General features: G+C 40.4%; 3 protein-coding genes across 3 annotated transcripts; 2 read left to right on the top strand and 1 right to left on the bottom strand.

The window, feature by feature from the left end:
- The first annotated feature begins 31,561 nt into the window (after window positions 1–31,561).
- Window positions 31,562–32,047, top strand: LOC137838070 (uncharacterized). Its single transcript, XM_068647295.1, has one exon. It carries the CDS (start codon window positions 31,562–31,564, stop codon window positions 32,045–32,047), a length of 486 nt encoding a protein of 161 aa, XP_068503396.1.
- Window positions 32,048–52,795: 20,748 nt separating this feature from the next.
- On the bottom strand, window positions 52,796–53,668 carry LOC137838096 (uncharacterized). Its single transcript, XM_068647329.1, has 3 exons — window positions 53,332–53,668; window positions 53,208–53,287; window positions 52,796–53,107 (listed from the first exon to the last, which is right to left on the bottom strand). The coding sequence occupies exons 1-3, from the start codon at window positions 53,666–53,668 to the stop codon at window positions 52,796–52,798; spliced, it is 729 nt and encodes a 242-aa protein (XP_068503430.1).
- An 11,099-nt stretch (window positions 53,669–64,767) lies between these two features.
- Window positions 64,768–68,512, top strand: LOC137827438 (uncharacterized). Its single transcript, XM_068633608.2, has 2 exons — window positions 64,768–67,430; window positions 67,987–68,512. The coding sequence occupies exons 1-2, from the start codon at window positions 64,847–64,849 to the stop codon at window positions 68,370–68,372; spliced, it is 2,970 nt and encodes a 989-aa protein (XP_068489709.1). The 5' UTR covers window positions 64,768–64,846; the 3' UTR covers window positions 68,373–68,512.
- The last annotated feature ends 3,577 nt before the right edge of the window (window positions 68,513–72,089 follow it).

Here is a 72,089-nt window from a genome sequence, read left to right as displayed (position 1 = left end):
CTTCTATTCTCCCAATTGGGTTACAATTCACTCTATGGTGTTTTCCTCTCAATCTGGCACACTAAGGTTGAGCCTCTAGCCCTCTATTTATCCTAGTTTTCTAGGGTTAGGTTGTTTCCTATGTCGCGCTAATGGGCTAAATGATAAAACATAAAAAAGGCCCAATCTTTCTTTGCATCTTTTTCCATTCTGGGACCTTCTATCTTTATCTTTTTAGCTCAAATCATTCATCTTTAATCCAAATCTCCAATCTTCCTTAGAAATCTGCAATTAACACCAAATTTGAGAATAAAATACTCTTATTCAAATAAAGATCATAAAAAATGTAAAAAGGTATAAATTCATAAATTAGGGATTATTTTATATGTAAATTAGAAATAAATCCTCATAAGTGCCTATATTTTAATATGAAATATTACTGAATTAGACACTTATCACTCTCCCCAACTTAGAAGCTTGCTTGTCCTCAAGCAAAGTAAATGAATATATTTGAATTTAAATATCAAACAGCTTAATTCACTAAACAACAGATCAAATTAGAAACTTATGATGTTTCCAAATTCAGATATAGAAAATTATAGACACAATCAATTTCCAGGATCAAATCAAAACAAATAAATGACAATTCATCAAGGAATATCTTCTCATATGCTCACGGGTAAGTGTTTCTCTATATTTTCACTGAATCATAACAAATCACAGTTGCTTTTCATTTCATCTTCAAATCACAAACATATTAGAAACATGAATCTTGAGGTCTTTTCCAGGGTTGTAATGAGGCTGGGCTTCCAAAAAATATTGGTTTTTCTTAGATAGCAAAATGCACATCTTAAAGAAGAAGAACATATCTACAATTCAATTATAGAGAACATATATGTTATCTAATTACCACTTTCTTTCTATGTCACATTTTTCCTCATTTTCTTTCTTTTCATGATTTTCATGAAAAAAAAAATTCTATCTTTCTTTTTTTTTTATTTCTTTTTCTTCTTCTGTTTCTCTTTTTTTTTCAATAATAGGAAAAGATTCTTCCTATTTTCAACTTTTTGAACTTTCAAAATCAGAACCAACCATTCCCTTTTCTATATGTATTGCATTTATATTCTCCTTCCTTAGACATGCTAAAGGGTAGAAAATTATATCAATAAAGGTTAAGGTGCAATATTAACAAAAAATTTCTTAGCCCAAAGGGGATATAAAAAAAAATGGAATTCTAATATAAAGGTTGGCTTTTTGGCCCTGGCTCCTAATTAACACAAACAAATGCCTCAATCATCTTCATGCTCTTTTATGATGCAAAAAAAATAAAAATTAAGCAACCACAACTGTCAATTCATCAGTAAAACTCTCAAAAACTGTTTCAGGTTCACACACTCACTTTGTTTAAATGGTCTCATTCCTTTTTGTCTTGTCATTATCTGTCATAATCAATCATCCTGTTAACTTTTCATGTATCATATTTTAACTACATTTGAATAGGGATTCAATTATATTTTCTTTTCTAACCTGTTTCTAATTCATCTCACTATTTAATATTTAAACACAAATTCTTTTTTCCACAATTCAAAATTAATATTCTAGTTCTTTTTTATTTGAAAAAAAAATAAACTAGAAAACAAACAAATTAAAACTGAAATTTAGTCAAGAAAGATAATTCAAGACTTAAAATTACCAAACTAATAAGAAATTTATTCAAAATAAGCAATATAAACAAACTAAACAAATAAGAAAATAAACAGAAAACAAAATAACCGAAAAATAAAATAGACAAAATAAGACAAAATTCAAATAACTGAAAAGAAAAGAGAATTAGAAAGATAAAACCATATTTTTGCTCAATCCTCTCTTCTTAAGAAATCATCTAGCTTTTTGTTAAGATCTTTATCTACAGTCTTTGCTTCATTTGCTGGATCTGCCCCCTAAATAATAAAACCTGTCCCCAGGTCAAAATACATAACATAGGTTGGGTTTCCCTTGAAATTCTCCATGGTTTACCAGTTGGTCTTATTTGATAGAAGTGATTGGCTAGACAGAATTTCCTAGCCACTTCATTATTAAAACCATATGTTCTCCCTCAACTGGTGATAGGTACCGTCATCATCATCTCTCAGTCTTTTCTAACTTCTCTCCTTGCTTCTTTTTTCTTTATTTTTAACTTCTATTCTTCTGGGTTGTCTTCTCAATTGTATAAAAACTTGTTTTCTTAATATCATAAGACAACTCAAGCAAAGATTAGTATAACAAGTAAATAGTTTTTTTTTTTTTAAATGAAATAAAGAAAACAGAAAATTTAAAATAACAAGAGAAAGAGAAATAAATAGTAAATGAAAAACAGAACAAGAAAAACAAAAACTTACTTAAATAAAAACTAAAAAATAAATAAAATAATAAAACTATAATTTTTAACAAAAAGAAAAATAAAATAAATAAAAACAAGAATAATATATAAAAACTAAAAATATACAAAATAAACAAAATTAAATAACTAACTAAGAAAACTAAAACAGAATATATAGATAGAAAAACAACTTGCGTAAAATAAAAACTAAGAATGAAATCTGATCCTGCCTGTTGACCGGAACGCTGGAGAATGCCTCGTCAAAGGATCGACGTGCGCACCGCTTCTCACCTCCGTTCCTCTCCGGGATCTACTTCAAGAACCTGCAAAGAAACGACACGGCGCCGCTGCGGCTGATCGCACTCCGACGCTCAAGTCAGTGACGGTATCACCAAATACTAAGAACTAGAACCGTGCAAATCCTCTCACAATCAGCTCTATCACTCGCAAGCGTAAAGTGTATGAACTGAACGTGCGTACCTCAGAAAGTCTGTTAAGAACTCTTATATACCTGGTGGTTTTCTCTCTCCTGGCAGTTACAGACTTGGACACGTGGCTCGCATCCAACTGTACACGTGCCATCATCTGGAGGCTCCCTGACTTGGCGCCGCTTCTGCTCTCATTATGACTAAGTTACTTATGCATGGTACTGCCCAGTGCATAGCTAACTTAGGAGTGCGATCTCTACTGGAACTGGCGAGTTAGGGCCTTCATACACCTTCCCTGTGGTCTCGCCGGCCGCCTTCATAATCTGCTTCTCCCTCATCTTCGGCGATGTGCTTGTTCTGGCGATCTCCGACTGCTTGGTCGCCTGGGTCTGCATCTGGCGACTTCATCCTCAACCTGGCGATCGCCTATTCTGGTAAGCTGGAGATCGGAACACGCCAACTTAACAATCGGCGACTACACGTGCTTCCCGACTTCCTTCCTAACTGCCAACCTGGCGCCTTGTCAACACGCCTACACTGTAGCAGGGTGCCACGTCATCATACCCGACCACCAGGGCGGTACACAAGCCCCCCAGTCTTAAGCGAAGACTTGTCTAGCGAAAAGACTGAAAGAGCCTTCGTTAGCACCGATCTACGTGGCACTGACACAGAATTCCAAGCGATAGTACTTTCTGCTGCTCTGACGCTCCACCAAACCCTTCACTCATCGTTCGACACGTGGCTTCATCAACGGCTCTCTTCATCTGCCGTTAGCGCTTCCTAAAATCATTTCGAAAACCCTTAAACCCATTACGCTCCACTGTTCCATCACTTTCTTCGTGCTTGCAAACGCTCTAACTTCCCTCTGCGAAAACTCTCAACGCTCTTCAACGCTCCAGATCACCATCTTCCTCCATCGTCTTCCCGATCATCGAAAGGTAATTACTTTCCTTCATCTGCTGGGTTTCCTTACATTTTCACCGATTTGCATCATCCTGTAACTGCCTGGTGCATACGCTGTGGGTCGTTTTTCCATTTCTCTTCTGCGTAACTTAGGGCTTTGTCGATCGTCGCAACGAACTCACATTCGTTCGTCGTTTCACCTTCCTTCCATGACCGAGTCAGCCTTCGTAACCCTCCTGATCATTTTTCCTTTCTTCTTCCTTTGCAGCTGCCATCATGACTCGCACCAAGATTACCCCGAACCCCCCTCCATCAGCACGAAACCCTCCTTCACAAGCACACGACTCAACCCAAGTTCGTGGCGCTTCCTCTTCGCAGGCTGAGAGGCCTGCATCTTCCCAATCTGCTCTGGCCCAGGCGACTCCACCTAATGCTGGAGGAGCCCCCGTCCCTCTGCCAGACTTCAAAACTCTATACCCCTGGGCCACCCCAACCCTTCTGAAGGAGACCTCGTCGGTGAACACTGCGGGAGCAGTTTTGCGGTTGACTAAGGGGGACGAGGCCTATCAATCGTTTCACAAGGAGCACGACGAGAGGATGATGGTGCTGCCTTGCCCCGTCGCTCTGCCAGTGTGTGCTGATGACAAAGTAAGCGCCGACGGGCCCTTCTGCTTTGTCTATACAACTTTCTTCAAGAAGGTCAAGCTCAGGTTCCCTCTCACCCGATTCGAGAGGGAACTTTTGACCGAGCTCAACATTGCTGCCGCCCAGCTTCACCCCAACAGCTGGGCGTTTGTTCGAGCCTTTGAAATAACGTGCGACCACCTGGGGTTGCCCGCGTCGGTGGACGTGTTTTTGTTCCTTTTTGAGGCCAAGCACCTAGGAGACCGCCTGTGGGTCAGCCTGAATGCAATTGCTGGGAGATCCATTTTTACCATCTTCCAGCAATCGTAGAAAGACTGGAAGGGGAAGTTCATCCAAGTACGCGCAAACGATAAAGACACCTCCCTTCTTGATGGCTTCCCCTTGTACTGGGTGGACAAGGGGAAAAAGGAGTCCAAGAGCTGCTTCAGGAGGCCCAGAAGTCCTGATAGCATGGGAGCTTTGGACAGAGACCTCTGTCTATTCTGGAAGAGGGTGTCGGATGCCAACATAACATTCCTGACCCCCACCTTGATCTCCTTCGAATTCTTTGAGGACCAGCTAGAATTCCAAATAGGTTAGGACATCCAAACTGTTGCTTTGATACTGCTTCTGATATTGCTTCTGGGCGTCTTGTGCGATACGCACAAGACTTTGGTTTTACCTTTTCTGCATATACTACCTGTTTTGCTGTTTTATTACCTCATACACTTGTCGTTTTCTTCTCTGAGCTAACTCATGCGTTTTCGTTTCATGCAGACAATATGTTGGGTAAAAACATGCTCGCCGACTTAAAGGCGCTCGCCCGAAACCACGGGTTGGCGACCGGTTCCCAAACGGTGCCAAACTCGGAGGTCGAGAAGGCCATCGTTCATGGGCGATCACCGCCCAAGGAACCCACCCAGCGCAAGAAACTGGTCCTTAAGAGGCCTAAGCGAAAAGCCCCTCAAATCGTCCAAGAGGAGGAAGAAGAGGACGACGAGGTCACAGAGGATGGCCTAGTCACGAAAAGGAAGAGGGTGGCACCATCTTCTCCACCTGCTCCACCCCCTCTTCCAACCTCAACACCACCATCAACGCCTGCTCCTCCTCCCTCATCGCCAACACCACAAGCCCCTTCATCACCAGTCCAGGCGACTCCACTGGCCACTGCGCCACCAGCAGCTGAGGCTCAAGAGCCAAATTTTCTGGAGGACCCCCCAAGTGCCTCTACGCCACACATCTCAGCTGGAGGGGGCCCCCCTTCAAACACTTCAGCTGCAGAAAACGTTCCAATCGGGGATGAGGTTGCTCACGCCTCTCCAATCCTGATTACCGAATCCCCGATTGCGTCGCCACGCCAGGAAGCAAACACTGAAAATCCTGCTAAGGAAGGTGGCGGCGAGAACCCTCAACAAGCCCCCCTGGCGCCTCTCCAAGCAGCGAACCTTTCCCTCGAAGTCACAAGGATGTGGGAACCTCTGACTGCCAAACTCAAAACCATAGCAGAGGATATCCCATCGATCATAACGAGGGCTGTGGAGAGCTCCACCAGGAGGCTTCAGGACGATCTTTACAACCTCAAGACCGAAAATAGCACTATGAAGGTCGAGGTGGAGAAAATGTCATTCAGCCTGACGCTCGCAGAACTTGATCACTCCCGAGTGGAGGATGCCCTGAATACCGAGTTCAGGCTGGCGCGCAAGGAAGCTGCTGACCTTCGCCGCAAAGTTCATGATCTTGCCCAAGAGAAAGTTGAGCTAGAAAGCAAAATCGTGCCTCTGCGCACCAAGGTGAGCGACCTGGAGGCTCACATTCAAGCTGACGCCGCCAGGGTGCAAAAACTGGAGCAGAGGTCGATCGACCGCGAGAAGCTACTTGGGCAAGTAGAAAAAGCGAGGGACGACGCCATGGCTGATCTCGCCGAGGCCAACAAGGAAAAAGGAAAGATGGCTGCCGAGTTGACCCAAGCTCAAACGGAATCCAAGAAGGTTACTGACGACCTTCTTCATGCTCGAGAGACCAACGAACAACTCCGAAAACAGGTCGAAGAGCTGGAGCAGCAGAACAAGGAGCTCAAGAAACAGGTTGAAGAACTTCAAAGGCAAATTGAAGAACTTAAGCTAAGCTCTGCTCAGATTCTGGTTGCTGGATTCGAAGCCGCTCGGGAACAATTCGCATGCCTATTCCCCGATCTCGACCTCAGCATGGTGTCGTTGAACAACGAAGTAGTAGATGGAAAGGTCGTTCCCGCCGAAGGCTCAACCAACTCCACCCCGTCTGCTACTTTATAATTTCGCTCGTATTTTTCTGTAAAAACTCTTGTATGCGTGCTTTTATCAAATACTTATCTCAATGACAAAGCTTGGATATTCTCTCCCCTGACTCCTTTTAAGCGCTTTAGCCTTCTTTGCATGTTTAACTTTGTCGGATTTAACTTAGTGATTTTGCAAACGCGACGTTTGACGTAATTGCCTCGAGCCAATTCAAACTTAAGCAATAATCACTTTAAACAACTTGTATTCTTAAGGCAACTAACCTTATCGCAAGAATACCCTTCGAACAACGAACTGTAACTCAATCATTGGCTCAAACAACGTCCCACTCGACCTGCTTTATCAAACAAGTCTTTCAACCTTCTCGCCGCTGTTTGAACTTTTCCCGATCGCCAAGAACTCTTGGTACCATCAGCCTTTCCTAGCTTCATGCTTTGGCAATCGTTTCTTTATCTGGGGTAGAAACGCCCTTTGGGATCTTCCTTTGCCCCCCTGAACTTCAGAGCAAAAGACCGGTTGACTAGGCGTTCTCTTCGAACCTACCTTAGCCACCTTTCAAGCTTCTTCCACCCTCTGCGCCATACCTGAACTCGTTCGAGACGAGAAGGATTTTATCTTGCCTATGCTCGCACGTAAGCGAGAAGGTCTTTTAACTCGCCTGAACTCGCTCAACGGCGAGAAGGACTTTATCTGGTGCCTCAACTTGCCCAGGGTGTACATCTCCTCCCCCCTGGATGCACTGAGGACCTTTTCTTTCTCTCGCCTGCACTCGCTCGACGGCGAGGAGGTCTTTAACTGGCCTTAGCTCGCACAACGGCGATAAGGACTTTATATGGTGCCTCAACTTGCCCAGGGCGTACATCTCCTCCCCCCTGGATGCACTGAGGACCTTTCTCTTTCTCGCCTGCGCTCGCTCAACGGCGAGGAGGTCTTTTAACTTGCCTCGACATTGCCCCAGGAGTTACATCTTCTCGCTCCCAGAAACACGGAGGACTTTTTCTCTTTCTCGCCTGCACCCGCTCGACGGCGAGGAGGTCTTTCATCTGGTGCCTCCGATCGCCGAAAGACGATGAGGACTTTAAAACTTAACTGGTGCCTCCAATCGCCGAAAAACGATGAGGACTTCAAACTTAACTGGTGCCTCCGATCGCCGAAAGACGATGAGGACTTTAAAACTTAACTGGTGCCTCCAATCGCCGAAAAACGATGAGGACTTCAAACTTAACTGGTGCCTCCGATCGCCGAAAAACGATGAGGACTTAAAACTTAACTGGTGCCTCTAATCGCCGAAAAACGATGAGGACTTAAAACTTTTTAGAAAGCACGCGATATATCTTTTCTTGCCTTAAATCATGTACAAATGACAAGGTCTTTCTTCAAAACCTTCGAAAATAGCACACATGCAATCTGAAAACACCTTATTCTTCGAAAACTCTTCTTTTATTGGGTGTCCTCATTAAAAACCCTCCTTAGGGAAAAAAGAGTGCCCCCTTGAAACTGTTTTAACAGAGACATTGTAATATAACATTTGTGTTTGTCTTTACTTACAAAGCTCTTAACTATAGTACAACTTCAGGTGTGTGGCGTTCCAGGTGCGAGGGATCGCCCCTCCTTCCAGCGTTTCTAAGCGGTAGGCCCCGTTCCCGAGCGCCTCGGTTATTCTGAACGGTCCAGTCCACTTGGGTGACAATTTATTCTCCATCTCGTACTGGTGGGCCTTCCTCATCACCAGATCGCCCTCTCTAAACTGCCTTGGCATCACCTTAGAGTTGTATCTTCGTTCGACCCTTCTCTTCACAGCTTCAGCTTTCAACCTCGCTTCTTCCCTGACTTCATCCAGCAGATCCAGGTTCAGCCTTCTCTCCTCATTCGAGTCTTCCTCTACGAAGTTCTGGAATCTCGGCGAGCTCTCCTGGATCTCCACTGGAATCATGGCGTCACACCCATAGACCAAGCTAAACGGGGTCTCATGGGTTCCTGACTGCTCGGTGGTGTGGTACGCCCAGACTATACGGGGCACCTCCTCAGCCCAACTTCCCTTGGCTTTCTCAAGCCTTCTCTTCAAACCTCTCAACAACACCCGATTAGCTTATTCCACCTGGCCATTCGTCTGAGGGTGCTCGACGGATGCAAACACTTGTTGAATTCCAACCCCTTCACAAAGCTTCTTCAACAGGTGGCTTGCAAACTGCGTCCCATTATCTGATACCAGGCGCTTAGGCACTCCAAACCGGCACACGATGTTCTTCCATACAAAACCTTCGATCTTGTGTGCGGTGATCTGGGCCACTGGTTCTGCTTCAATCCACTTGGTGAAATACTCAATCGCTACCACCAAGTACTTCATCTGCCTGATCGCCAACGGGAAAGGTCCCAGGATGTCGATTCCCCAAGTATGAAACGGCCAAGGGCTATAGATCGACTTCAACTCCTCGGGAGGTGCCTTGTGCCAATCGGCGTGCTGCTGGCATTGTTTGCAGCACTGGGCATATTTCTTGCAATCTTCTCTCATGGATGGCCAATAGTAGCCTGCACGGAGAGTCCTCGCGGCCAGAGCTCGACCCCCGACGTGGCTTCCACATATTCCTTCATGGAGCTCCGCCATAATTCTCGTGCACTTCTCGCCGTGTATACATTCCAGGAGTGGGTGAGTGAACCCAAACCTGTACAGATCGCCATCAATCAATGTGTACTTGCTGGAATTTTTCTTTACCTTCCTAGCTTCTGTTGGATCCAGCGGGAGGAGGCCATCTGCCAAGCACCGCTTGTACTGTGTTATCCAAGTGTCTGGCTCATGGGTGGCGCAGACCTGCATCACGTCCACCTTCTCTCCTCGACATGCTCTAATTCTCGGCGATCTCAGAGTTTCTTGCGTCAAAGACTTATGGCTTCTCGCTGCTCTCTCCGTCGACTTGCTTATCTGAAGGACCAGGTGATCTGCTACAAATGCCCTCGGCGTCTTCAGAGTTTCTTGAATCACCGTCCTCTGCCTACCCCCCTTGCCTGAGCTGGCGAGCTTAGCAAGCAAGTCAGCTCGGGCATTCTGCTCTCGGGGCACATGTACTACTTCAAAAGAGGCAAAGGAACTCTTCAATTCCTGCACATACGCCAAGTAAGCCGCCATTTGTGGATCTTTAGCCTGGAACTCGCCTGTTACTTGCCCTGTGACCAGCAGCGAGTCACTCTTAGCCATCAGCACCCTAGCTCCCATCTCCTTGGCCAGCAAAATCCCGGCGATCAGCGCCTCATACTCTGCTTGATTGTTGCTGGCTTTAAAGGCAAACCTCAAAGATTGCTCGATCAGCACGCCGTTGGGTCCTTCCAATATGACTCCAGCACCGCTGCCCTGCTGGTTCGACGATCCATCCACCGAGAGTACCCAACGGAAATCGTCTCCTTCAACCCGCGTCGCCTCTGATGAGAGCTCGACCACAAAATCTGCAAAGATTTGCCCCTTGATCGGGCCTCGGGGCTCATATTTAATGTCGAACTCTGACAACTCCACTGCCCACTTCACCATTCTTCCCGCAACGTCAGGTTTCTTCAAGACCTTCTGGATGGGAAGGTCAGTCATCACCAGTATTGTGAAGCTGTGGAAGTAGTGGCGCAACCTCCTCGCCGAAAACACCACAGCCAGCGCAGCCTTCTCCAGTGCCTGATATCTCGTTTCTGGGCCCTGCAACACCTTGCTCACAAAATAAATAGGCTTCTGAGCTTGATCTTGATCCTGGGCGAGCACCGCACTCACCGCCCTCTCAGTCACAGCGAAGTACAACCTGAGAGGGATTCCCGCCAGCGGTTTGCACAGAACCGGCGGGCTCGCCAGATACTCCTTCAGCTTAACGAAAGCTTCCTCACACTCTTTCGTCCAAGCGAACTTGTTATTGCACCGCAGATACTGAAAATAGGGATGCCCCTTTTCTCCGCTAGCTGACACGAAGCGAGATAGGGCTGCCATCCGACCTGTTAGCTGCTGGACTTCTTTCACCGTAGCCGGGCTTCTCATCGCCAAGATGGCGGCACACTTGTCTGGGTTAGCTTCTATTCCTCTTTCAGTCAAGAGAAAACCCAAAAATTTTCCAGCCTCCACGCCGAAAATGCATTTCTCCGGGTTGAGCTTTAACTTGAACTTGGCGATCGTCGTGAACAATTCTTCCAAGTCTGCAACGTGCTTGCTCTTCTCCTGCGAGGTCACGACCATGTCATCGACGTAGGCTTGCACGTTCCTTCCCAGCATTGGTGCAAGTACTCGATCCATCAACCTCTGGTACGTGGCCCCCGCGTTCTTCAGCCCAAACGGCATCACCTTATAGCAGTAGCACGACCTCTCCGTCATGAAGGCTGTCTTTTCTTCATCCATGGGATGCATCTTGATCTGATTATAGCCCGAGAAGGCATCCAGGAAACTCAGCAGCTTGCACCCTGCAGCACTATCAACCAGGGCATCAATGCTTGGTAAAGGATACGAATCCTTTGGGCAAGCTTTATTCAGATCGGTGAAATCGACGCACATGCGCCATTTCCCGTTACTCTTCTTCACCAGTACGACATTTGCCAACCATTCAGGGTACTGGACTTCCCTGATGTGGCCTGCAGCGAGGAGTTTCTGTGTTTCGTCCCTGATCGCCTGCCTCCTCTCCTCGTTGAATTTTCTTCTCCTTTGTCGCACTGGTCTCACCATGTTGTCCATCGCCAGATGATGGCACAAGAAGTCGGGATCGATCCAGGGCATGTCCGAAGCGGACCAAGCAAACGCGTCCAGATGCCGCTCAATCACCTTGGCGATCTGGTCCTGGAGATCGACCTCCTGGGATCTTCCGAGCTTGAAGATTTTCCCTCCGATCTCCTTCTCGAGCCACTGCTCAACAGGTTTGGGCCTGGATTCTCTGGCGATCACCGCCCTGGCGATTCCCTGTTCCCTTGCTTCCTCAGGGCGATTCTGTGCCTCTTCCTCCTCCAGGCCAGCATTCCTCTCCCCCAGCTCAGCATCCACCATTTCCACGTCTCTTCCGGCGGCCTCCTCTGTTATCGGCGGTCTGGGCTTCACACCGGGAGGTGGGGTGGTCGTTACATAACTCACTGATCTTTTGTTTTTCAGGCTATTCTCATAGCACTTTTTCGCTTCTTTTTTATCAGACTTGATCGTGATCACCACCCCTTCCATGGACGGCAACTTCACCTTCATGTGCCGAGTCGACGGAATGGCACCTATCCTGGTAAGAGTGGGCCTTCCCAACAGGATGTTATACGCTGAGGGGGCGTTTACGATGAGGTACTTGATTTTCTCCGTCCTCGACCCAGCCTCATCTGTAAACGTGGTTCTCAGCTCGATGTACCCCCTGACCTCCACCTGGTCGCCAGCGAACCCATATAAGCACCCTCCATAGGGCCTTAGCTGGTCAAGGGGTAATTCCAGCTGCGTGAAAGTCGGCCAGAACATCACGTCTGCCGAGCTTCCTTGGTCCACCAGAACTCTGTGGACCTTCCTTCCCGCCGTGATCAGCGAAATAACTATGGGATCGTTGTCATGAGGCACAACGTCCCGAAGATCCTGCTTTGTGAACGTGATGTCCACTTCCGGCGAGTGATCTTCAAACATGTCCACTGCCATCACCGATCGCGCATACTTTTTCCTCTGCGATGCAGTGCATCCACCACCTGAGAAACCCCCTGCAATGGTGTGGATCTCCCCGTGGATAGGCATCTCGTGTTGCTAGGCTTCTCCACCTGCTGGCTGGGAACTCGACGCTCCCCCCGTCCTTCTATCCAGCAGATAGTCATTTAGGAACCCGCTCTTAACCAGATCGTCGAGCTGGTATCCTAAAGACAAACACGAGTCCAGGTTGTGGCCAAAGCACTAGTGGAACTCGCACCAGGCGTCCGGCTTTGACCCCAGCACCTTGTCGCCCACCTTCTCAGGCGCCTTCAACCTAGCAGATATGTTAGGGATAGCGATCAGGTCCGCTAGTCCCATGACGAATTTGTGCTTAGGCGGGCGATTGTATTCCCGGCGTGCTGGTGGTTGGCGTGCTGGTTGTTGGCGCGCTTGGCTTCTTCCCTTATTTCTCCTATCGTAAGGATAGCGAGTCCTTTGGTCTTTTCTGGCCGCCGCCGCCGTTTCCAGCACCCTCTGCGGCTGGATCCTGGTCTGGGCGCGTGGCCTGGCGGGAGCCACGCTGCCTCTCTTCTCGGCGACTTCACTCTCGTCGGCGATGTGGGCCACCGCAAGTCGCCTGACTTCAGCAAACGTCGCTAGATGAGCCCTGATCAAGGCCTCGCAGAATGGCCCTGGCTGCACGCCCTTCTTGAAGGCATAGACCAGCATTTCTTCATCCTTGGCCGGCGATCTGACCATCTGCGCTCCGAAGCGATTGAGGTAGTCTCTGAGGGACTCCCCATGGTACTGCCTTATATCAAACAGATCATAGGACACCCTGGGCGGTGCCTTATTCACAATGTACTGCTCGACAAAGATTTTCGAGAATTGTTGAAAATTGGTTATGTGGCCATTAGGCAGGCTCACAAACCACTCCATCGCCGTTCCCTGGAGCGTGCTCACGAACATCTTGCAGTAGACGGCGTCTGACCCTCCCGACAGCATCATCTGCGTGTGGAACGTGGTCAGATGAGCCTCCGGATCCTCCACGCCGGTAAAAACAGCTTTAACCGGAACCACGCTCGTGGGAATTGGTGTGTCGGTAATCGCCTGAACAAAAGGCATTGGGAACACACGAGGTGGCGTCGACGGTGCCACCTCTTCAGCGGAAGAACGTCCTTGCTGCTCCTGAAGAGCTCGACGCAGCTCCTCCGTTACACCGCAAACCTTCGCAGAAAACCACAAAAGAACTCGAACTTCCACCAAACAGATTGCGCGCAAGCAACAAAAGACCTCACTCCACCGATTGAAAATCAAACAGACGGTGCAAAACGCAAACTCACCGAACGAAACTCAAAGAAACTGCGAACGACGGTTGCACCAGCACACAACCACGCCGAAAACCTCGAAAACTTCCACGAACTCACGCTGTGGATGGGAGCAAGTTTTACACGGCCCCACGGTGGGCGCCTGATGATCCTGCCTGTTGACCGGAACGCTGGAGAATGCCTCGTCAAAGGATCGACGTGCGCACCGCTTCTCACTTCCGTTCCTCTCCGGGATCTACTTCAAGAACCTGCAAAGAAACGACACGGCGCCGCTGCGGCCGATCGCACTCCGACGCTCAAGTTAGTGACGGTATCACCAAATACTAAGAACTAGAACCGTGCAAATCCTCTCACAATCAGCTCTATCACTCGCAAGCGTAAAGTGTATGAACTGAACGTGCGTACCTCAGAAAGTCTGTTAAGAACTCTTATATACCTGGTGGTTTTCTCTCTCCTGGCAGTTACAGACTTGGACACGTGGCTCGCATCCAACTGTACACGTGCCATCATCTGGAGGCTCCCTGACTTGGCGCCGCTTCTGCTCTCATTTTGGCTAAGTTACTTATGCATGGTACTGCCCAGTGCATAGCTAACTTAGGAGTGCGATCTCTACTGGAACTGGCGAGTTAGGGCCTTCATACACCTTCCCTGTGGTCTCGCCGGCCGCCTTCATAATCTGCTTCTCCCTCATCTTTAGCGATGTGCTTGTTCTGGCGATCTCCGACTGCTTGGTCGCCTGGGTCTGCATCTGGCGACTTCATCCTCAACCTGGCGATCGCCTATTCTGGTAAGCTGGAGATCGGAACACGCCAACTTAACAATCGGCGACTACACGTGCCTCCCGACTTCCTTCCTAACTGCCAACCTGGCGCCTTGTCAACACGCCTACACTGTAGCAGGGTGCCACGTCATCATACCCGACCACCAGGGCGGTACAAAATCAAAGAAAATAATAAAACTAAAAATAAAAATAAAAATAAAATAAATAACTATTAAAAAAAATGAAACAAAAATAAAACAGAAACTAATAGTAATAAATAATAAATAAATAAGAACTATGTAAACTCTAAATAAACAACTTAAGCTAAACGTAAAAATAAAATATGATCAAACAAAATCCAAATCAAAATAAAATAAAAATATAATCAAAACAAAAATAAATAAAAAAATAATAATTACAGTAAAAAAACTACGTAAACAATATAAAAACAAAAAAATAAAGAATAAAATAAAATATAACAAAACAAAATACAAATAAAATAAAATAAATAAAGTAAACAAATAAAAAAAAACTTAAAAGAAAAAATATTAACATAAAAATAACAGTTTTACAAAAAAAAAAAAAAAACAAACATATTCATATTAAAAAAAAACTTTGTACGTATTCAAAACTAGAGAAAAAAACAAAATCTTTACAAAATAATAAAAAAATCTAGAAAACAAAAAAACAAAATTATTCACATCTAAAAAGAAAAACAAAATATTTACAAAAATATTCAAATTAAAAAAAATAAAAACTAAAAAAAAAATTATTCACATAAAAAAAAAAATAGTTAGTATATTCACAATATTTAGGAAATTATACTCAACAAATCAAACCTGTCCCCGGCAACGGCGCCAAAAACTTGATGACTTTTTACGGCAAGTGCACCGCGTTTGTCAGAAGTAATAATTGTCCCTAAGGACGGATATCGATCCCACAAAGAACAGTGAATCATCGAGTACAATATTCGCTAAATATAACAACAGAACAATAAAAAAGAGTGTGAAGTGATTATGTTGGCACTGATCAATAAGAAAACAAATAAAGAATTAGTTGCTTCAATTGGAAAAATTGGGATTAAGTTTCATCTCTCTCAGTCTCATGTATTTTGATTAGCATGTTAATATTAAGTTCTTTAATTGAAATTGATGCCCGTATAAAAATCATTTATATCGATTCCTCGCATATAAAATCCTTAAGAATGTTCCCTAACTATCGATCCCTCGCATACTTATAAGAACAACTTAGAACGAAGCTCAGACGTTTAATAGCAATTAACATTTCAAGTCTATTCCTAGCACTCAAATATGTTAAGTATTGTTGTTTAGGTCCGAACCCTAAAAATACCTCCCGGTCAGATTTAAGATTCTCAATTTGTCACGGAGAATTAAAAGTAAAACAACAATACCAATAATCAATCAAGAACTGAATATTAATATATAAAATATCACCTCAATACATAAGAGTTTGAGCAGATTACTCCCAATCCCAAAGGATAGAATTAGCCACGCATACTTCTATCACCTTCCATTCTCCCAATTGGGTTACAATTCACTCTATGGTGTTTTCCTCTCAATCTGGCACACTAAGGTTGAGCCTCTAGCCCTCTATTTATCCTAGTTTTCTAGGGTTAGGTTGTTTCCTATGTCGCGCTAATGGGCTAAATGATAAAACATAAAAAAGGCCCAATCTTTCTTTGCATCTTTTTCCATTCTGGGACCTTCTATCTTTATCTTTTTAGCTCAAATCATTCATCTTTAATCCAAATCTCCAATCTTCCTTAGAAATCTGCAATTAACACCAAATTTGAGAATAAAATACTCTTATTCAAATAAAGATCATAAAAAATGTAAAAAGGTATAAATTCATAAATTAGGGATTATTTTATATGTAAATTAGCAATAAATCCTCATAAGTGCCTATATTTTAATATGAAATATTACTGAAATTAGACACTTATCAGAGTTCCTCGCTTCTTACTTGAGAAGCTGTCAGGTCCGCCTACATGCGTTCTTGTTCTACTTTCGAGGCTGCCACTGCGTCTTGTAGCCCGTGCACCATGCCCATGAGCTGTTGTAGGGTCATCATTTATTCTGTGCATAGGGACCCACAGTGCCGCCACCCAACTTAGGGTTATCCCATCGTGTGGGCCCCCTCTCCGTGAAATGCTTACGTCATGCGGGTTGACTCTTCGGGCGATGCCTTACTCAGGCGATGTCTTACTTAGGCGACGTCTTTTCTCGGCGACGTCTTACTTCTGCGCAATGCTTCTCTTGGGCGATGGGCGATGATCCATCTTGGTGGTGACACATCTCGGCGATAACCGATTATTTATACTGAAGAACGTCGCTTTTACATACGGCGACTACGTTGACTTCTTGACTACCTACCTTTCTTTTGTCCACGTCATCACACCCGATGACCTGGTCGGTACACTCTATATTCTCTTCTCTCCCTTCTCTCTCTATTTTCCCTCCCAATCTTCATCTATTTTAGAATCTGATCATACCACGCTGTAGATGAGGAGTTAAGGAACATTTCTATCCCATCAGATTTTCAAACAGAGTAAGTTCACTTTTACTCTAAATATCCTTTGTTCTCTATTTTTCCTTAGGATTTAGTCATCAATCTTGGTGGGTCAGTTGAGAAGTTTAATCTTCTCAACTTATTCTACTATATACTGAATTTTTGTTTCGTTTGGATAATTTGCATTAGGCCCGTAAATCTTGAAGCTTATCAATACAGTGGGAGATAAAATTATAGAAGTTGCTTGAAAAGCAAGCAATTAAGGTAAGGGAAGCTAAATTTAATTTATAATAGAACCCTAGGGTAGAAGATCTAGATGAGGAAGGGACGTGGTCCCAATATTCAATTTCTCTTGCAGGGATGTTGTGTGTTTATATATTGGGTTGTTTGTTTATATATTATTTAAATTTGTAAAAATATTATATTTTGATGGTTTAATATTTAAGTGTAGTTTTTTTTTATGTTAATGATATTGTATGATGAAGTGGTGTGGAATTGAATTCATACATTTGGGATAATGTATGGACTGATGTTGTTGTGTATTAAGTATTGATGCTTATGTGGTAATAGAGATCTTCAAGCTTCACTGATGTTCTAAGTCACATAGACTAAGATATCAGGTGGTAAGAAGCTGATGGGGGAGTTGATGCACACCGTGACATATGTAATGCACGGCTTGGGTTGTATTGAACTTACCCTGATCCTTTCTGTTGGATTCGCTGGTAATCTTTGGATCAGGTGTTAGTCTCTGGTAGGACTTACTTAATACGGGTCTTCCGGAAGACATTGTTTGTTGAATATTTTGGATGTGTAGATCCATGTGATTGTTTTATTGTTGAGATTTGAAGAAAATTGAATAATTTGAGAAATTGATCATGTAATTTGGTTTTCTCTTTGGATTTAAGTGTGTATATTATAAAATTCTATTTTCACTACCTTACCCTTGCTTTTCTTGTTGTGTTTGAACTGCGATGACTGTACTATGTACACGAGCAGATGACCATAAGGTGCAGGAGAGTCTTAGAGGTTTCAGAGTTTTATTTTGAGCTATGGATATGTAAATATTTGTATTTCTATAAATCCTAATCATGTATTACAAATGTTTTGAAAAACTCCAAGTTTGTATAGAAACGGGTAGAACTTTTATTGTAATAGTTATATGTAAATTATGGGGTGTTACATATACTATTATTATTATTAATATAATTTATATTATTATTAATAATATAATTTATATTATTATTATTATTAACATAATTTATATTATTATTATTAATATAATTTATATTATTATTATTAATTTAATTTATATTAGTATTATTAATATAATTTATATTATTATTACTAATAATATAATTTATATTATTATTATTATTATTATTAATATAATTTATATTATTATTACTGTACCGTCCCGTATCCGAGCGTTGACAAAGTCAAGGTCAAAGTCAACGTCGGGGGTCAAAGTCAACATAAGGCGTCGCCTAGGTGAAGAGACGCCAAGTGCCAGCGTCGCCAAGAGGAAGCGTCGCCAAGGTAAGGTGTCGCCTAGGTGAAGGCATCGCCCAGTTAAGGCGTCGCCCAACTAGGGCGTCGCCAAGGTCAAATTTCACAAAGGCAAGGCAATCACAGTGTGGCTCCCCGATACCCATGGGTAGGAAAGACCATGGAGGGAGCGACGCCGTGGGAAGGCCTCAAATCCCGATAATCCGGGGTAGTAATAAAGAGAAGAGAAAGGTGGCTTCAAGGCCATAGTAATAGCGCCAGTGTAAAGCAACCTGACTCGTGAAGTGCCCCTGCCGCCCCAGAGACGCCCTTGGGATAGATACGACTCATGAGGAGGGTCACGCCCAGGGTAGCTAGGTGCGGGGTACGAGAGGAAGGTAGATACGCTCTCGTAGTGAGTGACTAGATGTTGGGGGCATGAGTTAGCACCCAAAGAGTCACCCCTAGCGCAGACGCACTCCCAGGTAGGAGGACTCACACGAGGAGATACCCTCAGATGGGGTCACGGCGTTGTGGGGCCCTCCACGTGTACAACAGCCTGGTCAGATTAGAAACGCCATTTTGTCAGGTACAAGGTAATTAAGGTTATTTAATACAGTTTCCGTTTCGAGCGTTTAAGGTACTATAAATGCTCCCAAGCGGTTTAAACGTCTTAAATGTGCTACGTTTTATAATTAAATGCGCTTTAAGGCGCTTTGAATGAGGGAGTAGCTTAAATAGCGCTTTGAATGTTGGAAACGGGGTTCGAACTTTTGGAAAATTTTCCAGAAACACTCTAGTTGCTTGCTCGAGCCTTGAGGTTACGCACAAGGGACTAGGGAAAGGTTTTTGCCAGAACGAGAAAATATACACTAGACACAGTTCCTTTTACCACCTTCAGAGTGCCATACACGGTGCTCCGATACGGAGGTGCAGAGTTTTTGGTGTTTCTTGCTGGCTGACTTGAGCGTCGGAGTGCAAACGGCCGCTAGGGCGCCCTTTTGTCCTTCTTTGCAGGAATCCACAGGTAACTAGTGGGAAGGAGTCCTTAGCAGACGGGTGAGGTCGCGCACAAAGACGTCCCAGGTCAACCGGACGGAACATTTGGCGCCCACCGTGGGGCCGATATAAAACATCAGTCCCATCACAAGTTTGAGGAAACAGTGAAGAATGGCAACCACTAGACAAGGTACCGCACGCGCTGCGAGTGGAGAAATGTCCATGCAGCAGGTCCTGGAGATAATGCGGGGGCTGCAGGATGATATGGCGGAGTCGAAGATAGAACAAGAACGCATGCAAGCGGATCTCGAAGCCTCGCATGTGAGGAACGAAGAGCTCCACCGTATAAATGAGGAGTTGCGCCGGGGTTTGAGGAACAATCAGGGGCAGCGCGAACATGATGAGATGGAGCACCTCACCCCGCCAAGGGAGTTTTCCACTCCCTTCTCGCAGGAGATTCTGGATGCGGCAATCCCCAACACGTTCGCGGGGCCCAAAGCAATTTGCCAGAATGAGAAAATATACACTAGACACAGTTCCTTTTACCACCTTCAGAGTGCCATACACGGTGCTCCGATACGGAGGTGCAGAGTTTTTGGTGTTTCTTGCTGGCTGACTTGAGCGTCGAAGTGCAAACGGCCGCTAGGGCGCACTTTTGTCCTTCTTTGCAGGAATCCACAGGTAACTAGTGGGAAGGAGTCCCTAGCAGACGGGTGAAGTCGCGCACAAAGACGTCCCAAGTCAACCGGACGGAACAATTACTAATAATATAATTTATATTATTATTATTAATATAATTTATATTATTATTACTAATAATATAATTTATATTATTATTACTAATAATATAATTTATATTATTATTTTTATTAATATAATTTATATTATTATTATTAATATAATTTATATTTTTATTATTATTAATATAATTTATATTTTTATTATTATTAATATAATTTATATTTTTATTATTATTAATATAATTTATATTTTTATTATTATTAATATAATTTATATTATTATTATTATTATTAATATAATTATTGTTAATAATAATAAGTATAGTTTATATTATTATTAATATAATTTACATTATTATTATTAATATAATTATTGTTAATAATAATAAGTATAAATTATATTATTATTGTAACAGTATAAAAAAAAGTGATGAAGCACAAGCCAAAGCCCCCGGTCACGCACAAAACTTTTCTTTCTTTCTCTCTTCATAGTCTCTTCTCTCTTAATTTACTCTGTCATTATTCATCTCTTTTTGAATCTGATCGGACCACGTCGTAGCTGGTGAGTTAAGGAACATTTCTACTCGATCAGATTTTCAAATAGAGTAAGTTCATTTTTGCTCTAAATATCCTTTGTTCTCTGTTTTTTCTTAGGATTTAGTCATCAATCTTGGTGGGTCAGTTGAGAAGATTAATCCTCTCAACTTATTGTACTATATACTAAATTCTTGTTATGTTTGGATAACTTGCATTAGGCCCGTAAATCTTGAAGCTTATCCAGACTGTGGGGAATAAAATTCTAGAAGTTGTTTGGAAAGCAAGCAATTAAGGTAAGGGAAGCTAAATTTATTTTTTAATAGAACCCTAGGCTAGAAGATCTGGATGTGGAAGGGACGTGGTCCCAATATTCAATTTCTCTTGCAGGGATGTTGTGTGTTTATATATATTGGGTTGTTTGTTTATATATTATTTAAATTTGTGGAAATATTAGGTTTTGATGATTTAGTATTAAAGTGTTATTTTTTATATAGACTTTTGAATATTGTGGATCACTTTTTGAATGATATTGTTTGATGAAAATTGTATGAAATTGATGTCATACATTTGGGATAATGTATGAGTTGTTATTTGATGGTACATTAAGTATGAAAAGCCTATGTTTAACGGAGATCCTCTGGCTTCACTGATGATCTAAGTCATGAAGACTAAGATATCAGGTGGTGAGAAGCTGAGAGGGAGTTCATACACACCGGGTCCCACTGTAGACACTCAGTATTGGATGTTTGAACTTACCCTGATCCTTTCTATTGGATTCGTTGGTAATCTTTGGGTCATGAGTTAGTCTCTGGTAGGGGCATACTTAATGAGTCTTCCGGAAGACGAAGTGGGATTGAAATGAAATCCAATGATTATGATTGAAAATAGATCCATGTGTGGTCTATATGAATGATGGAATTTGTATTGAAATTTTACATGAAATCATTTAAAGAAATGTTTATAAATTATTAGTCTAAATTGGTTCTATTTCCATGAATTATGTTATGAATTTTCTTTGCATTAGCTTACTCTTGCTTTTTGTCTTGTGTTTGAACTGCGATGATTGTACTATGTACACGAGCAGATGACAATACAGGTGCAGGAGAGCCTTAGAAGTTTCAAAGTTTTATTTTGAGCTATGGATATGTAAATATTTTTATTTTTATAAATCCTAATCATGTATTAGGAATGTTTTGAAAAAACTCAAAGTTTGTATTGAAACTGATAAAAGTGGAGTGTTACAATTATTATTATTATTATTTTATAATTATTATTAATAATAATAAGTATAATTTATATTATTATTATTATTAATATAATTTATATTATTATTCTTATTATTAATATAATTTATATTATTATTGTTAATATAATTTATATTATTATTATTAATATAATTATTGTTAATAATAATAAGTATAAATTATATTAATAATAATAAGTATAAAAAAATCATAATATGTCCGAAGAACTTGGCTGGTCTAGTGGTGAATGCTTCTTTGGTCACTAAAAGGATTTGACATCAAGTAAGAAAATTTTACCTTATTTGCCTTTGTGCAACACAAGACAATCAAACATAAACCACAATTATATTTAAGTAAATATTAAAAATAATTATATAAATTTTTTTAATTAAAAATAATATTATTAATATGAATATAATCTATACCTATATATAAAGGGGATTCTCCACTTTAAATGTTCTAATTTTTTTCCTATTTTATCCTTACTTCATATTTTATTTTATTAATTTTTTTTGGTTATTTGGACATTTTATAATTTTAGAAGTTAATAAAACAATTTTTTAATTTTAATTTTTTATTTATTTATTGTCATTTAACTGGTAGGATAGTTGAGAATTTAGTAAGTTATTTTTCTGTTTTAAACTGATATTCTTCTTTATTAAATAAGTAGTTTTTTAATTTTAAAATTTTATTTTATTTGTTCTCACTTAACTTGCAAGGAAAGTGGAGAGATTGGTAGTTAATTTTATTTTATTTGTGGTCACTTAACTAACAGAGTGGAGAGATTGATTATCCTATTTAAAACAATTATCAGAATTAGTTTTGAATGTAGAACAATTTTTGAATTTTTTTTCTCTTATTTTATCTCTCTCCTTCCTCATATATCTTGAAACTCAATAACATATCTCTCATACATACAAACACACACACATATATATATATATAAAGGGATTCCCCACTTTAACTGCTCTCAATTTTTTCCTATTTTATCCTTAGATTAATATTTGATTTTATTTCATTATTTTGTGCATTGCGTCATTTTTTTTTTAAATATTTGAAATAAATGGAGCAACCGTTTTGAATTGAAAGAGATAATTTATTTTGAAAAATAATTGCATAATGAGAGGTAGTGTCTATTTTATGAGACAGAAATAAATTTAAAAAATATTTGAAATAAATTGAGCAACCATTTTGAATTAAAACAGATAATTTATTTTGAAAATTAATTGCATAATAAGAGGGAGTGTCTGTTTTCTGAGAGAGAAATAAATATTATGAGTAGTGGTCAAACGTGAGCAGCAATAATTACTGAGCGGTTACAGATGAGTAGTTTTCAGCGGTTACATTCACTTCCTTAATCTTAGTGATAAATCAAGCCACCAAAGATATTGTTAAAAAATTAATAATGGATAATTTGGTGAATAATACTTTTTAAATAAGATGCTAAATTTAGTGAATCCTAAGCCCAAGCAAAGCTTTTATGCCCACTGTTGCTTTGATCTATTATATATTACATAAGTTGAAAGTTTGGTAATTTGTATTTAGTTTATTATTTTATTTTTTCAACTTCTTTGCCATGGAAGACGCGGATTCAATTGATATGGTGATAGATTCTACAACTTCCAATATACCACCCTTGCATAAGGCGATTGATGAACATGAAAGTTACTCTAAACTTGAAATGGAAAGATCTTGAAGAACTTTACCATCTGCATTATGTTTTGACATTGTTTGTTGCTACTATATTTTTAAGCCTTAATCTTAATCTTGATAACCTTACAAAGTTCAACATTGCATTCAAGTCAAATCAAAATTTAATATTCAAAAACAATAAAATGAAAACATAAAAAATTAATGCAAAATCTTAATAAAAATATTATCAATGGTACACTTAGATCATTTACATGTCTTCTCATATAATTTAATATTTATTAAAATTACATGAATATATAAATAATAAAAATGAAAAATATAGATAAAGAGGCACTTGTTCCCTCTAATATAAATAATATGAATATAATTTGTATTATTATTATTAATATAATTTATATTATAATTATTATTAATATAATTTATATTATTATTATTAATATAATTTATATTATTATTATTAATATAATTTATATTATTATTATTATTATTAATGAAATTTTTATTATTGCTATTATTAATATAATTTATATTATTATTATTATTATTAATATAATTTATACTATTATTACTAATATAATTTATATTATTATTATTAATATAATTTATATTATTATTACTAATATAATTTATATTATTATTAATAATATAATTTATATTATTATTATTAATATAATTTATATTATTACTATTAATATAATTTATATTATTATTATTAATATAATTTATATTATTATTATTAATATAATTTATAATATTATTAATATAATTTAATTATTATTATTAATATAATTTATATTATTATTATTAATATAATTTATATTATTATTATTATTATTAATGAAATTTTTATTATTGCTATTATTAATATAATTTATATTATTATTATTATTATTAATATAATTTATACTATTATTACTAATATAATTTATATTATTATTATTAATATAATTTATATTATTATTACTAATATAATTTATATTATTATTAATAATATAATTTATATTATTATTATTAATATAATTTATATTATTACTATTAATATAATTTATATTATTATTATTAATATAATTTATATTATTATTATTAATATAATTTATAATATTATTAATATAATTTAATTATTATTATTCATATAATTTATATTATTATTATTAATATAATTTATATTATTATTATTAATATAATTTATATTATTATTAATATAATTTATAATATTATTAATATAATTTAAATTATTATTATTAATATAATTTATATTATTATTATTATTAATATAATTTATATTATTATTATTAATATAATTTATATTATTATTATTAATATAATTTATATTATTATTATTAATATAATTTATATTATTATTATTAATATAATTTATATTATTATTATTAATATAATTTATATTATTATTAATATAATTTATATTATTATTAATATAATTTATAATATTATTAATATAAATTAAATTATTATTATTAATATAATTTATAATATTATTATTATTAATATAATTTATATTATTATTATTAATATAATTTATATTATTATTATTATTAATATAATTTATATTATTATTATTATTATTAATATAATTTATATTATTATTATTATTAATATAATTTATATTATTATTATTATTAATATAATTTATATTATTATTATTATTAATATAATTTATATTATTAGTATTATTATTAATATAATTTATATTATTAGTATTATTATTAATATAATTTATATTATTAGTATTATTATTAATATAATTTATATTATTATTATTATTAATATAATTTATATTATTATTATTATTAATATAATTTATATTATTATTATTAATATAATTTATATTATTATTATTATTAATATAATTTATATTATCATTATTATTAATATAATTTATATTATCATTATTATTAATATAATTTATATTATTATTATTAATATAATTTATATTATTAGTATTATTAATATAATTTATATTATTATTATTAATATAATTTATATTATTAGCATTATTATTAATATAATTTACATTATTATTATTATTAGTATGATTTATTTTATTATTATTTTTAATATAATTTATATTATTATTATTATTATTATTTTTAATATAATTTATATTATTATTATTAGTAGTATGATTTAATTTATTATTATTTTTAATATAATTTATATTATTATTATTATTATTATTAATATAATTTATATTATAATTATTATTAATAAAATTTATATTATTATTATTAATATAATTTATATTATTATTATTATTATTATTATTAATATAATATATATTATTATTATGAATATAATTTATATTACTATTATTATTATTATTATTAATATAATTTATATTATTATTATTAATACTGACTGACCAGTCCCTGGGCATTAACTGACCACTGGTAATGTTGGTGCCACGTAAGCGGGTCCCACGAGCATCATGGGCCAGTACTAGCAAAGCACGTGCGCCAAGGAGTCATGAATGGTCAGACATCAGACATCAGTCATCAGGATGTACCGACGTGCCACTAGATAGTGTGGAGAGATCGGACATCGGAAATCTAAACAGTAGAGATGGGCTAGGAGAGGTGGATCCCAGATCACGCACCAGTTATCAGTAAGGGAGAAGCCTAGATCACGAAGGCCCACGCGTGTAGAGTGGATGACGCGTTCAGGCGTAACACAAAGAGTAGAAAGATATGGTTCATAAGGGTCGTGTTCCAAGGGTGAGCTGCATGCATGACACGTGAACAGCTAGGGCACTCCCAGAGGCGGGTGACCCCAGAGATTAGGTGCACGAGGAGGCACCCAGGTGATCACCCGTCAGAGGTCGCACTCCAGTTAGGGACCCCACACGCTAGGTTATCCTAAGAGTAAGGTAACAATAGTGCTGGACCAACCCCATCAGAAAAAGCCCATTTTGGGTAAAAAGGAAACCCTAGTTCAGTCTATAAATAGCAAGGTAATGAACTTGACAAGGGAGAACTCTCTTGCGTCGCTAAACACACACACAATAATTGTTACACAGTTTTTCGATGTTTCCTAGCCCTAATACTAACTTGAACGTTGGAGTGCAAACGGCCGTAAGGGTGCCCTTTGTCTTTGTGTTTCAGGTGTTCATCACAGGAAAGGACCACGCGAACGCAAGGACTCTGAGCGTGAGAGTGACGTAGGCGCACGAAGGCGTTTCGGGTCAACCGGCAGGAACATTTGGCACCCACCGTGGGGCACGATACAAACACTATCCCACCAGCAAGAACTAGGAAAACCCAAGAGATGAGAAGTACGAGGCAAGGGCCTGTTGCACCAAAGGGGGTGAGGCCCTCACCCTGCAACAGGTTATGGGAATGATGCGAGCCCTTCAGGAAGAGATGGCCGCGTCAAGAGCAAACCAAGAGCGCATCCAAGCTGACTTGGTAGCGTCGTAAGCTACGAGCGAAGAACTTCGTCATTCAAACGAGGAACTGCGCAGAGACCTGCAAACCCATGCGACTGAACGTGAGGGTGCAGATCAGGAGCCTGGGACTCCACCTAGAGAGTTCCCAACATCGTTCTCGCCGGAGATCGTGATGCAGTGATACCAGCCACGCTCGTAGGGCCCAAGGTGACCTTCACTGGGGTGGAAGACCCGGAGGCCCACCTTATGGCCTTCCATACACAGATGATGCTGGTTGGGGGCTCCGATGAAGTGCAATGCAAGTTGTTCATGAGCACTTTGGAAGGAACAACGATGGACTGGTTCATCAGCCTCCCTGATGGCCATGTGACGTCGTTCCCACTACTCACAAAGTTGTTCAGGGCGCAGGACATCGCGAATCGAGTCCCCCCGTCAGTCTCCTATGATCTCTTTGATGTAAGATAGTATCAAGTGGAGTCTTTGAAGGAGTTCCTCCACCGTTTCGGAGCGCAAGTGGTGAGGTTGAACCTCATAGAAGAAAAGATGATGGTGCACGCGTTTAGGAAGGGCATCGTGTCGGGACCCTTCAGCGAGTCACTCATCCGGAACCACCCCAAGACCTTCGTCGAGATAAAGCGCCGCGCGGTGGCCCATATTGCGGCGGAGGAAGAAGTTAGTGAAAAGCACACATGCGTGGTCCCCACGCGGCCGCACGCGACAAGTTGTCCTCAAACCCTAAGGGTGCACGACGCAACGACAGAGATGAAGACCCTCATGAAGAAGCAACCCTATCAGCCAAGAAAGCCAAATGCAAGGGGGCGCGTGAGAGATAACGTGCCGCCAAGGCACAACTTCATGGTGGAATTGAAGGACATGATCGCTATCCCAAACATAGCTGAGAAGCTGAAAGTACCTCCCAAGACCGACAAAAGGCTCGGGCCCAACAAGAACGCCTGGTGTGAGTTCCACCAAGCATTCAGCCACCTCATATGCAATTGCTTAGCGCTGGGACACCAGCTAGACAAATTGGTAAAGAACGGTCTCCTAAGAGATTATTTCCAAGAAAAACAGGGGACCGAGGACCCGACGACAACAGGGGGTGGCCCGGGGCATGAAGTCCCCGTGCACGGTAAGGTCCACAACATTGCAGGAGGGTTCTCATGAGAAGGCTGTACCGCCTCTCAACGAAGGAGATACACGTGAACAGTGTTGTCGGTGGAAGCACAGAGGACCAACGACGCCTTCGACGTTGGCCTGATCTTTTCCAAGGCCGACCTGGAGGATGTTATTCCCCATGACAATGATCCGGTGGTAATCTCAGCGGTAACCGCAGGAAGGAAGGTGCACCGTGTGCTAGTAGATCAGGGAAGCTCGGCAGACGTAATGTTCTTGACGACTTTCAACAAACTGCAACTATCCCCCGACATGCTAAGGCCCTATGGCGGCTGTCTCTACGGTCGCAGGAGACCAGGTAGAGGTGCGGGGCTGAGGACCACCTTCACAGATGGCACCGTGTCACGAACGGAGAGCATCAGGTACCTTGTCGTCAACGCCTTCTCTGCTTATAATATGTTGTTGGGTAGACCAACGCTGAATAGGTTAGGGGTGGTACCATCGACAAGGCACATGAAGATGAAGCTACCGGACCTGACAGGAAAGGTGATTACCATCAAATCAGATCAGAAGGAGGCCAGGCGATGCTACGAGAACAACCTCAAAACACGGCGAGGGGTATCTGTGGTCAAGCTCAAGAAGAGAAAGAAGCCGAAGATGAAGATGCTCAAAAGGAAATTAGCTCATCATCCTTTTTACCTCAAAGGATTACATGGAGCAAATTTAAAGAATTAGGAAGTAGTGGTCAAATATTTTCTCTTTTTGTAGTATCTTTTGTATAAAATGTAAAATGCTTATATATATAGTTTTTAGGAAGGTGCTAAGAGGGAAACCTAAAGATACCTCTTATGTATAGCATCTTTAGATATTAGTTTTTAGAACATTCTAGTAGATGACCCTTCATTCCTCACTATAGGCGCTAGAAGTGGGAGATATGCAAGGGACTTTTGGATAGCTTCTTGTGTAAGCTTCTTGTACTTCATGACCGGCCTTTCTCCTATTAAATGAGGGATTGAGTCCTTCTAAATAAAGAATTGATATTTTGACTACCGAAATTCTCCCAAATTGGTGAGTGCTTGAGAGACTTGTGTCTTCTCCTACCTAGTCTTATCTTGAGAGCAATCTTGGAGCCTCAAGTGGCGGCATCTCCACTCATCTTGGAGCCTTGCATCCTCCAAGTGGAGTGTTCCTCTCCAAGGACTTCAACCACATAAGTTCTCCCTTCTTTTCATCTTAATTCATCCACTTCCATGTCCACATAAACTCTAGAAACATGTATTAGGCTTTTCTAGCACTTTTGTTCGGTTCAATTGTTCCAATTCTTGTTTTGTTCGGTTCTTTTCAATTGTTAGCAATTTTAATCGGTTCAATAGCTTTCTTTCATGCTTTTTTCAGTTTATTTGCTTTCTAGGTAGTTTTAATCGGTGATTTTCCATTCTTGTGCATTTCAATCGGTTCATTTGACAAGAAATGGGTTTCTACATGAGTTTTGGTTTGGTGGCTTAAGTTTTGGTGAGTTCTTGAATGAAAGAACATTAATCCAACTCTAGAAAAGTGTCTATTCATATTCCAACTCAAGTTGACTCCATAACATGTCTATGAAACATCTATATCTTGTTATTGGAATCATATCACCTGCCCAAGGTCAGTTGCTCCAAACCCGACAGGACCGTAGCAGAAATCACTCGCAAGACCAAATCTGATCCGTTTGGCAACTCCGGGGAAAGAGAGATTGGAGAGAAAGTCTCCAACCTAAGCAACATTCCCAGCCAAACGGGGCAAACCTCGGTTAAGAAGACCGTAGAGTCTAGAACCGAGGTACCCAGTGAAGATTGACTAGGCTATCGGTCCGATAGAAATAGGATCAGTTTCAAGGCCTTACACACAGGGGAAGTAGAGTATGCTAAGAGCCTGGAGAGAAACACCAGGTACCAAGGAATGCAGCCCCGTTAGTTTCACACCCGGTCTCTCTTGTGTGGACCGATTCTCTCAGAAGAACAAAGATCTTCAGGACGAAGCATGCAGGTTTAAGGCGCTGAAGCAGGGTCCGGTTCCTTGCACATGGAACACAACCGACTACAAGTTTTATTTCAGTTAAGCAGGAATATTGTACGTGGTATTAGAGGACACTTTTTTTCCCTTACAAGGGTTTTTTAATGAGGTCACCAGATAAGTACGATTGAAATATTTTCTCGCTTTATGTACAATTCGGTTAAGAACTTGTTTTCCTTGCGTTAGAAGCCTCGCGGGCGGAAAGGTAGGTTCGTAGAGAACACCTCCCCTCTCGAGTGAAAACGCCAAGGCTAAACGAAATAGTTCGCCAGATAAATCCTCCTCGCTCTTGAGCGAAGTTGAGGTCAGTTAAGCATTTGTTTTCCTCGCGTTAGAAGCCTCGTGGGCGGAAAGGTAGGTTCGTAGAGAACACCTCCCCTCTCGAGTGAAAGCGCTAAGGTTAAACGTAATAGTTATCAGTTAAATCCTCCTCGCCCTCGAGCGAAGCTGAGGTCAGTTAATTGTTATCAGTTACTGTTCCCTGAACAACGTAGAAAACTGGTCGAAGTTGGTGATGTGTCCGTCGGGAAGGCTAACGAACCATTCTAACGTCGCGCCTGACAGTGTGCTCATAAGCATCTTGCAGTACACGGCATCAGATCCTCCAGTGAGCATCATCTAGGTGTGGAACGCTGTGAGATGGGCCTCTGGATCCTCTACTCCTGTGAAGGAGACTTTCGGGCCCAGAGACGTTGTTGGTAATGTCGTATTCATGATCGCTCGTGAGAACGGCATGGGACGTGCCTTAAAGGGTTCTGGTGGTGCACGTTCATCCGTTGCGCGCTCCCCTACCTGTTGTAGATCCCTACGCAGTTCGTCATTGGCTCTGCGCAATTCTGTGTTGTCCGCTCGTGATGCCGCCACTTCTGCTTGGAGGGCACGCATCGTATCCAATATTTGCTGCATGGTAACGTTGTCTCATCTGGAGGGTACCCTTCCCGTCGATCCAGCGGCTGCTTGCCTATTCTACCCGAAAACATTCACGGAGATTCGACGTCGAGCGTTAGCGCACATTGCCACAGATGATCGAGTAACGTAGAAGCAAGGTCTCGTCGGTCCTATCTGACCTCGAGCAGCCGGTCGGCCTCAGCCTTTGAGGGTTCACGAAGCGGCTATAGAGAAAAAGGGGAGCGGAAAAACCCTACGAACGCGCCCAGGCCAGGGCATGCGCACGAAGGGATCCTCCCCCAAAACATAATTTTCGAGTGGAGCTCAAGGAGTTGATCGCTATCCTAAACATAGCGGCAAGATTGAAGGTACCGACAAAGACCGATAGGAGGATGGGGCCCAACAAGAACGCTTGGTGTAAATTTCACCAGGCAAATGACCACTACATACGTAATTGTTAGGCCTTGGTGCATAAACTAGATGAACTGGTGAAGAGCGGTTTCTTGAAGGACTATCTTCAAGAGCCACAAGACGACCAGGCAATAGTAGCTGTGGGATCAGATTAGGGGCACGAGGTGCCTATCCACGGGGAGGTAAACACTATCTCGGGAGGATTCTCAGGAGGAGGGTGCACTGCCTCCCAACGAAAGAAGTACGCACGAGGGGTAATGGCGGTGGAGGTACAACAGGCAAACCTGATCCCTGACGTCGACCTCACCTTCACGAAGGCCGACCTCCGGGATGTCGTACCTCACGATAATGATCCGGTGGTGATTTCACTGGTTACAGCCGAGAGAAGGGTGCACCGCGTCCTCGTGGACCAAGGAAGTTCAGCCGACGTAATGTTCTTGACAACCTTCAACCGGTTACAGTTGTCCACAGACCAGTTGAGGCCCTACACCGAATGTTTGTATGGTTTTGCAGGGGACGAGGTGGAGGTTTGTGGGCACATAGAGTTGAGGACAACGTTCACGGATGGCGCGTCTTCATGCACTGCAAGCATCAGGTACCTCGTTGTTAACGCTCCTTCTGCCTATAACATATTGTTGGGGAGACCAGCTTTAAACAGGTTAGGAGCACTCCCCTCCACAAGGCATATGAAGGTGAAACTGCCTTCCCTTGAGGGGGCAGTGATCACCATCAAATCTTACTAGGAGGAGGCGAAGAGGTGCTATGAAATTAGCCTCAAGACAAAGAGAGGAGTGTTTTCTGTTACTACCATGCCACCAAGGGAAGACGGAGTGACCCGCGAAGAGATCGCTCGAGAAAACCGACCCGAGCCCGCAAGAGGTGTGGTGGAGAAGGAGATCGGTGGAAAGATGTTCAAACTGGGGCAGCCCTTGAGCAAGGAGTCACAGGATCAGGTGGCTGAGGTCATAGCACGACCCCTGGGAGAAAAGTAACTTAGAATAGTTGGGATATGCAGAGGGAAAAGACATAGATGGTTTAAAAGACAAATATATCAAATTTTTTTAATGAAACTGTTTTTAGCAGAGTGAAAATGGAAGGTAGCTACATAGAGTGATAGTAGTGGAAGAAAGCTTGGAATCTAAATAGCAGAATTGGAGAAACTTAAAGAATGGTCTTAAGATGAAAGAGAAGTGTAGGTGGTTGGTTAAGGAGTATTGGTTTAATGAAATAAGTTATTGGTGAGGTCGCGGCAAAGATATAATATTTTGATGATATAGTCGAATGGAAAAGAATCTTACTATAAAAAGTATCATAGGTTATTCTTTGAACTAACCAGAGATGGTTTTGTAGACATAGGTAGTTAATACAGTAAGTAGTTTTTTTAGGATGTGAAACTGCATTGTTCTGCAGGTTTTTTGTGAGCTTTTTGTGTGTTCTAAGGTGTTCAAGAACTAAAGGTTTTATTTTTCTTAACTGATATATATGGATCGGGACACTCTTCAACTATCTCATTTTTAATTTTAATTTTATTAATTTTTTGTGAAAAAAAAAGTAGTTAATACAGAAATTGGCATATATCAAACTAAAAAATGCCAAAATAAAATTGTTTGATGCAGGCACTTAGGAGAAAAGAATCGGGAGGCTAGCAAGAATAATCGTAGTATAAATATTTTATATAAAACTTTATTTATATGAATTTATTTATATATTATTTAATTTATTAAAGTATTTTTTATATTTACTTTATTTTTATTTTATTAGGTATTAAATCTTTTTATATTATAATATTAAAATTTAATTTAATTTAATTATTTTTTTATATTTTTATTGTTAAAAAATAATATCAATTATTATAACAAAATAAATCAATCTAAATAAATATTAAAAAAAAATTGAAAAGTAAGAGGTCAATCCTCAAACTCATCCTATAACACCAATTATTATTTTTAACCCACACAACCGTAATAATTCAGCTCACCATCCTACTTTTAACGGACCAAAATGGGTCAATCCATTTTGGCACCTCTATTAATCAGAATACTAACAACGATGGAAAATGACAAAGAGAATTGTTGATCTTATATCCATTCACAAATAGCACCCAAGGCTTTACTTTTTGCAAAAGTTATGTAAGCTTTACTTTTTGCAATAGTTATGCAATTTACTTTTTGCAAAAGTTATGCAGCAGTGTATGATATAGGGTGAATGTACTGTTAACAATGTGTTGGTTCTATTTATGGCAAACTTTTGTGTGGTCTTGCTTGTAACAATTTAATGTTATTTTCTTATTATCAATTGATAAAAAAAAGTATTGTACATGTGTTGATGAACCCAACACATGCAGGGAAGAAAACGTGAAAGAGAAATGAATGGAGCATTGGATTGGAGAATTCTCGTGCATGCTTGGGTTAATGCAAAATTCATCGTCATATATATTAAAGATTTCTTATTGAGACGAAAATTCCCAATTTGGATTGAACAACGTTACACTACAAGCACCTAAGAATTTTCAAAATCTATGGCAAAAGTAAAACAAAGAGAGACATAGTATTAGAACTTCTAATTATTTAATTAACTTTTGATCTTGCAAGTTTATCATATAAGATAAGACTTTTACTAAAATGTATTTATTTCTAGAAAAAAAATTCTTTTTTTACCCTTTTTTCTTCTATTTATTTGTTTTATTATACTTGGAATATTGTTTCCTATTTTCTCTCTCTTTCTTTCAAGGTTAAACACTTAAACAAATATTTTATTACTCGTTCATCGTATGTATTTTGTTAATCTAGTATTTGAAAGCCTTGTTGTCAGGTTAGGTTGGATATCAAATAATAACTTATGAGATGAGACATCTTCAAGAACAAAAATCAAAAATAAAAATACAAGCAAATTTGTTATTATTTGGTATGAACTTTGTATTGAATTATATTTTTCCTTGTTTTTTTCTTTTTTAATTTTTTTTCACTTGATTCTTTTTTGGTGTAATCTCATATTTTTTATTTTTTGAAATATTTTTTTCTCTATTTTATGTATGAAAAAAATTATCTAATTGCTCAAGAGAGGGTGAAAAATTTGTTTAACTTAATAAGTAAATGGTTACAATTTATCAGTTTCAATCGAGGAAACTAGAAGATTAAACAAGGAGTAAGGATAATTGAGAATTATATAAAGTACATTTGGTAATTCTGCATAGAGTTAGTGAGAAGCTTATGGTGATTGAGAAGGGATGGTGAGATTATATGTATGGTAAAAGAGGAAAATTATAATAAAGATTAAGTGTAAAAAATTAAGATTATCTTGGAGAGATAAGTGGCTATTTTCCATTGGAGTTTATCAACATAATGAAGAATTATCCATCTTCTTAGTGACCTTTTTTTCTTCCATACTCCTAAGTCTTTTTCACTCCAACTTTTATTTTCAATTATTTTTGTTCTTATGTTATTTTGTTCTTCATGATTTCGCCTATGTTCTTTAGAATTTATTGAGTTATTGTTGTTGTTCTTTGTTTGTTTCATTCTAATCTTCTCATAGATGCTAAGACATCTTTATGTTTAAATCAATCTTAAACTCCAAACAAAATTTAAGGAATTTGTTTTCTAAATACCTCAAAAGTCGATTCATAGGAGGAAGTTACAACTTAAAGACAAAGAATGTGATAATTAGTCAAGATGTGATATTTGATAAGAAGGCTTGTTGGATTTGGCAAGAAAGATTGGCAAAAAGAGTAGACAAGTAGAAATTTCAATAACTATCTTGCATAAGAATTTGGCACCTAAAATGAGGAATTAACCCAACACACCAAGTTCCTCACCCTTATCCAGTTCTTCAAGCTCAACTTTTTCATCTATAAACTCCACTTCTCCAAAATTAAGGAGGAGTTTGAGAGATATTTATGCAAGGTGCAGTTATTGTTTTGTGAAACTGAACAACTTTAAAAATATTAAACTAGAGATTCACAAGTCAAATTATTAACTTGATAATATTTTCATGAAAGCTTTGCATAGACAAAAGTTTCAGAAAATAAGAGAAGCTTTTAAGAGTCAAGAATAACACCGAAGGATGTTGAATAATGTGTTGTAATAAGTGCTCAATGAGGATTGAATACTTATTGAAGGCCTTTTAAGAGTATTTAGTAGTACTCGTGTATTGAAGGCCTTTTTTTATTTGTAACTCTTAGAATACTACTATATCTACAAGTTATTTTTTAGTTTTTCAAATATCTTTGAATATGCAATAGAATGTAACCACAGCAAAAGGAAAGGGAATAATCAAAATAAAAATCATAAATAATTTTCTTCTTATTCTAATTTTTTCTATACAATTTGTAGAAATTAAAGTCCTTAAGAGTTAGATACCAACAATCCATTATCTTACGATTGTTGAAGATCCATCCAATATGTTGAATTACTATATCATAAACCTCATAATAATACCAAGACATATCGAAGATGACTTATAGTTGGTTATAACATAAAAATATTTATCAAGACATCTAACTCGTATAAACTTTGCCCAACTATTATTAGAGTGAATAAAGTCCCATGTTAACTTAAGAATAGTAGTGTGGTTAACATGTTTCCATCTAGCGGGATAAACTCTATAACTGATTTAACTGTGATGAGCTTTCTTTAGTTAATGTCCTAAAATCAAACAAAAATCCTCAACAAAGTTTACAACTCACCGAGAAGGGTAATTAGCCAAAAATATATCTAAAATTGATACAAAATTATACTTAACTAAGTTGAAAACTTGAACCTACCTCATAATGGAAAGAAGCCTTCCCTTCTATTCAACCAACTTCACATGAATGTTATCCTTCATATCCATGAAGAATTTAGACTGTGGTGTATCTTTAAACAAAGGACCCAACTATTTAAGAGGAATGAAACCTGCCAGCCACAAACTCTACTAGGGCAAGATCCAAAGACTTAAAGAAAAATGGAACTCAACATGGACTATCAAAGGGACATTCTTACATTTCTTAGACCTTAATCTAGTTATTAAAAATTAGAATAGTATTTCATTTCTTGTAAAATAAATTGGACCTACAAAATTAGGTCAAGTGGTGTAGATTTTAGGCTTGTATTTGCCTTCAATTAGACTAGGATTAGGGTTTTTAATTCTAACTGGGGTTTAATTGAGCTCAATTTTGGCCTATCTTAAACCTTAGGTTGGTCACATGAGACCTTGCACGCCTAGGTAAACACATAGTTCACATTGTCGTCACACTTTTAATGTGACTAGCTTTGGCGCCTAGTTTTATATTCAAATCTCCCACCGTTTTGCTAGTAATTTGGTCTGACCCTTAACCTATAAATGAAGGTGTTTGGCTCATTAAAATTCAGATCAAATATAATTGAGTTATGCTGCTAAAATTTCTAATCAAACTCTCCTTGTCATCTCTCTCTAGGGTAACCTTGTTTGATATCTCTCATTTTCTCCAAATGATTAGGCCTAACCTATCACCCTCCATACACCTCACGACACTCCAAGGCTCCGAGAGTTCTTTGCAGCTCCTCCTTGACCTCTATTCTTTATTGCTTTCGCCAATCCATTCTATATTTGAAGAACCAAGTCAATCCATGGAGGTTTCAAGCTATCATTTGGTATAAGAGCTAGCTTACAATTCAAAGCTAAGTGTTCTTAAATTTTTATTGTGTTTGTGTTGTTAGTTGTTGAATTCCTTGTTGTTCATTATATTTACTTCATGTCTTGAATTTGTTTCATCGATTACATTGTGTTTTTAATTATTTGTTTGGTTCAATTTTACCTATTCTTCTTGAACCACCCATATCTTGAATTTAGTAACCTCTTTTGAGTAAATCGTGAAACTTTTGTGTATTTTGCTTTAAGTCTCTTTTAATTGTTCGATTAATTCATTGTTGTTTTAGTCATTTTAATTTCTGAATCCAATTCTACAAATCTAAAGCAACACTTTTACAAAATTTGGCTTATGAATCCTTATGAATCGGGTCATGAATCTTTAAGCCACAGTTTTGTGAGAATGACCTTTAAACAAATAATAAATCACATTAAAAAAGTGTGGCCTAAAATGTTGCCTAAAATTATGATAAAAGGTGTTGCCTAAATGTTGGCAAAAAAAAGTGTGGTCAATTCTACAAATCTACAAATCTAAAGCAACAATTATAAAGTTACTCCTAGAGTGGGAATTTTCTTTCCTTCTACTAGTAAACTTTAGCTCAAACATTGTAGTGATTCTGATTTAGTTGGTTATTGATATTAAGAAATCTATATACGGGTTCTATGTATGCCTTGGTTCTTCTCTTATATTATGGAAATTTAAGATGTAATTCATAGTTTCGTGAAGTTCTTCTCTGAGAATGAGTATGGTGCTCTGGCTAGTGGCACTTGTGAAATTCAACGACTCACATATTTGCTTCATGACTTTGGTATTTCTCTTAAAACATGACTTTGTTAGTGTCACAATTAAATAATTGTGGCCTAAAATGTAAATGTAATACATAGAAATTTTTTGCGTAAATTTATGATAAAATATGTTGCCTAAACATTGGGAAAAAAATAGGGTCTATTCTACCAGTCTAAAGCAACTATTTTAGAGTTGCTCCTGGACTGGGAATGTTCTTATCTTCTACTACTAAACTTTAGCTCAAAGCTTTTAGTATTTCGATTGGGCTGGTTGTATTGATACTAATAAATTTATATATGGATTCTCTATATGCCTTGGTTCTTCTCTTGTATCATGGAAATTTAATAAGCAACTCATAGTTTCGTGAAGTTCTTCTGAGGCCGAGTATGGTGCTCTTGCTAGTGGCACTTGTGAGATTAAATAATTAGTAGTGGCAATGCGAGCTGGCACGCCTTGTATAGGTCCGCTCCATGTTTAGCCCGCAAAACATGGGTCGAGTTCACCCACCCCGCGTAAGGAGTGCGAGCTCATTTCACTGGCCTGCCCTGCATAAGAGGTAACCCGCGGGCCTGCAATCCAACCTGCATAAGAAAAAAAAAAACAAAAATTAAAATTTCATTAATTGTACAAAACCTTATTCCTATTACTAAAAAATTAAAATTTTATCCGTGTTTCAATTCATTCAATTAAGATAAAACTATAAATTCAAGTATGAGGGTTGTTAGAAGATTTGATTAAAAATGTTCTTGTCGGTTGATTGGGTTGCCGGTTGACTTCAGGTTGAATAATTGTTCCCGCCGGTTGACTTGGGTTGTCTTTATGTGTGGCTTGTCCTCACGAGCTAGGGCACCTTCGTTCTGCTCCGTCTAGGAGTACCTGAAAGGAAGTGAACAAAGGGGCGCCCTCGCGGCCGTTTGCACTCCGACGATCAAGTCAGCTAGCGAGAAACATCAAAGGTGACACACCTCCGTATCGAACACCGTGACTAGATGCTCTAGAGGTGGTCGAAAATACTGAGTAACTAATACTGTGTTGCCCTAATTGTTTGTGCGTACAGTGGGTGCGCCGCGAAACAACTAGGGTTTATGTGTGTGTAGAACTACGAGAATTAGGTTAAAACTCGACCCCCTTTCAAATGTCTCAAGGCCCCTTTTTATACACCTTCTACATTTAAAGCGCGTTAAAGCGCATTGAAAGCGTATAAAAATGTGCCTTGAAACATTTGATACGTAAAACGCGTACCTTATCAAACTTTCACTAAAACATTGATGAACACGTGCTTATTGCCACGTGTTCTTTTGACTTGATCGTTATTCTACGCAGAGGGCCTCGCAGTGCCGTAACCCAACTTAGGTTTATTCCATTGTGTGAGTCCTCTATCCTTGAAGTGCATCTGGCGCGTGGGGTGACTTTCTGGGTGCCAACTCATGCCCCTCAACCCCTAGTTACTCGCCCTGGGAGTGTATCTACCTTCCTCTCGCACCATGCACCTAGTTCACCCATGGGCATGACCCTCTCATGGGTCGTATCTATCCCGGGGGTCTCCCTGAGGTGGCGTGGGTACTTCACGAGCCAGGTTACTCCCTACTGGTACTAAAACTATGGCCTTGAAGCCACCTTTCTCTTCTCTTTGTTATTGCTTTGGGCCATGCCTTAACCTGGCGACCCCTTATCTGGCGACGCCTTATCTTGGCGACGCCTAACCTGGCGACGCCTTATCTTGGTGACACCCACACCTGGCGGCGCCTACCTTGGCGACGCCTCATGCGGTCAATTCATTGACTTTCTTCCTTGGGTTCCTCGAGGGGCCCCACCATACGTTGACTTTGACTTTGACTTTGAATTTGACTTTGGTCAACGCCCTGGGACGGGATGGTACACAAGCCCCCCAGTCTTGAGTTGATACTTGTTTTCAGCAAAAAGACTAAGGCCTCGCCCTATTATCCGCGTGGCACTCTAATGACGTGGCGTTTCCTGAGTGGCTGACGTGACATTCCCTTGAGCGGCTGACGTGACATTCCCTTGAGCAGTGGACGTGACACTTCCTGAGCATCTGACGACGTAACATTCTCTGAGCGGGAAAAGTGACGCTTTGGGTTATGCTCTGATCTCTTGACGCGTGGCTCCATCTTACGGCCAGCGCTTGGGGCTTCTTGCACTTCAAGTTAACGCTTAATCCCTCGACACGTGGCTTAATCGCACGGTCCCGATCTATCGCCTCTTGCTCTTCAGTCGTAACGTTTAAGTCTTCGAAATCCCGCGCTCCAACTACTGTTTCATTTGCTCTTCTCATTCCCTCTATTGTTCATCTTCTCAAGCTTCCTCTGCGATCTTTGCTCTCTTCTTCGCACTTCCGATCAAACAAAATACTCAAAGGTATGATCTTTCTCTTTTGACGGCTCTTCCCTTTAACTCTTGTGCTGATATAACTGCCTGGGCCTGTTTATTTCTGTTGCATTCGTGCTCTTCTTCCCCATTTCTCTGTCCCCCTTTTCTGAACTTCTTGCGTGGGTAGGGGATTCCTAGGGTTTCGTCCCATTTGCTTCTTCAAAACTCCTTCACTAAGCCTTTGCTTTTTTCTTCCTTCTTCAGCTTCTTTATCAATCTATGGCGCGTACAAAAACAACGCCCAATCCTCCCCCACAGGTCGATTATAAGGCTCAGTACTCTTGGGCCTCAGATGAGCTCCTGGCTGAGTGCACTAGCATAACCACCATAGAAGACGTGGTGAAGCACCAAGGTGACCCACATCTATACAACTTTAACGCCTTTTGTAGCACCCACGACTCACACATCTCTGTTCGCCATGGCACCCCTGGGGAGCCAGTCTGTGTGGACAACCAGCTTAACGGCAGGAAACCCTTTTTCTTTATGTACCAAGCGGTTTTCAAGCGCGTTGGTGTACGCCTGCCTTTCATATCCTTTGAGAGGGAGTTACTCACCAAGATCAACACAGCCCCCGCCCAGCTACACCCCAACGGCTGGGCCTTCGTCAGGGCCTTTCAAATACTATGTGGGCACCTAGGCGTCCCACCTTCAGTGGACGTTTTCCTTCATTTCTTTGAAGTGAAGAAGTAGGGGAAGAGCCTCTGGGTAAGTTTCTTTGGAATCGCCGGAAGGATCCTCCTAACCCTCTTCCAGAACTCCTTCAAAGGCTGGAAAGGCCTTTTTTTCAGGGTGTGTGCGAACAAACGCAACCCCACGGCTCTTAATGGGTTCCCCCTGTATTGGACGGAAAAGCCCAAACTGGTCAAACCCAAATCTTTAGACGAGCTATCTTCCTCTGACAGGGGGGTGTGCGAGGCCTTGGCTGGCCTGAAGATTGCCTTCAGCTCGCCGAAACTCATAGCTTGTGAGTTCAATGCACACACCCTTTCTTCATACTTTGGTAGGGAAAATCGCCCTTTGCTTGCCTTATCTTTGTTTATTTTTTAATCGTGCTTTCTTTGATTCATGCATGCAATGCTTGTCTGCTTTAATTTCTATACTTGCTGTTGATCTGAGGATTTGCCTGAGTGGTAGAGTTGACGTCCTGTACTTCGAATTTCTGCGTATTGCCATATGCATTTGGAGCTTCGTTCTTCATTGATATCAGTCCTAACCTCTGTTACCTGGTTTGTTTGGTGCAGCATCAGTGATGGACCCCACAACGCAAGTTGAACTGGCTAGGTCCTTGAAGGCTCGTCTTGACGCGAAGTCTGCAAAGGGTGGCGCCTCCAGCACCTCCCCCATCGAGCCCAATCTGTTGCCACCATCTCCACTACCCCAAACTGCCGAAACGCCCAGCTCTCCCCGTTCCCTACAAACACCAAACTCTCCTCTCTCACTCCAAACACCCAAATCACCCCCTCCCATTGCTGTAGTCCCCCTGGCGATAGCCGACACTCCTCCTACAGCCCCTCTTGACAAAGGCAAGAGGGCGCTGACCATCTCCTCCGAGGATGAAGAATCGGATGTGGGACCTGCCTATAAGAGGAGGAGGGCAAATCGTGTTGTTTACTCGCGCTCCCCTTCGCCTCTGCATGGGGGTCTTTGATGAACAACCCTCCTAGTGCCACGTCCCCCTCGCCATCTCCCTCACCACTAACAGTCCAAGAAGAGGGGGTGGTGGAGTCTGTTCCTTTACCAATACCAACACCAACACCAACTCCAACACCAGCTCCAACACCAAATCCAACACCAACTCCGACCTCAGCCGCCCCAGCATCTGCCCTAGAGCTTATAGCGATTCCCCCTCCCATCATGCAGCTGATGAGGGGTTTCAATGAGAGGCGGTCGCCAGGGGAGTCTTCCGGAGTGCCACGGTCAGAAGGCATGCCTTACTATCTGGGGGCCTTCTTGGCCGTTGCACTTGAGTGGCGCGCCCAAGCAAAGTCCAAGACTGACGAGGCACGCACCCTCCAAACTCTCCGATAGGAGGTGGCTACCCTGAAGGAAGAAAAAGAGAGTCTGTGCCGCAGCTGGGCGTGCCAAGAGGAGGTCTATAAAGCCTCTTTGAGAAGTGCCCGAGAGGCCAATGCAGAAGCCTGCAAACGGCTCACTGAGCTCCTTGCACAGGTGGCGTCTCTTCAGTCCAAAATCGTTGCTCTTGAAGCGGCGATGCGAGCTTCCGAGGCACAACAGAAACGACTTGCCGATCAATGCGCTGCCCGGGAGCAATCGCTGAAGAAGACCGAGGGGGAGTTAGCTGAAAAGATGGAAAAGCTCAACCTTCTTCAAACTGAGCATGGTCAGTTCCAGACTGAATTGAACAGGCTCTAGGTGGAGAAGGAGGTTCTTGAAAAGCAGCTAGCCTCCGGGGATTCCGCGATCGAGGAGCTGGAGAGGGCCAAGAAAGGGCTTATTGCAGAGAGGGAGATTCAGGACTCCACCGTCAAAAAACTAGAGCAGGTCAGGGGGAAACTTATCGACGATATGGCCGATACCTTTGCAGTGGGTTTCAAGGAGGCCCTAGCTCAAGCCATTTTTGAAAACCTGGGGATTGACATCTCCAACTACAGCCCTTTCAGCCATATTGTTGATGGGAAGGTTATCCTCTTCAACCTTGTGGAGTGAACTTATGCATATCTTGAACCCCTTCACTATAATTTGGTATATACATTTGAATTTACCTATAACTCTGACAATTGGCTCTTGTTTAAATACTTATTCAACCTTTGTCTTTACATCCTTGTTTGCTTTAACTTCTCTTGCGCCCTTTATCTATTTCTGTCTTTTTTACTATATCGAATGTGTTTCCCTCGATACATCCCTTCATCGCTTCACCTTTAACTCTCTAGGTAGCACGTGACTTCTTCTCTTGTTTTTTCTTTCTAAGTCGAATCGCCTACCCTTCTCTTGGTTTCTTTGCCCAGAAACTGGATTTGGCCTTCGTATCTGCGAGGAGTCTTCCTCATGAAGGCGTCGCTTGCCCTGCCATCGCCCAAAAAGGCAAAGGAGGATTTAATTTCACGTACTTTAGGCGCTTACTACCAAAGGTCTCACTCTCACCTCTTTTCTGGCCCCGACATCGCTCAAGGGGGAGGAGGACTTATCTTTACCTGTACTGGGTGTCCACGCTCGGGGGGAGACCTGCTCTGGGTGTCCTCAGCGTATCTATGCACTTTGGACAAAAGTCGTGCCCTGGTGCCTACGCCTATGGAGAGGCCTATACAACAACACTGCATCATCAATGGAGTGTCTAAAACACCAGGGCAGTTTTAGCCCTTATCTCTTTACGTTTGGTGCCCACGCCTAAAGAGAGGCCTACTACAGTAGCGCCGTATCGTTCCTCAGGGTGTCTAAAGCACCAAACACCGAGGCTAGCTATTCATACATGAGGAGGGGGCATCCTGAAGGAATCCCTTAACCCCTGCTCAGGGACTAGATACCCGGATTTTAACTTACACTGACATCTGGTACCGGGGCTAGCTATTCATACTTGAGGAGGGGGCGTCCTAAAGGAATCCCTTAACCCCTGCTCAAGGACTAGGCATCCGGGTTTTAACTTACACTGACATCTGGTACCGGGGCTAGCTATTCATACTTAAGGAGGGGGCGTCCTGAAGGAATCCCTTAACCCCTGCTCAAGGACTAGGCGTCCGGGTTTTAACTTACACTCCACATACCTGTTATCTTGCTTTGCGTCTGACCTCCACCTCTTTATCTGGCGATGCCTGCTTCTGGCGACACGTTATCTTGGCGACGCCTTATCTTGGCGACGCCTCATCTTGGCGACGCCTCATCTTTGTCTTTGTTCCTTTGATCTTTGATCTTTGATCTTACATGAAAGGGGGAAACTAAAGCAAGAATATCTTAAACTTTTCTTTTCTTTATTTGGGTGACCTCATTAAAAAACCCCCGGGAGGGAAAAAAAGTGTCCCCTTTACAAAATTTCAACTGAAATAAAACTTTAAATTCATCGCATTCCAACTACGTGGGATGGGGCCTCCTTCTAAAGTCTCTAACTTATATGAACCATTCCCTTTGGCTTTAATTACTCTGAACGGTCCAGTCCACTTGGGAGACAACTTATTTTCCAACTCGTAAGGATGAGCCTTCCTCATGACCAGATCACCAATCTGAAATTGTCGCAGCTTCACCTTAGAGCTGTACTGACGCTCTACTATTCTCTTCACAGCCTCGGCTTTAATTCTCGCCTCTTCTCTAGCTTCGTCTATCAGATCCAGGTTCACCTTCCTTTCTTCATTGGACTCTTCTGCCACGAAACCTAGGAAACGAGGCGAGCTCTCGTGGATCTCTATTGGGATCATGGTGTCCGACCCATACACTAGGCTGAAAGGCGTCTCCATGGTGGAAGATTGAGGTGTGGTGTGGTAAGCCCATACAATTCTTGGTACTTCTTCTGCCCACGCCCATTTAGCCTTCTCTAATCTGCGCTTCAAACCTCTCAACAAAACTCTGTTTGCTGACTCGACCTGCCCATTCGTCTGGGGGTGTTCGACTGATGCAAACACCTGCTTGATTCCTACCTCTGTACATAGCTTCCCCAACTGTTGACTCGCGAACTGGGTGCCATTATCTGAAATGAGCCGGCTCGGCACCCCAAAACGACACACAATGTTCTTCCAAACAAAGTGTTGTACCTTGTGCGCAGTGATCTGTGCCACTGGTTCTGCCTCTATCCACTTAGTGAAGTATTCGATGGCAATAATTAAGTACTTCATCTGCCTTATCGCCAAAGGGAACGGACCTAGGATATCAATACCCCAAGTATGGAAAGGCCATGGGCTGTGTATGGATCTCAGCTCCTCTCGCGGCGCCTTGTGCCAATCAGCGTGCATCTGACACTGCTTGTAACGCTGGGCGTATCGAACGCACTCTTCTCTTACCGTCGGTCAGTAAAAACCCACACGTACTACTTTGGATGCCAAGGATCTTCCTCCCACGTGGCTCCCACAAATACCTTCGTGGAGTTCAGCCATTATCCTGGTGCATTCGTCGCCGCTTACGCACATCAAGATAGGGTGCGTAAATCCATGTATGAATAATATCCCATTCACTAAGGTGTACCTTGCGGCGTTCCTCTTGACCTTCTTGCCTTCTTCTGGTTCCGCTGGGAGGATCCCATCCGCGAGGTATCGCCTGTAAGGGGTCATCCAGGTGTCGCCTTCCTCCAAGGCGCATACCTGTACACCTTTCTCTTCTTCCGGCGAGGTTGTGTAGGTACTGATGCAGGGAGCCCTCGCCGTATCTTGACTCAAAGAGCGATGACTCCTTGGTTTTCCTCTTGCTGTACTAACGTGAAGAACATCCACCCTGTTGTCTGCAACAAACTTTCGCGGCGTTTTGAGGGTCTCTTATATTACAGTCCTCTGCCTCCCCCCCTTGCCTGAGCTGGCCAGCTTGGCAAGCAGGTCAGCTCTGGCATTCTACTCCCTAGGGACATGCACCAGTTCAAATGCAACGAAGGCCCTCTTCAACACCTCGACGTACCTCAAGTATGCGGCCATCTGTGGATCCTTTGCCTGGTACTCCCCCGTTACTTGCCCTGTGACCAATTGTGAGTTACTCTTTGCCAGGAGGCTCTGAGCACCCATTTCTTTGGCCAACAGCATCCCAGCGATCAACGCCTCGTACTCCGCCTGGTTGTTGCTCGCTTTGAAGCCGAAGCGTAAAGCTTGCTCGATCAACACTCCATTAGGCCCCTCCAAGATTATTTCAGCGCCACTCCCTTGCTGGTTGGAAGATCCATCCACTGAGAGCATCCACTGTGACCCTAACTCCACTTCGTGAGGGTCTCCTCCTGGTGAGAGTTCTGCCACGAAGTCAGCATAGACTTGCCCTTTGATGGACCCCCTGGGTTCATATTGGATATCAAACTCCGACAGCTCTACCGCCCAGCGAACCATCCTCCCTGCTACATCTAGCTTTTGAAGTAGTTTCTGGATGGGGAGGTTCGTCATCACCACCACTGTGAAACTGTGGAAATAGTGGCGGAGCCTTCGGGCTGAAAACACCACTGCTAGTGCCGCCTTTTCTAGTGACTGGTACCTCAATTTTGGGCCTTGCAAGGCCTTACTTATGAAGTAAATGGGCTTCTGCACTTGGTCTTGCTCCTGGACCAGCACAAAACTAATGGCCCATTCTGTTACCGCAAAGTATAATCGGAGGGGGACGCCTACCTGTGGCTTGCAAAGCACCGGTGGCGTCGCCAAGTACTCCTTCAACTTGTGGAACGCTGCTTCGCACTCATCCGTCCATGCAAAACGGCTATTCCTCTTGAGGCATTGGAAATAAGGGTGGCCTTTCTCCCCTCCAGCAGACACAAACCTAGACAAAGCTTCCATCCTCCCAGTTAATTGTTGGACTTCTTTAACTGAGGTTGGGCTCCTCATGGCTATGATAGTTGCACACTTATCGGGGTTCACCTCTATTCCCCTTTTAGTGAGCATAAATCCCAAGAACTTCCCTGCTTCTACGCCAAAAACGCACTTTTCTGGGTTTAATTTGAGGCGATACTTTGATATGGTAGCAAACAGCTCTTCCAGATCAGTTGTGTGCTGCCCTCTCTCATGTGAAGTCACCACCATGTCATCTACGTAGGCCTGCACGTTCCTTCCTAACATGGGTGCAAGGACCTTGTCCATCAACCTCTGGTAGGTGGCGCCCGCATTTTTCAACCCAAACGGCATCACCTTGTAACAATAGCTGCTCGTCTCCGTCATGAACGTCGTTTTGCTCTCATCCCTTGGATGCATCTTGATCTGATTGTAACCTGAGAATGCGTCCAAGAAACTCAGCATCTTGCAGCCTGAGGCTCTATCCACTAATGCGTCGATGTTGGGTAGCGGGTACGAATCTTTGGGGCATGTCTTGTTCAGATCTGTGAAGTCAACGCACATCCTCCATTTCCCATTCGCCTTCTTCACTAAAACTACGTTGGCTAGCCACTCAGGGTATTGTATCTCCCTGATGTGCCCAGCGCTTAGCAGCTTCTGCGTCTCTTCCTTCACGACAAGGCATCGTTCTTCGTTGAACTTCCTCCTTCTCTGTCGCACAGGGCGAACCTTGGCGTCCATGGTAAGATGGTGGCACAAAAAATCTGGGTCAATGCCTGGCATGTCTGCCGCAGTCCACGCGAATGCGTCTAGGTGTCGCGAGATCACCGCAGCTACCTCTTCTCGTTCTTCCTATCTCAAGAAGCGTCCTAATTTGAACACCTTACCCCCTATCTGTCTTTCCACCACGTTGTCTACTGGTTGGGGTTGCTCACTCTGCACGTTCTCTGAGCGAGACTCATTCATGGAGTCCTCTTCCATAGGCGGAGTCCTCTTCCATAGGCGTCGCCCTCTCGAATGCATCGGGCATCGCCTCCTCTGACTCTTCTTCCGTGGGCGAGGCGTCATAGTACCTTCCTTCCGCGCGCGCATCTTCTAGAGGTTTCGCCCCTGCAGGTGTGACCTCGACAGGCGTGGACTCTGTGGGCGTCACCTCTTCCAATGGTTCTAATTGCATTGCGAATCTGAAACGGGTGGTCGTTCAATCACCATGACCACGCCTCTCTTTGTTTTTAGGCTATTTTCATAGCACTTTCGGGCCTCTTCCTGATCTGACTTGATTACGATTACTTTACCACTAAGGTCTGGTAACTTCATCTTCATGTGGCGTGTGGAGGACATTGCCCTTAATCTGTTCAAAGCAGGTCTGCCTAACAAAACGTTGTAAGCTGAGTTGGCGTTAACCACCAAGTACCGGATGCTCTCGGTGCGTGACGTCGCTCCATCAGTGAACGTCGTCCTCAGCTCTAGGTAGTCGCGTACCTCCACTGGGTTATCTGCAAACCCATACAAGCATCCAGTATAGGGTCTCAGCAGATCGGGGGACAACTGTAGCTTATTGAAGGTCGACCAAAACATGACGTCTGCGGAACTGCCTTGGTCGACGAGAACCCTATGTACCTTTCTTCCCGCTGTGACTATTGAAATGACCACGGGGTCATTATCGTGGGGGACGACATCCCGCAGGTCAGCCCTTCTGAAAACAAGGTCCGACTCCCACGGGTCATCTGGAAATTCCTCAGCAACTGAACTTACTGACCTCACATATTTCTTCCGTTGAGAGGCAGTGGGTCCTCCTCCGGAGAAGCCGCCAGAAATGGTGTGTACTTCCCCGTGAGTCGGCATTTCATGCGCTTGACCTTCCTCTGGAGTTGTCGTGGCTGTGGTTGTAGTAGACCCAGCGAGGTAATCTTTTAGGAGACTGTTCTTCACAAGCTCATCCAACTGATAGCCCAGCGCTAAGCAGTTGTTAATATGGTGTCTGAATGCTTCGTGAAACTCGCACCATGATTCCTTGTGAGGTCCCAGTACCTTGTCAGACTTCACCGGTGGCCTCAACCTGTCAGCTATGTTGGGCACAACGATGAGGTCTTTAAGTTCCACCACAAAATTGTGCCTTAGAGGTCTATTTCCCTCTCTCCTTCCTTCTGCTCGACCCTTAGGCGGGGTCCTCCTTGTCTCGTAGGTGCGCTTCCTGTCTTGGTTCTTTCTCTCTGTGGCGGGTTGTGTGCGCATCTGCGCTCTTGGGCGTGTAGGTGCAGCTGTCGTGCACTTCTCGTATGCCTCGCCCTCAGAGGCAATGTGTTCTACCGCCCGACGCCTTACTTCAGCAAAAGTTTTGGGGCGGCTGCGATTGAGCGACTTGCTAAAAGACCCAGGACACACCCATTTCCTGAATGCGTACACGATCATGGGTTCGTCTGGGGTACCCACCTTCACCACCTGCGCCTTGAAGCGGCTTATGTACTCTTTCAAGGTCTCACCTTGATACTGCTTCACGTCGAATAGGTCGTACGAAACTGGGGTTGGGGCCCTGTTGGCTAAATACTGCTCTCTGAATAGCCGCGAGAGCTGTGTGAAAGACATGATGTGACCCTCTGGGAGGCTGATGAACTAATCCATGGCCATCCCAGTCAAAGTGCTCATGAAGAGCTTGCATCTTACGGCATCAGAACCGCCTACCAGCATCATCTGCGTGTGGAACGCAGTGAGGTGCGCCTCAGGATCCTCCATCCCTGTGAAGGTTACCTTGGGCCCCGTGAATGTGTTGGGGATTGCTGTCTCTAGGATCGCCTGTGAGAATGGTGTTGAGAATTCTCTGGGTGGAGTGGCAGTCTCAGCCTCGTTAGCGCGGTGGAGTTCATCGTTTCTCACCTGGGATGCTGTGAGATCCGTCTGCATGCGCTCTTGCTCCGCTTTTGAGGCTGCCATTGCTTCTTGCAGCCCTTGCATCATGCCCATGAGTTGTTGCATGGTCATCTCTTCACTCCTAGCGCGTGCAGGTCTCATGTTCGTGGTTTCTGGAAGCTTTCTTGACTATCTGTGATTTGAGAACCGGAATTGAGTTGGAAGCTGCAACTGGAACTGGAAAACAGTGTGATGGGGCTGACGTTTTATATCGGCCCCACGGTGGGCGCCAAATGTTCCCGCCGGTTGACCTGGGTTGTCTTTATGCGTGGTTTGTCCTCACGAGCTAGGGCACCTTCGTTCTGCTCCGTATGGGAGTACCTGAAAGGAAGTGAACAAAGGGGCGCCCTCGCGACCGTTTGCACTCCGACGATCAAGTCAGCTAGCGAGAAACATCAAATGTGATACACCTCCTATCGAACACCGTGACTGGATGCTCTGGAGGTGGTCGAAAATACTGAGTAACTAATACTGTGTTGCCCTAATTGTTTGTGCGTACAGTGGGTGCGCCGCGAAACAACTAGGGTTTACGTGTGTGTAGAACTACGAGAATTAGGTTAAAACTCGGCCCCCTTTCAAATGTCCCAAGGCCCCTTTTTATACACCTTCTGCATTTAAAGCGCGTTAAAGCGCATTGAAAGCGTATAAAAATGTGCTCGAAACATTTGATACGTAAAACGCGTACCTTATCAAACTTTCACTAAAACATTGATGAACACGTGCTTATTGCCACGTGTTCTTCTGACTTGATCGTTATTCTACGCATAGGGCCTCGTAGCGCCGTAACCCAACTTAGGGTTATTCCATTGTGTGAGTCCTCTTTCCTCGAAGTGCATCTGGCGCGTGGGCTGACTTTCTGGGTGCCAACTCATGCCCCCCAACCCCTAGTTACTCGCCCTGGGAGTGTATCTACCTTCCTCTCGCACCATGCACCTGGTTCACCCCTGGGCATGACCCTCTCATGGGTCGTATCTATCCTGGGGGTCTCCCTAAGGTGGCGTGGGTACTTCACGAGCCAGGTTACTCCCTACTGGTACTAGAATTATGGCCTTGAAGCCACTTTTCTCTTCTCTTTGTTATTGCTCTGGGCCATGCCTTAACCTGGCGACGCCTTATCTGGCGACGCCTTATCTTGGCGACGCACACACCTGGCGGCGCCTACCTTGGCGACGTCTCATGCGGTCAATTCGTTGACTTTCTTCCTTGGGTTCCTCGAGGGGCCTCACCATACGTTGACTTTGGCTTTGACTTTGACTTTGGTCAACGCCCGGGGACGGGATGGTACAATAACCCCTTCTGTATCTACCTCTTCTGGAACCGATTTTGCATCTCCTTGTTGCACTAAGGCTCCGTTGAGACAGAGGGTGCCCTACCTGTTGATTACACTCCAACAATCAAGTCAGCTAGGGCTAACCAAAAATAACCAGTTAAGAAAGTGTATCAAAAACAGTCTACCTTTACCTGGAGACTTACTCTTCTTTTATTGTCGCACATGCAACCATTCTCCCTGGATATAAAAAAATATTAGTTGAAAATATACTAAATACATTAATCTTTTATCTCTAATAGAAAAACCACCTGCCACGGGCACCAATGATCTTCAGGTGCTATCCGCAAGCCCACTTTTTGTTACCAGTGCATCTCCCTATCTTTCTAGGGTTAATAACAACTAGCCACGTGTAATATATATGCAACAGAAAATATTACTACATACTCACAACAAACATGTAAAATAACAACAATATTATATTCACATCCCCAAACATATCTATAAGCAGGTGTATATATAAAATTACTTTGCGTACTAGGGGCCTTTAAGTTTTCCTGGATCACTGACCTTTGTCGATTTCCCTTTCCCGAGCTGGCCAGTTTGGCCAAGAGGTCGGCTCGGGAATTCTGCTCTCTCAAGACGTGCACAAGCTCAAACTCAATGAAGGCTTCTTTCAGCAACATGACATACTTGAGGTATGCGGCCAATTGCGGGTCCTTGGCTTGACATCTACCTGTCACCTGCTCGGTAAAAGTAACGAGTCGTTCTTCACCAGTAGGTTCTGAGCTCCCAACTCCTGAGATAACAACATCCCATCTATTAACACCTCATACTCGGCCTGATTGTTGTTAGCTTTAAATGTGAACTTCAAAGACTGTTCGATCAGCAGACCATTGGGCCCTTCTAGGATAACCCCAACTTCACTGCCTTGTTGATTGGAAGAACCATCTACTGACAATATCCACCAAAAACCCCTGGGATTTGGGTGAGGACCCCCAAACATCAACTCAACCACAAAATCAGCATATACATGCCCTTTAATCGACTCTCTTGGCTCATAATGGATGTCAAACTCAGACAGCTTGACCGACCACCGCACCATACACCCTGCTATGTCGAGTTTCTGTAAACCCTTGCGGATAGGCAGATCAATCATCACTATCACAATAAAGCTGTGAAAATAGTGTCGTAGCCTCCTAGCTGTGAACACTACTGCTAGCGCAACTTTCTCGATCGCCTGGTAACGCTCCTCAAGCCCCTATAGCACCTTGCTGATGAAGTAAATTGGCTTCTGCATCTGGTCCTGGTCTTGCACTATCACTGAGGTAATCGCCCGGTCTGTGATGGCTTGTCGAGAACAGGGGGTCTGGAGAAATACTCCTTCAACTGGACGAAAGCTTCCTTCAACTGGACGAAAGCGATTATTCTTCTTTAAGCACTAGAAATACGGGTAACCCTTGTCTCCACTAGTCAATAAAAAAACAAGATAGAGCTGCCATTCGTGCAGTCAGTTGTTGGACTTCCTTGACAGTGGCAGGGCTCCTCATCTTGATGATGGCGGCACACTTATCAGGGTTGGCTTCTATGCCCCTCTCGGTTAGCATGAACCCAAGGAACTTGCCTAACTCTACCCCAAACACACATTTTTCGGGGTTTAACTTCAGGTTATACTTGTCGATGATCGCAAGCAGTTCCTTAATATCTGTCACATGTTGTTCTTGCTCCTTGGAGGTAACGACCATCTCGTCTACGTACGCTTGCACATTTTGGCCGAGCATGGGGGTGAGAATCCTGTCCATCAGACGCTGGTAAGTGGTGCCAGTATTTTTGAGGCCAAAGGGCATGACCTTGTAACAATAGTTGGCAAGCTCCGCCATGAAAGCAATCTTACTCTCATCCTTGGGGTGCCCCGAATCTAATTGTACCCCGAGAATGCATCCAAAAAAGTCAGTAGTCGGCACCCTGAGGCGCTATCCACCAAGGAGTCAATGCTCGACAACGGGTATGAATCTTTTGGGCATGCCTTATTCGGGTCTGTGAAGTCTACGCACATCCTCCACTTGCCATTGGCCTTCTAAACCAGCACCACGTTCGCCAACCATTCAAGGTACCGGATCTCCCTGATATGGTCAGCGCTCAACAGCTTCTAAGTCTCTGTTTTGATGATTAGGCGCCTTTCTTCATTAAATTTCCTCCTCCTCTGTACTATTGGCCGAACCCTGTTGTCCATAGTGAGCATGTGGCATAGGAAATCAGGGATTATCCCAGGCATGTCAGTGGAGGACCACGCGAACATGTCCAGGTGCCTGGCTATCACCCCAACTATTTGGTCCTGCAACTCCTGACCTAGCGAGGCACTGAGCTTGAACAACTTTCCTTCGATTTCCCATTCTCGGATGTCACCAGCTGGTCCCGGTCGTTGTCTATGGCCTAACTCGGCTTCCAAGACCTCGACAACCTTTCCCTCATGACAAATAGTCTTAGTAACTCCTTCTGTTCTTTAAGCTGCTTTCATAACACTTCTAAGCATCTTTCTAGTTGGACCTTATCGTAATCACCTTTCCCTTAAGGGATGGTAGCTTCATTTTCATGTGCTTCGTAGAAGCTACCGCTCCTAACCTGTTTAGTGAGGGCCTCCCTAACAACAAGTTATAAGTAGAGGGAGTATTAACCACAACATACCTGATGAAGAAATCTTGGTTGCTTCCTCATCCATAAAAGTCGTCCTTAAATCAATGTAGCCTTGAACCTCCACTTGGTCCCCTGCAAAGCCAACTAAGCATCCATCATGCGACCTCATCTGATCGAGGGATAGCCGCAAGTTGACACACGTGGACCAAAACAATACATCAGCTGAGCTCCCTTGGTCAATGAGAGCCCGATGCACCTTTCTCCCCACCATAACAACGGATATCACTACAGGGTCGTTGTCGTGAGGGACTACACCTACCAAGTCTGCCTTCGTGAAATTGAGATCTGGATCTGGCGTGTCATCATGACCTCTCGCCTCCAGCAACATCACTGCCCTTGCGTATCTCTTGCGTTTGGTAGTTGTGCTATCTCGTGTGCCTAGTCCCTTAGAATAACTTCCTTTTGTGGTTCTCCTTGGTCGGCTTCGAGATACTCCTTCAAGAAACCTTCCCTCAAAAGCTCGCCAAACTGGTAGCCTAAAGCCATGCACTGCTCAATACCATGCTCGAATCCTTTATGGAATTCACACCAAATATCTTTTCTTCCCCCCAAATTAATGTGGGCAACCACTCTTCGTCTGATTTTGGAGAAAGATTCTGCAGGGCTTCTGATAAGAGAATCGCAGAACGATCCCAGAGTGACCCCTTGCTCAAAGGCAGACACTATGACGTTCTTATAAGAATCGATGGCTTAAATAACAAGGGGGTGAATTGTTTATCAAAAAATTTCGCAAATATTGATTAAGAATGAACCTTTATCAAACAATCACAAATAAGCAATTAAGGAAAGCAATCAAACAATGATACAGAAACTGTTTACTGAACTTTAATCGGTTAAAAGTACGTTTTAATCGGTTGTTTATATCAGCAGCAAAAGCAAAATTAAAACAAACAGTTATAAGGAGTGAGAGAGGGAGAGAGATTTACACAACCAATTTTATACTAGTTCACTCAACCTTGAGCTACGTCCAGTTCCCAGAACAACCACTCAGTTCCACTAGTAATCACTTACAGATTACAATAACACAACCACAAAGAGGTGACCTTGAAAACCACAAGACCCACTCACCCTCTTTGCAACTACACACCTCAAGTCAGAACACCCTTTGACTTTGCAGGATTTCAGAAACATTTACAAGTTTATGAAAGTACAATTACAAGAATCATGAAAGGAATAGAAAACACCTGAGATTACAGAAACCAGGAAGTCCTATGATCAGATCTTGTACTAGTGCAAAGCTAAACAACAATCTTGCAAACTTTTGAAAACTTCTTTCAAAACTAATCTCAATGTCACTTTGATTTCAAACTGTGTAAAACTTGTGTCATTTGTTTTGTAAGAAAGGCTATATTTATAGCACTTAAAAAATTAGTCGTTCAAGGCAACATTAATGAGTCAAAGTAGTTTTGATCACACTCAAAATAGAATAACAGGTTTTCAAAAAACTGTTAGGAAATGTCACAATTTACTGGTTGAAAATTCTATTTAACCAGTTGAATTGGTTAGGCAGTTACATAACCAAATCAAAAACAGTTTTAAAACCTTTAAAAAGCCAAGTGACAAACAACCGATTATTTCGATAATTCAACCAGTTGTTTTCTCTTTGCTTAGAAAAACACTTTTCCTTTTAAAACAGATTGAGCATGTTTTATGCAAATGTCAAGAAATGATCTTTACATAGATTCTAAACACTCTAATCTAAACCTAAACCAAAAGCAGTACAACTTCAAGCTTCATCATGGATTTGAAACATCAAAGCTCTCATGCTCTACAGCTCTCATCATGAGTTCAGAGTTTCGCAGTGAGAGCCCAAAATCGGTTTAGATAATCCTTCAGTGTCTCCCCCTCCCTTTGGCGTACATTGAAGAGATCATATAGGATTGGGGGCTTGGTCTGGTTACCATTAAACTAATCTCAAAACAATTTGGAGAACTGTGCAAAAGAGGTAATATGGCCATCCGGGAGTCCATTGAACCACTGTATTGCCGTGCCTGTGAAGGTGCCAATGAACATCTTGCACCGTACTGCATATGACCCACCCGAGATAATCATCTAGGCATTGAACGATGTGAGGTGACTTTCAGGGTCATTGACCCCTGTGAAAGTAATCTTAGGTGCCACATAATGCACAAGCACAGGCTCATCCATAATAGCACGCGAGAAAGGCTCGGGGCAGTCTCTCTCTGGCGGATTTGACTCTCGTTCTCTTGGGATACGTTGGTCTCTATGCAAATCCTCATTGGTTTTGCGTAACTCTTCTCGTAATCTCTCATGCTCCTGTTTGGACTGCTCGTTGGCTTCTTGGATATTCCTGATGGTCTCCATAAGTTGTTGCAATGTGGGAGCCTCACCTCCTTCTGGTCTCGACAACACTTGCCTCGCATTCCTAATCTCCTTTTGTAAACTCGAACACGAATGTGGATGGGATCAGATTTTAGCAGGCCCCACGGTGGGCGCCAAATGTTCTCGCCGGTTGACTTCAGGTTGAATAACCCTTTCTGTATCTACCACTTCTGGAACCGATTTCGCGTCTCCTTGTTGCACTAGAATAAGGCTCCGTTGAGACAGAGGGTGCCCTACCTATTATCACACTCCGACGATCAAGTCAATTAGGACTCACCAAAAGTAACCAGTTAAGAAAGTGTATCAAAAACATTCTACCTTTACCTGGAGACTTACTCTCCTTTTATTGTCACACATGCAACCATTCTTCCTGGAGATAAGCAAATCTTAACTGAAAATATACTAAGCACATTAATTTTTTATCTCTGACAGAAAAACCACCTGCCACGGGCACCGATGATCTTCAGGTGCTATCCGCAGGCCCACTTTCTGTTTCCAGTGCATCTCCCTATCTTTCTAGGGTTAATAGCAACTAGCCACGTGTAACAGATATGCAACAGAAAATGTTACCACATACTCACAGCAAACATATAAAATAACAACAATATTATATTCACTGCCCCAAACATATCTATAAGCATATGTATATATAAAACTACTTTGCGTAATGACCCTACCGCGTGCTTTGGGCCTTCCCTGAAAAGGGGCCATCTACACGGGTCTTACTTAGGCCCAACAACCGAGCTGACCTCCCACGCTACAAAATAACCAAGCATACTAAAATACTACCGAGAACCGAGTACTAGTCAGTACAAAAAATAATTAAAGTTTTACTTTGCATCTATGTTTGTCCTATAGATGTATGTAAATGTATGAGAGTATCTTATCAATGTTTTGCTACAAAAATATTTTAATGAAGATGACTATTTTTTTAACTATCCTATTGAAATCTCTTCTTTATATTATTTTTTTATTAATAAATTTTAAATATAAGACTTTACTTGAAACTAAATCCATTATCACTCTTAATACTAACTCCTTTAGATGATTAAAATAAAACATTCCTTTTTTTAGTACATTAAATTCAATTTTTTTTAAATAAAATAAAATAAAGGTCACACTGCAATAAGGGGTAAATGGGGTATGGTTTGTTTTAAAATAATAATTATTTTTTATTTATTTATGGGGCTAGCGGGTCAATCCGTCTCGTCCCGTTGTTGGCCTGCGCGGACTACAAGTTCTGCAGGTCAAAGCAAGATAGATTAGTGAGTCCGCTCTATACTTTTTGGTAGCGGGTTGCGGACCGACTCTCATAATCCGCCCCACATTGCCATCACTATCAATAACTCACATATTTGTTTCATGACTATGATGTTTTTCCTAAAACATGACTTTATTAGTGTCATAATTAAATAATTATTGCCCAAATGTAAATGCAACGCTTAGTAAATAGTTGCCTAAAGTTGTGATAAAATATGTTTCTTAAACCGTGACATAAAGATGAGATATATTTTACAAGTCTAAAACAACGATTTTAAAGCGCAACAAATTTATTAAAAAGTCTGTAATTAAAAAGGAAGCAAGAAGTAATCACTTCATAGTAATTAGTAGCAACTCTAATAGATTATCATATGATTTTATGATTAATTTTATTTGTTCAAATTCTTGTTTTCATTATCTTCTTTTATATAATAGTAATTGTCCCGACCCGTTCTCGGTCATCGACCCAGAGGCTGACCTTAGACATCGCGCACCGATGTCTGGTGATGAAAGGAGGGCCACGAGATGGACCCGAGACGCACTTACCAGGGGATTGGTTAGTCTTTGGATATTGATATTCTAAGTCCGATTTCAGAGATTGATATCGAACCTCGCCAGTAGAGGGAGAGGATCGGACATCGGTCGTCTGAACGTTGTAGAAGGTCATGTAAGGTAGGCCTAACAGCCATGACAAGTTAACAGCTAAAGACATAAGATAAGTGGGAAGCCTAAGTCACGAGGGATTCATGCACGTGGTGTGTATGACGCATGAAGGTGCAACACGTATGGGTAATCCTAGGAAGCGTTAAGGTCCATTAGGGTTAGGGTTTCCAGGGAAAGCTGCATGCATGGCACATGAATACTTAGGGCACCCACGAAATAGATGGCGCTAGAGATTAGGTGCACAAGTTGGTACCCAAGCGGCCACTCTATCATTCGTTGCACTCCAATTAAGGGAAGTTCATGTGCCAGATACGCTAAGATCCTATGAATAGCAGCGCAAGGACATTCTCCAAGGAACCCTAGTCAAGGGTAACAACACAAAGGTAAACCCTAGTTTCAGCCTATATAAAGGGTGCCCAAAACCCTAGTAAGGCACACAGTTTTTAAGACTGAAACTAATATACACACTTGGTGTTTCTTTGCCCTAATACTGACTTGAGCGTCGGAGTGCAAACGACCGCTAGGACGCCCTATGTCTTTTGTGTTTTTAGACATTCAAACGGAAGGGAAAACACGTGCAAACGTAGGGATTCTTGAACGTGAGAGTGACGTAGATGCACAAAGACATCTTTGGTCCAATAAAAAATAGTATTAAAGAATGAAATGAATAATAATATTTTTATATAAATGATTGTACAAAATATTTTATTTCAGTTCTCAAAAAAGTTAGTGACTTCTTATCTTCAGCATCGAAAGAGACTAAGGTAGTCTTATCTTGATTCTTGGTCTAGTCAAACAAGCATAAATATCTTTATTTTAAAACAAGTTGAGTTATTAAGCTGACTCATATTGCTTGAAAATTTATTGGTCAAATTGGAGATTCTACCGTAATGAATTAGTATTATTAAAATAATACAAATAATCAAATAATACAAAGAATAATATTATAACAATACTATTAAAAGTTAGAAAAAACTTATTAACACTAAAAAAAAACTTAAAAATCAAATATATCATAAAAATACATACTAATACTTTTTTTTAAATAACAAATTTATCTAAAAATGACATATACTTAATACTTCTTTAAGAAAAAAAATTCAAAATAACAATAATATTCTTTAGAAAACCATTGACCAGTTTTTAAACATGTTTTGTTGATTGATTGGCGGACAGAAAAATTGAATGCTCCTTCTTCATTATGATCTTGTTTGTTACTATTAATATGACTGATTGAATACTTTTGCATTTTAATAGGTTTCTACTATACTATGTATCATGTATTAATTACTTTTCTACTTAATTATATTTTAAAAATATTTCTAAAATAAATTTAATAATAAAATAATTGATTATAATTAAACATAATTATTATCACTAAAAAAAAATCATTACATATAAATTAATTTTAGAGACAAAAAAAATTAGTCACTATTAAATATAAATTAATTTTAGAGACAAAAAAAAATTAGTCACTATATTGACTAAATTAAATTTTATTTTAGACACTAAAAAAATTATTGGTATTTAAAATGGTTTTTATTATTAATAAATAATTTTTAAATTGATATCTAAAGTTTTAACTATCAATATTAATCTATAAAATAATATATAATTTAGATGTTCCGGCCGGTTGACCTGGGTCGTCTTTATGCGTGGCTTGTTCTAACGAGCTAGGGTACCTTCGTTCTGCCTCGTCTGTGTGTACCTGAAAAAGAAGAACAAAGGGGCGCCCTCGCGGCCGTTTGCACTCCGACGATCAAGTCAGCTAGCGAGAAACACCAAAGTAACTAGAAACTGTGTAACACTCTCAATGACTGAAACTGTATGGCTAAAACTGTGTTGCCCTAATTGTCTTGTGTTCTTAGCGGATGCGCCGTCAAGAACAATTAGGGTTTTCCCTCTGTATGTCTATCTGAGAACTAGGTTAAGACTCATGCAACTGTGAAAAGCGTACCTCTCTAGGGCTTATTCGTGCCCTATATATAGGTGAAAAACTAGGGTTTACCTCTGCGTTGCTTGCTATTATCTAGGGTTCCTTGGAGAAGGTCCTTGCGCCGCTATCTTTAGAATCTTAGCGTATCTGGCCCATGGACTTCCCTTATCTGGAGTGCAATGTATAACCTTATGGCCGCTTGGGCTCTAACTTGAGCGCTGTATTTATCCCGCCATCATACCGCTCGAATGCCCTAATTAAACACGTGCCATGCATGCAGCCTTCCCTGGATACCTTCAGTGAGCGCGTGGGCATTGCCATGTGCCCTTTTGACTTGATCATTTATTCTGTGCATAGGGACCCACAGTGCCACCACCCAACTTAGGGTTATCCCATCGTGTGGGCCCCCTTTCTGTGAAATGCTTACGTCATGCAGGTTGACCCTTCGGGCGACGTCTTACTCGGGCGATGGGCGATGATCCATCTCGGTGGTGACACATCTCGGCGATAACCGATTATTTATACTGAAGAACGTCGCTTTTACATACGGCGACTATGTTGACTTCTTGACTACCTACCTTTCTTTTGTCTACGTCATCATACCCGATGACCTGGTCAGTACAGTAAATATAAAGATTAATTATTTTTTATTTTTAAAATTAGTTTCTATTTAATTATTTTTATATATGGTATCATTTCGTTGTGCACGAACAACTTTCGTTATAATGTTGCTATTGAGTTTCCAAATTTAATAATAAACAAAATAATTTATTAATATTTAATATAATTAATTATCTGATATAATGGATACACAAAGTTTGCATTTAATTAGTTAACTATCAAAATAATATTTTTTTATAGCCAAAAAAAAATACTAGAGTACTCCAACCTATTTACAAACATCACATAAAATTCTACCACCTAATTTAAATATGGACCTCCTTCACATACCAAACTTGAGAGTGAAAAAAGTCATCTAAACAAAAGGCATACATAAAACAGACTCATATTAACCACAATCCAACTAAAAGAGAACATAAAACTGAAACACATTATAAACATCTTGACCATCAACATATTTGTAAACCATGTTAATAAACCACATTCTCTATGCACGATATGAGCAAAAAGAGAAGTTTTTAGAGTTGTGGCTCGGTACTTGACATCAATCAACATTCAAAATAATTTATTAAAATAATTTATCAGTCATCACGTAACTAATTATCTGAAACTTGAAAAAAAAGGATTTGTATTTAATGGATTAATTATAAGAATAATTTATTAAATTTTTAAAATTGTGTTTTGAGAATTAAAAATAATAATATAATCAATCTTCTATAAATTCGTTCTTTGTTTGTTTTCATAGAAGTTATTTTCAAACACATTTTATACACTCCTTTGCTTGAGTAATAATGTGCTCCAAAAATGTTTCCAAATCTTTTTGTATCTAGGTTTGATGTTTCTTAGGAGCACGTTTCTACATTTCGGTTTGTATCATTCTGGATAGAGTTTCGGAACTTTCATTAATATCTTGAGTAAATATACGTATCCATGAAAAGTGTGGTTGTAATTAAACTTTATCCGGATAATAAAATTAATATCTCTAAAGTTGAGATGATTGTAACTAAATGTAAATTTAAATAATGAAACTAATACAAAAATAACTTTGTCTTTCTTTTCATCCTTATCTTTTATTTTTCAATTTGTTTATATATTTTTCTCTGATAATATATATATATATATATATATATATATATTTCCTTTATTTTTTTGAACTTAAATATTTAAAAAAAAAATCAGATCTATATTAATATTTTCAAAAGGTTTAAAATCAGAAATTCACTATCTATTATTAATTGTGTACAAACTATTTAAATTTCCACAAATTTGCTATTCAAAAGGTTACTTGTGTGATTCAAATTTACAAAAATGATGATTATACACAAACACCCTATTTTTGAATTCACACCCATCCAAAACACTAATGATATGACAATTTTATTTTAAAATATAAAATCATTTAAAAAATAAACTGAAAAAAATTATTTTATTGAGTATCTCAAGGGATGTAAACAAATAAAAAGATGCTCCTGTAATACTTTCCTTTATCAAATATTGTAATAGTGAGGATCGTACGACTGATTACATATTTCGGTTTTCATCAATGGATCGATCGATATCGTGGTCCACCTCAATGAGTTGATCAATACCTCAAATCCAGTTATGCTTAAACAGAGCCAGTAAAATTAATCTGCGATTAAGAATTAGGTAATGCATCCTTAAACGCGGTCTAACACTCTAATATGACCCAATAAGAAAAACTCACCAAAGATAATATTGATAGGACATATTCCAAGATCCAGGTACGTCATCATATACAGTGCTCTGACAACTGAACGCCGAATACTTTTACTGACTTGAGCGTCGGAGTGTCTTATGCAAGTACCATCCAAGCATGTGTTACGAAAAAACTGAAAGATACGACAAGTAGAGGGAATGAAGGAGCTAGCAAGGAGGAAAGTTGGAGTGCAGTACGACCGATCGACAATTATAGAAGAAGAGTGATCTCAATAGTTCTCTGGGTCCCAACTCCCATTCAAGAACAAATATTAAACTGGTTAAAGAGGTTTTATAGTTTAAGTGTTTGATAGTCTTATTCTTACCATATATAAATATCATATTAAAATGCAATAATAATTAAATAAATTGTACCGTTCCGTATCCGGGCTTTGACAAAGTCAAGGTCAAAGTCAACGCCGGGGTCAAAGTCAACATAAGGCGCCGCCTAGGTGAGGAGACGCCAAGTGCAAGCATCGCCAAGGCAGGGCGTCGCCAAGAAGAAGGCGTCGCCAAGAAAGAAGGCGTCGCCAAAAGAAGGCGTCGCCAAGGCCAAGTGTCACAAAAGTAAGGCAATCGCAGTGTCGCTCCCCGATACCCATGGGTAGGAAAGACCATGGAGGGAACGACGCCGTGGGAAGGCCTCAAATCCCGATAATCTGGGGTAGTAATAAAGAGAAGAGAAAGGTGGCTTCAAGACCATAGTAATAGCGTCAGTGTAGAGCAACCTGACTCGTGAAGTGCCCCAGCCGCCCCAGAGACGCCCTTGGGATAGATACGACTCATGAGAAGGGTCACGCCCAGGGCAGCCGGGTGCAAGGTACGAGAGGAAGGTAGATACACTCTCAAAGTGAGTGACTAGATGTTTGGGGGCGTGAGTTGGCACCCAAAGAGTCACCTCTAGCGCAGATGCACTCCCAGGTAGGAGGACTCACACGAGGAGATACCCTCAGATGGGGTCACGACGCTGTGAGGCCCTCCACGTGTACAACAGCCAGGTCAGAATAGAAACACCATTTTGTCAGGTACAAGGTAATTAAAGTTATTTAATACAGTTTCCGTTTCGAGCGTTTAAGGTACTATAAATGCTCCCCAGCGGTTTAAACGTCTTAAATGCGCTGAACGTTTCATAATTCAATGCGCGTTAAGACGCTTTAAATGCTAGAGTGGTTTAAATAGCGCCTCGAATGTTGGGAACGGGGTTCGAACTTTTGACAAATTTTCTAGAAACACTCTAGTTGCTTGCTCGAGCCTTGAGGTTACGCACAAGGGACTAAGGAAAGATCTTTGCCAGAACGAGAAAATAGACACCAGACACAGTTCCTTTTTACCACCTTCAGAGTGCCATACACGGTGCTCCGATACGGAGGTGCAGAGTTTTTGGTGTTTCTTGCTGGCTGACTTGAGCGTCGGAGTGCAAACGGCCGCTAGGGCGCCCTTTTGTCCTTCTTTGCAGGAATCCACAGGTAACCAGTGGGAAGAAGTCCCTAGCTGACGGTTGAGGTCGCGTACAAAGACGTCCCAGGTCAACCGGACGGAACATAAATCTATCTTTATGTCTGTCCTGTAATAAATAAACTTAACTATCCATTTACTCTCTATATTAAGAATAAAAAATTAAATAAGTTTCAAGTTTTTTAAAAAGTTCACCATGATCTTAATTTTTTTAAAATTATTTAATGTGATTTCTTCTATTAAATTGTTTCTATTTTATATAAATGTATCTTAACAACGATTCTTTTACTATTTATTAAATTTTATTTATGTGTGTTGTTACTATATTCAAGTGTTTTAAATAAAGTTAGTATCACCAGATTGAATTGTTCACATTGAACTTTCTTTACAAAGTTATACTAAATTGATTTTTTTTTAAGAAATTGAAACAATATTAAACTTTTAAAAATGTAAGAGATAAGATTGAATTGTGATCTTAATATAAAGACTAAAAAACTAAAAGATAATTAAACCTAAACTATATTTCTATACACTTTTTCGTTAAATGTAAATTTCACTAAATTTTTAACATTTCTTTTCAATTTTCTCATTTATTCTCTTTGGTTTTTCCTCCCACTATTTCATCCCAAACAAACATGATTTCTTTAAACGTAATTTGTTTTTAAAAAAGTGGAACTTGTATCGTGAATAACAAACCAGATATAGTGAACAGGAACTCTTTTCGGGAAAGTGAGGTCCATGCAAATCTATATTAAATTTAATATCTAAGAAACTTCACAGAAACATCAGATAAGGTGGTAGTGTGAGAATTTAAAATTAAAGTTTCATATACTAAGTAAATATTAGGAATAAAAACTGAAATTACAAGCTTAAAATATAAATAAAAATATAAAAGAAAGAGATTTATAATATAACGCAGGAGATCTATTATTTAAAATAAAATAACAGGTGGTGAGTTACGAGAATTAACATATTTTTTATTAAGAGAGTGATACTTTAACAATCTATATAATTATATATAATTTTAGTATAATAGGTTTTGAAAATAAATATATATAATAAAGAGTAGATTTAAAATTAAATAATATAAAATAATATTAAAATAATATTATTAGGAATTGTAATGTAAGTATATGAAAAATGTGTATTCTCTTTTCTAGTATGAACCATACTCATGCACAGAAAACGTGACAGAGCATGGACTAAAGACTTCTCGTGTTGGTGCAGTGTTACACGTCTCTGTAATCCATTTTCAAATCCCAGATGGGACCCACCTCTGTTGCCACTGCCAGAGCTTTTAAACTGTTACAAGATTGTTTTATGATCCATAAATAATGAATTCTAATTAAATTATAATTAGTTTAAATATTTTGTATGGGTTGGATCAAGTAGAGTACAATATATTATTTTAATCATTTCTCAAATGCTTACTTACTTGTAGCAATATAATGCCATGCAAATTCAGAGGTGAAAAAGTGGAACAAACGACCACTCCGAACTCAAAATCTTTCTATGTTCAGCAGAATGTTCCTGTTTTTTCTTTACTTCCTCTTCCTTCTCTCTCCTCCGGGACTCTCTCTCTCTCTAACCCAAGACGGTCTTTTCCTCCTCCAGGCGCGCAGTTGCCTCTCCGACCCCAACAACTCACTCTCCTCCTGGAACGCCGCCGCCTCCACCCCGTGCCGCTGGAGGGGCGTCACCTGCGACCATCATTCAGCAGCAGTGACTGCCCTCGATCTCTCCTTCTCCTTCCTCTCCGGCCCCTTCCCCGCCGCCCTCTGCCGCCTCCCCTCCCTCTCCTCCCTCAACCTCTCCTACAACCTTATCAACTCCACCCTCTCCACGGTCTCCCTCTGCCGCTTCCTCCTCTATCTCGACCTCTCTCAAAACGCCCTCGTGGGCCCCATCGATTCCCTCGCCACACTCACCTCCCTCCGCTACCTCGACCTCTCAGGCAACAACCTCACCGGCGAAATTCCGGAGAGCCTCGCCGCCCTACCCCACCTCGAAACGCTCAACCTCGTTAGCAATCTTTTCACCGGCACCATCCCTGCTTCACTCGGTAACCTCACTTTGCTGAAACGCCTTCAACTCGCTTACAACCCCTTCAAGCCGGGTCCCATACCGAGAGAACTGGGTAACCTTGGAAACCTTGAAACGCTTTATCTCGCTCTGTGCAACCTGGAAGGTCCCATTCCTGACACCTTTAGCAATCTCGTTAACTTGATAAGCCTCGACTTGTCTCAGAACAGCATCACCGGTCACATTCCGCAATGGTTCACGCGTTTCACGCGCGTCACCCAAATTGAGCTTTACAATAATTCGCTCTCCGGGAAGCTACCCAGAGGAATGTCGAAGATGACGAGTTTGAAATTATTCGACGCGTCCAGGAACGAGTTGACTGGGACCATTCCGACCGAGTTGTGCGAGTTGCCACTCGAGTCACTGAATTTAAATGAGAACAAACTCGAAGGGATTTTGCCGGGGGCCATTGCGCGTTCTCCGAACCTCAGTGAACTCAAACTTTTCAGTAACAGACTCATCGGAACGTTGCCGAGTGACTTGGGGAGTAACTCACCGTTGAACCAGATTGACGTTTCGTTTAACCGGTTTTCTGGCGAAATTCCCGCGAATATTTGCCGGCGGGGGCAGCTTGAGCAGCTAATCTTGATATACAATTCGTTTTCGGGTGAAATTCCCGAGAGTCTCGGGAAATGCAAGAGTTTAACGAGGGTTCGGTTAAGGAACAATAATCTCTCGGGAAGTGTTCCTGAAGGGGTTTGGAGTTTGCCCCGTTTGCATTTGCTTGAGCTTTTGGAAAATTATTTTTCTGGGCACATTTCTAAGGGGATTTCTGGCTCTTCCAGCTTGTCAAATTTGTTGCTTTCTAATAACCGGTTTTCTGGGTCGATTCCTCAGGAAATTGGGTTATTGGACAGTCTTGTGGAGTTTGCTGCTAGTAATAATAATCTCTCGGGTCAGATTCCGGGGAGTATGGTAAAGATGAAGCAGTTGGTTAATCTCGATCTCAGTTGTAATCAACTTTCTAGTGATCTTAAATTTGGTGGAATTGGTTACTTGAATAAGGTCACTGACCTTAATTTGTCACATAATAGGTTGGATGGAAATGTTCCAAGTGAATTAGGAAGATTCCTTGTGCTTAATTCTCTTGATCTTTCTTGGAACAATTTCTCTGGGGAGATTCCATTGCAGTTGCAAAATTTGAGGCTATCTGAGCTGAATTTGTCTTACAACAAGCTCTCAGGGGATATTCCTCCTCTTTATGCCAATGCCAAGTATAAGACGAGTTTTATAGGGAATCCTGGCCTCTGTAGTCATCTCCCTGGGCTTAGTAATTGTTATGGTAGGAATAAGAACTGGAGGTATATGTGGATTTTGTGGTCCATTTTTGTGCTTGCTGGAGTTGTGTTCGTTATGGGGGTGGCATGGTTTTACTTTAGGTACAGGAAGGTGAAGAAATTGAAGAAAGGGTTTTACACTTCAAGTTGGAAATCATTTCACAAGCTGCGGTTTAGTGGGTTTGAGGTTACTAAGTTGCTGAATGAGGCCAATGTGATAGGAAGGGGAGCATCTGGGAAGGTGTACAAGGTGGTGCTTAGCAATGGTGAGGTGGTGGCAGTGAAAAAATTGAGTGGAGTCCCAGCGAAAGTGGATGAAAATGTTGGTTCTAGAAAAGATGAATTTGATGCTGAAGTAGAAACACTAGGGAGGATTAGGCACAAGAATATTGTGAGATTGTGGTGTTGCTGCAACAGTGGGGACCATAAGCTATTGGTTTTCGAATACATGCCAAATGGGAGCTTGGCTGATCTGTTACAGGGTAGCAAGAAGAGCTTATTGGATTGGCCTACTAGGTATAAAATTGTTGTTGATGCTGCTGAGGGGCTTTGTTATTTGCATCATGATTGTGTCCCACCCATTGTCCACAGGGATGTGAAATCTAACAATATATTGGTTGATGATGAGTTTGTGGCAAAAGTTGCAGATTTTGGAGTTGCCAAAATGGTTGCAAGAGCCGGCCAAGGGACAGAATCAATGTCTATTATTGCAGGATCATATGGCTACATTGCACCAGGTTTGAGAAATTAATTTGAGAAACACATTTAAAAAATATCCACTTTCTCGTTGCATTCTACTTGAATTCTTAATCAACATGGCACTTGAATGTTAGATTTTATTTTTCTGTTTGGTTACCTTTTATTGGATGCTACATGGATAATTTTAGTGATGAAAAAGGAATGCTTTGTATCCAACATATTTAGATTTGTTTTGCATCTGAATTTAACATCAACCATTATCAATTAAGACCATTAAAGTTTCCTCCAAAGTGAGTTTACAAGGAGACAAATCTTAAACCTTAAAGCTGGCCCATAAATGTTAGAATCTGTCTTCTTTGTTTAAATAAGTAATCTCCTATTGATGAAAAACTAACTGTCTATATTCTAACATATTTATTATGATTTGTTATCCATCTGTAGTTAATTTTCCCATCAATAATTGACATGACTGACTTTAAAGACATAAATCCTAAATGTCAGTTTAAACTCTGTAACACAACAATATACTAAGCTGACAAAGTTTTGCAAGATGCATGAATTTACTTGGACATGTGGTACTTTATTGTTGTGCAGAATACGCATACACAATGAGGGTGAATGAGAAGAGTGACATATACAGCTTTGGAGTGGTGATTTTGGAGTTGGTAACTGGGAGACCCCCCATTGATCCAGAGTATAGTGAAAATGATTTGGTGAAATGGGTTTCCTCTGCATTGGAACATGAAGGACTGGATCATGTAATTGATCCTACATTGGACTCCAAACACAGGGAAGAAATAAGCAAGGTATTGAGTGTGGGTCTGCATTGCACCAGCTCCATCTCAATAACTCGCCCTACAATGAGAAAAGTGGTTAAAATGCTTCGTGAGGTAACAACAGTGCCCAAATGCACAAGTGTAAACGATGGAAATGACCCTTCTTACCATGAAGACTCGTCTCATTGTATCACTGAAGACTAGTTTGAGCAATGTGCTAAAATATAGACAGCTTAATTTTAATTTCTCTATTTGTGAAAAGGCTGAAATGTTGAAGACATTAACGGCTCAGTTTCATCTTTTATATTACAGCGATGAAATATTGAAGCTCGTCTTATAGTGTAGGTTCCCTTTTGCTTTTGCTTTTGCTTATGGTTATAGTAGTTGTATCATTCAGCAATTCTAACAAATCCTTTACCAAATGCTACATAACTGTGTCTTATGTATGGAAAATGATAGTTTCAGAGCTAAAAAAACCCTCAATTATAATCCACTTTAATAATATTATTATAATAATTTGTATTAATATTTTAAGTTAAAAATAAAAAATATATAATTAAAATATTAATATTTTTATTATCTAGATTTATTTTTTTCATAAATATCAAAATATCACATTTCTTTTATATATAAATATATAAAAGCTCTTTTTTACAAATTTTAAAGCAAACGAAGCGACATTTGCTTATATAAAGCTAAGTTGTTCATAACCATTACTTAAAAAGAAAAATTATAAAAGAAAATATTTTAAATTACGTTATAAGCTCATAACATTAATTACGTTAACCTTTCATTTTAGCCACCTTAACATTGAAGCAATTTTTTGTGTATAGGTATTTGATTTCAGTTTAGCTAAAACCTTTAATTAGTGATTGCATCGGGACTTTAACCACATATTCAATCTCCAAGACAAACCACCATCAATTCTGATACTATATTACTCTGTATGGGAATATAATGGAAATTTTTTTCAATATTATCGAGTTACGAGCAAACAATATAAAATGTTGCAAGAAATTATAACATCATTTTCGATTTATAATCTTAAAACATTCAACGAGACTTTCAACTCATACTACTTTTACTTTAATTCTTGAGTGATGTTTCACCAAGATCATTATTTGAATAATTTTGATGTTTTATTCTTTTGAGTGTCTGCTAAGTGTTTTGAATTTTTAGAAGTAGATTCATTATCTAAATTGTCCAAGTTAACCTTGTTATTTCTATAGTTTGAAAGGTTAGTCCATTAAATAAGGGAAGTGATAATTAAATATTTGAAGATGATAGGAGGTTCTATAATAGATCTTGGATTTTTGAAGTAATATATGGCGAATAATGATAAATGAAATTTACAATTGGTTATTTATATGGAATGTTTTGAGGATAGAACAAACATATGAATTTCAAATTTTTACTATATTTGATTTTGTTAAATTTGAAATAAATTTCTATTTATTTGCGTGATTTGAGTTATGATGATGTTTTGTTATATTTGAGTCTGAAGTACTCATGTTGAACTAGGATACTGATATATATATATATATATATATATATATATATAAATTCTAAATTTATTTTGTAGTGTTGAATGAAGGCTTTAAACTTATTAAGCATGTTTGAACCGATAAAATAAGTTTTGGTTGAGTTTTGGGATGATTTTAAGTTGAGATTTTTGTTAAGTAATTAATTTTTCTAAGCAAGATGACACTAAGAGTATAAGTTAGGAAATATGAAACATACATTCAAGAAAAATATTAAATAAAAATTAATTATAAAGATAAAAAATAATTAATTAATATATTAACTAAATTAGATACTAAAACAATTTAGTATATAAAATAATTTATATTTCTAAAATAGTATCTAATTTAATTAATATAATAATTAATTATTATTTTATTTTTAAAATTAATTTTTATTTAATGAGTTTTTTTTAGTGATATTTATGTATTTTACATTTATCTTTCTCAATATTCCTTCTCTTAATACAGTGAATTAATACTTGATTGTATATTGTCATTATGGTTTCTTGTATGAAGAAAGATGAATTGAAAGCTTTATGACGTGAATAAATAATATTTACATGATATTATTATTGTGATAAATGTAATAGGTTGTAATCTAAATACTACTACTATTGTGTTATTCGTGTGCTGCAAACTATTAGGGGTAGGAGATTTGATAAAATATTCAAATTTTAGGATAGAATAAATAAGATAAACAAATATATCATGCGTCAAAAAAGTTAATAAAAATTTCTCACATTAAATTGAAAATAAAGTTAAGTTAAAGGTGAAGTTAGTTTTACTCAACAAAAATGTATACATGTAGATTGGATATATATGAGAAAGATTTTGTATATTTAGTATAATTAAAATAGAAAAAATTATAAATATTTACTAAAATTAAAAAACTTATTAAATTTTATTAATTTTTTAAGAGAACCTTAAACGAATACTTAGAGAAATTATTGAAGTAATTAACAATATAAAATAATAACATTAATTATTTTGACAAAATTACTTATACAATACTAGTCAAATTCATCGAGAATAGTTATTAATAAATGAACTCCCAATTTTGACATACCAATAAATTTGTGAGTAGTGATTAATTGCTAAACATATCATAAATTATAAATGTAATATCGGTCTCTGTTTTTCTTTCTCACCATTAGGAGGGGCCTCACCTATTTCCTAGGACAAAAGCAAGTTCATTGGGAAATATAAATGTAGTCGTTGGATATTTTTTTGATGTAGAAATATTAACCTCCGTAATATTTGTAACACCCCTAGTTAAAGTTACATAATATATATATATATATATATATATATATTATCATTTACATCATCATCAAATAGTATGGTAAAAAATATTTTTTTATAGGAATTTTCAAATATAGACATATATTAAAATAAAAAAAATAAAGAAATAGAAAAATCTATTCATTTACTCTAAAGTTTGATCACTTGTAACATTTTCTGATACCGTGTAACACACGATTATCACAGATTTTAAACAAACACACAAGAAATAGGATAAACTAGAGATTTTGAATATTTTCAATAACTTTAGATTCAACTAATAAAATCATAAACATATAAGTACTTGTTCCTGTTAGGGAGATGAGACCTAGAGAACTATTGAAGGCTTCGTCTTCTTTCTTCTTTCAGGCAGGTTGTTAATGCTTTACTGTGATCCTCCTGGTCTTCGCACTACTCCTTCGCCTCTCTATCTCGGGTGAATGCCAAATGGGGGAAGTACCTACAGAAGGCACTCCAACGCTCAAGTCAGTAAAGAGAGTACTTGGCACTCGGGTGTGTACAGTAATAATGACATGCCTTTCTTCTTGGAATGTGCGCTATTTATATTATTTTAATGAGCTTACCTTATTAGGTCTGATTAGTGGAATGGATCACACTTATGGTTGTATTACCTAATTCTTAATGGTAGTTTAGCTTCACCGACCTTGGTTTGAGCGTTAATGGTGAAGTGTGTCGGTTGGCCTGGCCGTCCGTGGGGGTCTCGGTCAGCTCAGTTAGTCCAGACTGAGTAATGGTAGTGACCAGTCGGTCCATACCAGTAGACTTGCCCCCTAGGCTCGAGGATAGATGTATCCGCTGAGTCTTTGATGATGGGTGTCAGTTGGTTCCCTTTAGGCATGCGACTGTTGGACTTCCCGAGGTATGACGTGACCTCAGGCGGCGTGACATGACCTGCATTAATGAGGGGTTTTTTGGGCGCGAAGCGTTGTGGACCGTGGGATCTGAGAGATCTAACGGTTGAGATCATTTCGACGTTTCATATTCCGAGGTCCTTGAGTCCTATAAATAGGGGTCAATAGTGTCGAGATACTGTGCTACTTCTTTGTTTGAGTGTTTTGATAGCCGAGTGATCTCTTGCCCTTGTTCTGATAACCGA

This window comes from Phaseolus vulgaris, chromosome 11 (genome assembly GCF_051622355.1).
Source record: "Phaseolus vulgaris cultivar YP4 chromosome 11, ASM5162235v1, whole genome shotgun sequence".
In the NCBI taxonomy this organism is placed as follows: Eukaryota; Viridiplantae; Streptophyta; class Magnoliopsida; order Fabales; family Fabaceae; genus Phaseolus; species Phaseolus vulgaris.
This window is presented reverse-complemented; position numbering and strand designations above follow the sequence as displayed.

Bases quoted from the DNA above. Each gene is read 5' to 3' on its own strand.
- LOC137838070 (XM_068647295.1), top strand. From the start codon at position 31,562: ATGGCGGTGGAGGTACAACAGGCAAACCTGATCCCTGACGTCGACCTC.
- LOC137838096 (XM_068647329.1), bottom strand. From the start codon at position 53,668: ATGTTGCTGGAGGCGAGAGGTCATGATGACACGCCAGATCCAGATCTC. The intron at 53,288-53,331 runs GTATGTTGTGGT...ACTTGTTGTTAG, and splicing joins AACCAAGATTTCTTCATCAG to GGAGGCCCTCACTAAACAGG. The intron at 53,108-53,207 runs GTGATTACGATA...CATGAGGGAAAG, and splicing joins TACCATCCCTTAAGGGAAAG to GTTGTCGAGGTCTTGGAAGC.
- LOC137827438 (XM_068633608.2), top strand. From the start codon at position 64,847: ATGTTCAGCAGAATGTTCCTGTTTTTTCTTTACTTCCTCTTCCTTCTC. The intron at 67,431-67,986 runs GTTTGAGAAATT...ATTGTTGTGCAG, and splicing joins ATATGGCTACATTGCACCAG to AATACGCATACACAATGAGG.